Below are 71,547 nucleotides of genomic sequence, written 5' to 3'. Positions count from 1 at the left end.
CTACGTGCGGGCGCTTTGAATAGAATGTTACTGAATGTTGCACACATGGAAAGAAACATTCTGTCTGTCTTTGTAGCGAGGCAAGTTGCTGGGTTATGCTGGCTGCTTGCTGCTTGTCTGCCCTCGGGCTGCTCCCATCTAGGCAGCGACTTTCTTTCTCCCCCCCGCCTTCGTGGGTGGGGGCGAGGCTTGCTTCTCCTCCTGCGGTTGCGGGGAGGGGCGGCTTGCTTTCCGCTGATCGGCAGTTTCCCTGCCTGTCTTCTCTAACAGCTCCAGTTTTTATTCTAGTACTGCCCAAAGGCCAGATCTGAGGTCCATGCCTCGTGTTGCCTACAGCAACATTTTGAGTCTAAAACGGGAATTAGAGTTGCTGCCTTTAAAAGCAGGCAAAGGAAAAAGGGGGAAAAAAACCTGAAATATAAATCAGATTTCTGTGCCTGGGAAGTCTCCGCACAGCATTTCTGGTCAGACTGAACAGATCACTGAAAAACTTCACCACCCAGCCTTGGTGGGAGCTGCTGAAAATGTAATCAAGAGCTAATGGTAGTTAAGACATGAAGCAGGAAATTGATTTCACTGTAGTGAAGGCTGCAACAACTGCTGGAGGGCAGGAAGGCTCTGCACAGGGACGTGGCCAGGCTGGATCCATGGGCTGAGGCCAATGGGATGAGGTCCAACAAGGCCAAGGGCTGAGTTCTGCACTTGGGTTCTGCATTGAGGCAGAGTGGCCAGAAACTGCCCACAGAGAAGGCCCTGGGGTTGCTGGGTGACAGCAGCTGAAGATGAGCCATCAATATGCACATGGGCAAGAAGGGCATCAGCAGCCTCACCTGGATCAGCAATGGTATCGCCAGCAGGAGCAGGGCAGGGATGGTGCCCCTGGACTGGGCACTGGGGAGGACACAGCTTGAGTGCTGGGTTCAGTTTTGGGGCCCTCATTCCAAGAAGGACATTGAGGAGCTGGAGCAGGCCCAGAGAAGGGTGACCAAGCTGGAGGGTCTGGAGAACAGGGCTGGGGAGGAGCAGTTGAGGGACCTGGGGGTGTTCAGCCTGGAGGAGGCTGAGGGGAGACTTCTTTGCTCTCTACAGTTCCCTGAGAGGAGGTTGTGAGAAACGAACTCACTGTTAAGTATAAAAAGTTTATTATAAAATAAAGGCAAACAGCACTGGACGCATAGCAAGGCAAAGTTGCTAGAGCGCAACTGTAGCAGCAAGAGCTTGGTTTAAATAGTTTCGGAATTACATCCACGAATCCCCTTACAATTCCCAAGCATCCCCCACCCCTCAATCCCACTCCGCTGTTGTCGTTATTGGTGGTTTCATCTGGGATGGTAACTTTGCTGTTCCGCTTGATCTCCAATGCTCTGTGGCTTAACAGTCCTCCAATCAGGCTCTGATTCTTCCCGTCCAATCCCAATTCCAGCTGTATCCCACCATTTACGAGCAGCCAATCAGCTAAAAGATGAAACCTTACAATCCCTGGCAACATTCACCACCCCTCTCCCCCATGAGAAAGCCAAATATGGCAACTTATTTCTCACAAGGTGTTACGGATAAAAGGATGCAGGTGGGAAATAGACAAAACAGAATTGATTTTGTTAATTTAGGAATTCCGCCACCCGTGGAACTTATATACACATTTATCAATTATTATTTACAGGTCATTTGCTTGGCTGCACAGTATCTCCAGATTACAGGAATGGATACAGATGACTGAAGATCAGTATTTCGAAAGAAACACAGCCCAAGAGCAGTATATTGCCCCTACCAACAAAAGAAGGTATTTCCCCTAAGACTCAGGCAGGTGCCAAATATACTCACACCTCTAGTTCCAGTTGTGTGTAGTCCTCCTAGTGCCTCTGTTTCTCAAGGAATCCTTCTTGACTGTAGAGTGTAGTCCATACCTGTGGGGGGAGAAAATCCCAGGAAAAGCCTTCATTGCTCTCTTGAAAACCAATTTTATATCAGCTCCTGGGCCAAATGTCCTGTGTCACAAATGCCACAGATCATGTTCCACATTGATTTAGTGAAGGACAAGAAACTCAGTAAGTTTCTTGTACTATGCCATTATTACAGTGCTGGACACAGGTAGGATCTCTCCCAAAAGACCTGTGTACCAAAAAGGATTTTAGTACACACTGATACAGTCCATGCTTCTTATCTATTCAGAAATATATCAATGTAAAAATGACAGAGGTATGTTGATGTTTACATAGGCAGTCCTGATTCTTCCTATCTATACAAAGGTTATCTATTTAAGAATGACAGGGGTATGTTGATGTTTCACAGAAAGTCCTGGTTCTTCCTATCTATACAAAGGTTATCTCTCTAAGAACAACAGGGGATGGCAGTATTTTATAGGAAGTCCTGGTTTTTGTTTATTTTGCTTTCCTTCAATCAATTCCCCCCTTTCTTCCATCCAATAGTATATTCCTGTACTATATTTTCTTAAAATAATTTCCTGTTTCCAGCTAATGCCTATCATTTTTATACCTCTGATATGATTTCACATCACTCTTTCCAATACACATAATTACCTTAATCAAGACTAATATTAATACTATTAATATGATAATCATTACAATTCCTACTAATAACTGTTTAAGCCAGAAAACGTTGGGCATCCACAAGGTTATCTTCTCCCAGAGGTTTGAAAATCCGTATGATGTATCATCCCTGCTCACTTCATGGAATGCCTTACTTTGTTCCCATATTTTATGCAAGTCAGTGTCTGTCTTCTTTTTCTTGTTTACATATGAGCAACAACTATCATTCACTATTGTACATAGTCCTCCTTCTTTGGCAAATAATGTATCTAAAGCGTATTTAAACTGTAATGGGATCAATACTCTTTTTACCCTTCTCCAGAGACTTCTTACAATCCCTGTAATTATTTCATTATGTATTGTGTACTGTGGGATCAATTGTTCCCCACACAGTGTCCTTCCCAGTTCTCCTGGAAGCTCTTTCATGCATATCCATCTCCGCACAGCCACCACCAACCTGGAGCCATCTTACTCTGATCAAATACGATTGGTTTTTAAAATCATAACACTATTTTAGCCTCCTCTTGAGTCCTCTAAATTTTCCTATTTTAGTAGTATTTATGCAATTTGGTAACTCAAAGATTTTTAAAAAATGACTATTCTGAAATGGGAATCTGGTAATATTTCTGTCAGTACATCTTGCCTATGCTTTCGTTTCTTGTTTCTCATCCCAGGGTAAAAGATCATATTTAGGTCCCTTTTCTCCATTCCCCATTCCATATTGGCACGAAAGATCTGAAAAATCTTTACCTACTTTAACTTCAAATGTCCAGGTCTTGTGAGGTATTCCATAAAGTGGCACTTCTAATTGATCAGTTGGGAGAGCAGTACACAATCAACACAATTCTAGCTTAAACCTTAAAGTTATATTTCTCATTACTTGTACATACAAATTATTATCCCATGCTATTTCCTGTTATTATTTTAAATAGCAGCAAATAAGTAAACATTATTGATGAGTTATTTTCTACTTCAAATCTCCCAGCTCTTCTGCTTTCCAAGGGATGCCTTTTGCCTTCTTTACTCGCATGTGATGTATCCAAGCAGCTTGCTCTCTGATTTTGATGGCTGTGAAGGATATCAGCAACACTTGATATGGTCCTGTCCACTTGGGTTCCAGGGGATTTTCTGATCTAACACAGACATAATCTCCAGGTTCTACATCATGAAGTGGTTTGTCTAGTCCCCTCACATTGGTTCCAATCACTTGTTTGTTAATCATGTTTAAATTCTTATAAATCTGTTGGACATATTTTTTCAGCATCTCTTCTCTGAACTGCCCTGGTTCGGAAGGATCCATTGTTCCCACCACATAGAGTCTTCCAAATAGAATTTCAAATGGACTTAGCTTCTCCTTAGTCCTTTGCTTAGTTCGAATTCACAACAGGGCAATTGGTAATGCTTGTGGCCAACAGAGTTTTGCCTCCTGTCCAATTTTTATTATCTGATTCTTGATTAAATGGTTCATTTTCTCCACCTGTCCACTTGAATGTGGATTGTAAGGAGTGTGGAGTTGCCAATCAATTCCTAAGATTTTATTTATTTGTTGCACTACCTTGGCCACAAAATGTGATCCTCTGTCTGAGGAAATAGTAACAGGCACCCCAAACCACGGTATTATTTCTTGTAACATCACTTTGGTAACCTCCCGAGCTTTGTTTGTGCGACAGGAAAATGCTTCTGGCCAACCAGAGAAGGCGTCAGTAAGTACTAAAAGATACCTCCCCTTTCTCGGGAGTTCAGTGAAATCAATTTGCCATTGTTGTCCTGGATAGTTTCCTCTACTAATCTGTCCCAGCTTGACTTCTTTCACCACCTTGGGTTGGCCCTAAGGCATACTTCACATGGTCAAGTTACCTGGTCTACAGTGGTATACAGTTTTTGTGCTATGCACTCCTGAACCAATTTTCGATACAGAGCTTCCGCTCCCCAAGGAGTTTTTCCATGTTCCACCTGAACAAATGCCCAAAGGAGGTTAGTAGGTATGACTAATTTCCCATCTGGTGTCGTAACCCATCCTTTCTCTATCCTAGTCCCTAAAAGGTCCTTAATTAATTTCTGATGTTCTGTGTGATACACAGGTTCTGGCTCCTTTTGCTCAATTGTCAGTTTACCATCTGGGACCAAAACAAATTCTGCCACCTCTGTCCCCTCCCTGGCCACTGTTTTAGCTGTTTTGTTTGCCAGCCAGTTACCTCTTTCTTGACCAGTGTTTCCCTTTTGGTGTGCTCTGCAGTGCATTATAGCTACTTTGCTTGGGTTTTGTACTGCTTCCAATAACCTCAATATTTCTTCTGCATGCTTAATGCCTTTTCCTTGGGTTGACAATAGTCCTCTCTCTTTCCAGATGGCTCCATGGGCATGCACTACTCCAAAGGCATACTTGGAGTCTGTCCATATGTTTGCACTTTTTCCTTGAAAGAGCTCCAAGGCTCTAGTCAGAGCAATTATTTCTGCCTTTTGGGCAGAGGTGTTACCTGGTAGGGCTTCTGCCTCAATCAACTCTTCTTCTGTAGTTACAGCATACCCAGTCTTTCTTTCTCCCTGGATCACAAAACTGCTTCCATCAGTATACCAGTTATGATCTGTCATCTCCAGGGGTTCTTCCTTCAGGTCAGGTCTGCTGGAGTAAGTAGCCTCGATTGTTTCCAAACAATCATGGATTACCGGCTCTCCATTACTTCCCTGGAGGAAAGAGGCTGGATTGACAACATTAGTGACTTTGATCTCCACATCATCCTGCTCCACTAATATAGCCTGGTATTTAAGGAATCATTGTGGAGACAACCAGTGGCTTCCAACACAGCAGAGACAGTATGTGATACCAGGACCGTGATTTTCTGTCCCATTGTGAATTTGGGGGACTCGAATGTCGACTGCAACTGCAGCCACAGTCCTCAGACATCCTGGCCATCCTTTGTTTACCTCATCCAGTTGTTTAGAGAGGTATGCCACTGCTCTTCAATAGGGTCCTAAAGTCTGTGCGAGAACCCCAAGTTCTATTCCCTGACTTCCATGGGAATATAACAAAAAGGGTTTAGTGACATCAGGTAGGCCTAATGCTGGTGCCCTCATCAGTTCCTTTTTTAAAGTGTGGAAGGCTTGTTTAGCTTCTCCATTCCACTGCAGAGCCCTATCAGACTTTCTCAATAATTCATAAAGAGCTTTGACAAACAGGCCATAATTACAAATCTACAACCTACACCAGCCTGTCATTCCCAAGAAGGTTCAGAATTCTTTACCGTGTTTGGAAGTGGAATGGAGCATATGGCTTCCTTCCTTTCAGGGCCCAGCACTCATCCTGCAGTCAGTTCATATCCCAAGTAAGTGACTTGCTGCTGTACTACTTGGGCCTTTTGTGGGGAGACTCGATACCCATTAAGTCCTAGAGAATTTAACATCCCCACAGTCCACTTTTCACATTCTTCTGTGGTTGGAGTTGCTATCAAGATGTCATCTACATACTGTAGTAGGACTCCGTCTCCTTCTGGCTGATCCCACTTCTCCGATTCTTTTGCCAGTTGATTCCCAAAAATAGTGGGGCTGTTTTTAAGTCCCTGGGGCAACACTGTCCAGGTCAGTTGACATTTCCTCTTAGTTTCTGTATTCTCCCATTCAAAAGCAAACAGTGACTGACTTTCAGGGGCCAGAGGTAGGTAGAAAAAAGCATCTTTTAAGTCCAGGAGTGTAAACCATTCTAACTCTGTCCTCAATCGAGTTAAGAGTGTGTGGGTTTGCTACTACTGGATGAATGTCTCTTGTAAGTATTTATGGCCCTTAGATCCTGTACTAGCCAGTACCCTTCTGTGGCTTTCTTCACGGGCAAAATTGGGGTGTTGTATGATGATTCACATTCTGTTAACAGCCCATATTTTATAAATTTTTCTATAATGGGCAAAATTCCTTCCCTATCTTTTCTCCTTAAGGGATATTGCTTTATCCTGATTGGTTGAGCTCCGGGTTTAAGATCTATTATTATTGGTAAGGCATTTTTGGCCCTTCCAGGTTGCTCAGTGTCCCAAACCCCAGGCTATCTCTGATCTTTTATGCTTTCTATTATTTTGTTTTCCTCTCATTGAGGGCTCATTAGTGCAAGACTTAAAAATTCAATTAGCTGTTCCTCCCTTACCCTAAATTCTACCTTCCCCTTATCAAATTTAATTTCTGCTCCCAATGATTCTAACAAGTCCCTTCCTAGTAATGACTTCGGGGCATTTGGCATATATAAAAACTTATGTAAGCCCCAGGTTTTACCATATTTATATCTAAGAGGTTTAAAAAAATACGCCTTCTCGGATTGACCTGCAGCCCCTACCATAGAAACATAGCTCTCATCCAAAGGTAGCAAGGCTTAAGACTGAAAAGGTTGCTCCTGTATCAACCAGAAATTCCAATTTCTTTTGCCCTAGCCTCATTATAACCAGAGGGTCTGCCAGGGTATTCATAGGTCCCTCTGGTTCTCCCTAATCATCCTCTTCCAATTGTGCCTATATCCTATTTTCCTTTTTCCTTTCTGGACATTCTCTTTTCCAGTGTCCTTTCTTCTTACAGATCGCACATTGATCCTTTTCCAGCTGTGCCCTGGTAGGCCCTTTAGTCTCCCTACTTTCCTGCAATGCTGCCACCAACATCCTTTTTTCTTCTATTCTCTTCTTCCCTGTTAGAGAATACCCTCCATGCTACATCCAAAAGTGCCTCCAAACCCCTTCCCTGCGGAGCTGGCAATTTTTGCAACTTCTTTCTGATATCACCAGCAGATTGTCCAATAAATAATGATACCAGTTGTTGTGTACATACTTCTGACCCAGGGTCAAGAGAGGTATTTTTCCTCATGACCTTCCTCAGTTTATGTAGGAATTCTGAGAGTGATTCACCGGGCCCTTGTCTGACTGAGTGTGATACAGACCAGTTAATTGTGTTCAGGATGGCTTTTTCCATTCCCCTGGCTACAAATTCCCAGTACTCTTCCAATCTAGTTCTCTGCAGGGCATTGTTTGTATTCCATCCTGGATTTTGGAGTGGAAATACATCCCCTATATTTGCTCCCCCTCCCTGGGTTTGTATTCTTTCTGTTGCCAATTCTGATCCATGTCTTTCAATTGTTTTTCTGTTTCAGTCATTTGTTCCAGTACCAACTGGATATCATCCCAGTCTGGATTATGCTGCCTGATCATAAATCCAAAATAAGTAGCTGTCCCTGTAGGGTCATTACGATAATTTTTAGCCTTTTTTCTCCACCTATCCAAATCCTGATTTGTAAAGGGTACCTTAATCCAGACTGGGTCACCCTCTGGCCCTACTGCTTGTCGTAGAGGGGCCTGAATGGCTATCTGGGGAGCCAGGGCAGTTGCTTGTTGTCTTTGGGTCCTTCTTGCCACTGGGCTTCCCAGAGCCTGGGTTGTGGAGCAGAATCACTGCTGCTCCCAGGACCCTATATGTTATCTCCTGGATCCTGCTGTCACTACCCCTTGCAATTTTCTTGGAGGGTGATAAAAATCAGATCTTTTGGTTCCTCAAGTTTAAGGCGTCTCTGCCCTATGCTACATGCAGAACAACATCTTTTCAAGCGTGCCTGCCTCTTGTTCTTAGCCTTATTTTCCTTTTCAAGGGCCAAAACTAATGGATCTGAGGGAGCTCTTATACCACAGTCCCTTTTTCGGAGACAGAAAAACATGTCAGCATAGATTGATTCTTCCCATTTTTCTTTACCTCTTAAGAACAACATCAGTTGCAATAACAATGAAGTGTTATACTCTAGGCTCCCATTTACAGGCCATTTTTCTCCGTCGCCTAATTTATATAATGGCCACCAGTGGGTACAAAATTTAATTAGGGTCTGTTGTTTTGTCGGCCCTCCTGGAGGGCCTCCAATTTCATCCCACTGGGCAAGTATACAACCAAGTGGGGTATGTTTTGGGATCTCACTGTCTCCCCCCCATTCTACACAATACAACATGGTACTGGATTTTTGCAACACACAACAAATACCATTATGACAAAATGACCAGTCCCAAACACACAATTATTTGCCACACTCCCATTCACTCATTCGCTTTGTCCCTTTCTGGCCATCCTCCTCACGGAGAAACAGAACTGCAGATCAGGTCTCCCTCTCGCTTTATAAATTTTCTGTGTCTCAGTCACACACACTCAACCACACACTTGAATTATAAACAGTGTTTATAATACTTTAAGTCCTTTAGGAACCCCCCTGGTCACACTACCACACACTTAAAATATAAACAGGGCTTATAGTTCCCTTTGGGACCCCCCCTGGTCCAAATATAAGAGCTCTTTTACCTAGGGGTGGCAATAGATGCCTCTCTCCCACACAGGGCGTCCCTCTGTGGCTTATGGATACTACCCCTCCTTTTATAACACCAGAGCTTCTCTTCCTCAGCAGTCTTGGCTGTTTCTGAGGTGATCTGGTGAGGAGAGCTCTCCTTGAGAATATCTTGGGGGCACCCCGAGAGGACCTGTTCCTCAGCAGGTCCCACAGCCGAACAGAGTGGTCCTGCCACAGTTGCCAGAATGATTTAGAGAAGGACAAGAAACTCAGTAAGTTTCTTGCATTATGCCTTTATTACAGTGCTGGACACAGGTAAGATCTCTCCCAAAAGACCTGTGTACCAAAAGGGATTTTAGTACACACTGATACAGTCCATGCTTCTTACCTATTCAGAAATATATCAATGTAAAAATGACAGAGGTATGTTGATGTTTACATATGCAGTCCTGGTTCTTCCTATCTATACAAAGGTTATTTATGTAAGAACAACAAGGGGTGGCAGTATTTTATAGGACGTCCTGGTTTCTGTTTATTTTGCTTTCCTTCTTCAATCAACATGCCCAAAAAAGGGCAAGAACCTGACCAGCATCAGGTTCTGTGTTGTGCTGGTGTGGGGCGCTGCCCTGACATGTGACTTGGGGGCAGGGGCCCAGGTGTCAGCTGACACAGCCTTGGAAGGGGGGAGGTGCCTTCCTCCTTATCCCTCTTCCCATACTTCCTGATCTTCACCCCCTTCCCTGACCCCATGGGGAGGGGTGTTGGATTCATTGCCACATGAGGCTGCAGTGAGGTGGGGTTTGGGCTCTTCTCCCCAATCTCAGGGGACAGAAGGAGAGGAAATGGCCTGAAATTGTGCCAGGGGAGGGTTAGGTTGTAGATGAGGGAGTATTTCTTCGATGCAAGAATGGTCAGGGATTGGAAGAGGCTGCCCAGGGAGGTAGTGGAATCACCATCCATGGAGATGCTCAAGAAATGTGTGGCCATAGCACATGGGGACATGGACTGGTGGCCAGGGTGGGGTTGGGTTGATGTTGGACTGGGTGATCTCAGAGGCCTTTTCCAGCCCAGACAATTCTGCGATTCCATGACCCAGGAAAAGCAGCAAGGTAAAGGACTGAAAATGGTCTGTGGCACAAAACTGGTTTGTGTTTCTTGCACAGGATTTTTGTTTGTTTTGGGTGTTTAGGGTTTAAGGTTTTTAAACCTAACCTTTAAAGGGGTTTTTTTTTTTGGTTTTAAACTTAATGTTTAAAGGTTTTTTTGGGGGGGGGGGTTTAAACCTAACCTTTAAAGGGTTTCTTTTTACCTTTTAAAGAGTAAAACAATAATAATAATAACAACAACAATAATACCATCCAAAAACCCCACTAATTACCCAAGGTAGTCTCCAATTTTAAAGCAATTGGAGTTTTCAGGTGCCAGGAATCTTCAGATAGTGCAAAGATCCTTTTCACAATATCAGCTTTCTGTACCTTAACTGCTTCTCCACTGCCTTCCCATTCAGCTTTTCCAGATTGGTCCCTGTCAAGGCTACCCCTGTGCTACCCTTTGGCTTCCAGGCCCCTGCTGCACATAAATATTGCAGCAGTTATTGGAATCTCATTTAAGAGCCATGTGGCTTCTCCTTTCTACTGACCCTGGACAAGTGTTCATTAACTTCTCCAAACCACTGCTGCACTGAACACTCCGCCGCTGCTGCTCCTACCTGGCTTTGGTAGTGAGAGCAGTGGTTCCACAAGACCAGAAACAGCAGCAAGGCAGCTGGGAAGAAAACCCAAGAAACAACACCCAAACATTGTAACAGAGTAGTGGTCATTGTGAAATTTTATTTTATTTTTTGAAGTCACAGAAGAGGGTAGAAAAGAGACAAAGTTTTGGATGTACAAAATCAACCTTAGATGTAGAGGATAAAAACAAAAAAAAAAAACTTAAATTAATCTATTTAGTAGGATCAGACAAGTGGTACCAAGGCTGATTTAGAGCCATCATTGTCAAGATCAGGCAACACACTTCCTCAGTCCCTCGAAAACCAGAACCCTTAGAAGGATATTTAGTTTAGAATGCACCTTCTGCTCTCCCAACTGACTGAAATAAAGGTATGAGGCATCCCACCAACTCCACACTGCTGTTTAATGCACAGGTTTCACTTAGGATCACCCAATCTTCCTTTTACCATCTCCTCAACCTTAACTTTGAGGGCTTAAATCACTTAAATTGAGGGGAGGGGGGAAGAGAGTGATTTAAGGTTTTAGTAAAAGATTAGTTTTTCTGGAATATGAACAGTTTCCTTTATGATAAAGTCTACCCTAACTAGGAGTTTCATCCAGATCTAGAGAATTTCAATTACATTCCTATGGCTTTTGAGCAAAAAAAAGCAAGCAGCTTGGCTGTATGTACACAATATTGAACATCCAGACTTAAATTAATTCTTTATTAATATCCTACATTCCCTCTGCATTCCTAAGATTTACATTAAAAAAAAAAAACAGATTTTATTTACATGCCATTGACACTTGAAAGGAAATGGAAGCAAACCACAGCTGTTCAGACTGCTGACCTACCCCAAATGAAACCAACAGAAAGCAGAGCTCCTGAACACCACATGCAACACCACGAACTGCTGAGAACATTGACAATAACCCCCAGCTCTCTCTGCCAGTTGGACTCACTGGGAATGGGAATTGCATTGATCACTGCATGAACAACAACCAGACTTACAACACCTTGTAAACCTGAGAGGCAAATCCAAAGTCTTTGTTTTTCTTTTCTTTTTTGCCCTTTTGTTGTTGTGTTTTTCTTGGTGTTGTTTGTATGACTACAGAAACTCCTCCAAGCTCATCTGCTGTAACATTAATTGAAGCAAAGATTAGTCAGAGGTCAGTAAAACAGGACAGGGCTTTAATTTCTGCAGCTCTAAGAGGAAATGGTGCAGCAGTTTGGAAAGACTCATTCCAAAGTGTCCTTTCCCACATACTGTACCCTAATAATGAGTGCCTGCAGGTCCAGGTTCCTGTATGACCTGCCCTAGCAGTGGGGTTGGAGTGGATGATCTCTGGAGGTCCCTTTCAACCCCTACCATCTGTGATTCTGTGTCTCTGGCCAATTCCTGTAAGGGTTCCTGCATTTATGTAAGCAAGCATTTGCTGAAGTATGGATCCGGGCTCTCTGAGGTTCCCCCACCTCAAACACCCATCTGTACTGGTGTGCTAACAGCTAAAGTGAAAAACAAAACATAACACAACAAACCCAACACGAAGTGGCACAGAAGTCAGAAATACTGGCCAGAAAACATTGAAAGTCTGGTGAGTTGTAGATTAACCCCAAAGGCCTCTTGAAGCCAGCAGAGCTCTGTAGCAGCAGTCACTGTATTAGTAAATGCCATGTACCTTACATTTAAACAACAAATAATTAAACAGAAATACAAACAGTTGAGCTAAGAGTGCACTGCAAGGTGTCAAACAAATCACACCTCTGGAACCTGGGGGAGATAAGCATCAGGCACAAAGCTGCTCCATTTTGTGGTAACCATTTTATTTCTGTACTTGGAAACATTTTCCTCTTTTTCCAGCAAAACAGCTTTCCTCTCCCTCCCTCCAGACCACAAGCATCTCCCAGGAGGGGTATGGGAAGGCCAGTCTTATCCCACTCTGGAGTTACTTTGCACCCTTCTGCAGATGGCTGCAGTGTAGCGGTGGTTTTCCTAGGCTGGAACAGGCAAACTGCAGCTGAGCAGACCCTGCAGGCATCCTCCCTGTGCAGACTTTCCAACAGGTTGCATTTAACTGATCTAACATCCCCTGGGGCCCAAAAACTCTGACCTCAAACCACCGGCACCATTATTCACCAAAACACACCCAGGAGTCTGTGGCTGGGAAACAAAGTTCCTTCTGTATTCCATTGGCACTCACCTTTGCCATTTCAGGTGAGCTTTAAACCCTTTAAAAGCTTTAAAAGCCTTCTTTTTTTTTTTTTTTAAGAGGCTTAAAACTGTACCACATGGTAACACACTCAAGTCTACTTAGGCCACCACCACCTAACTTACCCTTTGAAAACTACCTTTGCATTACTTCTACTCCACCTTCTTCACCACTACAACAACATAAAACCAGCTCCCAGCATAACCTTTTCTTTTCTGGGTTTGGGATCCTGCTCTTTCAAAGGCCTTCAGATAAACACAGGTCCATTTGCATAGAAACAAAACCAAGGATGTGGCAAACATGCTAGTTCAGTGCACATTTTGCTAGCTACGTGCACATCTGGCTAATTAAGTGCACATTTTGCTACCCAAAGTAGCACTACCCAATGCTCCTAGCTGTGTTCCTGTGGCTTATATCAAGCATTTAAAAAAATGTTTTACAGATATTAACTTTGGGAAAAAAAAAAAAAAATCAGACAAAACCAACAACAACAAAAAAAAAAAATCAGACAAAACCAACAACAAAACAAACAAACCCCCACCCAAACCAACCAACCAAAACAAAAAAAAATCAGAACAAGAAAACAAACCAAAATGCCCCAAAATCCCAAGAAACAAAAAAACTAAACCAAACCCCCCCAGCCCCAAAACAATGAAATGGAACAGGCACAACATTTGCCACTCACTGCCACAAAGCAGCAGATAGACTGAAACATTCTTCTATGAACACAGAGCAAATCAACCTTTCCTAGCTATTTCAGACAGTGTTGTTTTATCCCTTGGGTTCTAGAGCAGAAGGAGCCTTAATTTCAAGAAAAAAAAACAAAAAACAAACAAACAAACAAAACCACACCAAACCAAACAAAAAAACACCAAAAAGAAGCCCAAAAACCAAACCAGCAAAACCCCAAAAGAGCAAGAATACAGAAATGAAGAGCCAAACGCAGGACTTAAACCAGACAGGACTTCATGCAATGGTTCTACACTTCATCCCTACAAACAACAATTCCCAAGTTATCCTTTGTGGAAAGAAACTCTTCCAAAGTACTGAAACAAAAAACAAAAAGCAAAAAAATATTGGCTGCACTGCTAAGTTTTCCTACGTGATCACGAAGATGTTGACTCAGTTTCTTCTCCAGCTGCTGTTTGACAAACCTTGCTCTCGTTGGCTGTGCACAAGAATTCTCCTTCCATCCAGAGGAGGCTCTTGGCCAATCACTTGGAGCAGTTCTTGCTGAGGGTGAACAATGCCATGATGTCAGTCATTGCCTTGTGGATGTTGTGTCCAAACCGGTGAGAATCCTTGGGAAGCAAAACCAAAAAAGACCCAAGGCTTGTGCTGTGCTGGCAGTCAGCTAAAGAAGGAACCTCTCACAGGTGGTCAGTTTGGAGCTTGCAAAATTAGAGCCTGGACTGTACCATAAAATGGGAAATTTAAACCACAAAAAACTTTAATGCTATACAAATGAATCCTGGTTTACGCTATTACTGAATAATGATTTCTTCATTACTGCAAGAAGGACACTGAGGAGTTGGAGCAGGTCCAGGGAAGGGCAACAAAGGTGGGGAAGGGTCTGGAGAACAGGGCTGGGGAGCAGCAGCTGAGGGACTTGGGGGCATTTAGTCTGGAGACAGCTGAGGGGAGACCTCATTGCTCTCTACAGCTTCCTGAAAGAAGGCTGCAGTGAGGTGGGGGTTGGGCTCTGCTCCCTAGTCTCAGGTGATAGAAGGAAAGGAACTGGCCTGAAATTGTGCCAGGGGAGGGTTAGATTGAAGAGGAGGAACAATTTCTTTGCTGCCAGGGTGATCAGGGATTGCAACAGGCTGCCCAGGGAGGTGGTGAAGTCCCCATGCCTGGAGGTGTTCCATAAATGTATGGCCATGGCACTTGGGGCCATGGTTTGGTGGCCATAGTGGTGTTGGGTTGATGTTGGACTGGGTGATCTCAGAGGCCTTTTCCAGCCCAGACAATTCTGTGATTCTATGCTTATGCATTTACAGAAAGAACTGAAATCCTCTTCTTTTGCCATCAGGCACCTACAGCTCTATGTTACTTTAAAGCAGCTGGGTTTGGTGTTTATTGCACAAGATTCTGCAAAGCTAATCTTCAGAAAACAAAAGAACGTTCAGAAAGCACAGAACTAATGACCCAGGAGAGCAGAAAAAACTTTTTTATTTGAGTTCCTACCAGAGTCCTGAATCATTTGCCATCCCAAAATCACAGGAAGTTTTTAAAATGAAGAATCAAAATGATCTAAGTGTAAGCAAACCCTGGCCTTGTTCTGTCTGTTCTGAGTGGCAGAAGGAAATGAAGCTCACAGAAGTGATCAGCCCTAGTACAGGACCCACTGCAAAGGCCCCACTCATACCAATACCACACACAACTGCTGCCTGTTCTGCATGGACCTTTGACTTGACTACTAAGTAAAAAATAGAGGGGAATTTGAAGTGCAAGCCAACAGGCACCTGAAGAACATTTTGAACCCTGAAAAAAAAATTTGAATTTCTTCATCTTTAATGATTAACCAAAGTCACTGAGAGCTCTCAGGCAAGAGAAGGTCGAAAGAGGAAAACTACTTCAGCTCTTTACTACTGCATAGCCTTGGAGGCTGCAGGGGAAGGGGGAACTGAAGCTCAGTCAAAGCAAGCCTCCACAAGAGCAGGATAGTGAATAGATGACATCTATCACATTCTAATGGATGTTAGTCTCATAAATGTGATTAATCTGTGCTTGAGAAACAGAACTCTAATTTATAGGCCAGGGTTTTTTCAGTAGGAATTAAACTAAGATGATTTTAAAGAGTAGGCAGCATCCGTTTTACTTTGTAATAAACCCCAACAGACACTCATCTTACAGGGAACTAGATGTGTAAAGAGGACCCTGGGCCATGTGCTTGCTTTCTGATTGAAAGCAGATGTGAAATAGAAGATGGTTCCCTTGGTTCATAAGCTGTTACAGAAGTACAGACATAAAACCTAACCAAACCAGACCCAACAAAACAGCCTCTGGTGGAAAAGTAAACCCACACTAGAGCTGTACACAGCACATCCTACTCATTACTTTCAGACACTTAGTAGAAGAGTTTTATAAGCAGGTAACAGAAAGCCTTTGTGAAGGCATAGGACAGGACTGGCTCTTACCGTCTCAGAACAAGAGATTTTGCTGGAGACATGGAACTGAATGGAATTGTCACCCAGGATAATGTAAGAAACACCATAACCATCATCAGCCACCTAGGGAAAGAATGAAGACAAAAACAAGTCTAAACTTCTTCTTTTCCTTTCAGTTCCTACATTACCTTATTCGTAATTACATAACTCTTACTGCACAGGTTCTACAAGCAATTACAGTTTCTCCTGGAGCAAATGTCAAGCCTCTACACCTAAGGAACTATTGCTGAAAACTGTTCCCACTTAAAGAAACAGTTCTTGGCTCATCTGCAGTGCATGGAATTACCATGTTCTTGACAGCTGTCTGTGGTATTTCCCAGCTTTAACACTCTAAACAAGAAACCTTGTGCAAGGATATTGTCCTGTCAAGGTCTGGTCCTAAGCAGCTATCTGCAGAGCTTCACTAGACAGAATAAACCAGCTCAGGTGTACACCCGAACACCCTGTCTCTTGGGATCATTCTGCAGGTGTAAACAAACAGCACGCAAACATTGAGCCTGTAAGTATTGTATTGTGAAAATCTGCCCAGAGGCAAAGCCACCTAACCCTATAGCAGATACAGCTCTGAACACCCACACCATGAGCAGAGCTCTGGGCCAGTTGCAACAGCAGCAGCAGATCCAAGTTTCAGTCTGATGTCACATTTCAAGTATGCCTGATAAAGACAGACCATCCTGCTGCCATGCTCCTGCCTCTCCTTCCTACTCCAAGATTCATGACCTAAAGCTTTTTGCTGCCACTGCTGCTGAGCAGCCTGGCACTCTTCTCCCCATTAGTGCTACAGAGCTGTACTCCACAGAAGCCTGAAAAACTCCCTGTGGCAGTTTGGGCTGGGTGCCCCCTGCCACTGCTGCATAAGATACACCTCTGGTGTCCCAGCCCACTAGGGGTGGACACAGGAAACGGCATATTTCTACCCATAAATCCTGCGCCCTATAAAGCCATCTGCAGAGTCATTCTCTTCCTCTTTCTTCCCTCTCTGCTCCCATGGGAGATGTCCTCTCTTATCGGGTAATGCCGGGGGGGGGGGTATCTCAGGCCTCTTAGGCCTGGCTAGGCCTAATGCCAGGAGGAGAATGGAGGGGGGGGCAGTCTCAGACCTGGCCAGCCTGAGACTTGCCTAGCGGGGGCGGGGAAGGAAGAGCCCTGAGGGATTGGGTAGACCCTCAGGTGGGAGGAAGGGAGGATTGGGAAGCTTTTGGGAATTCTGTGAGGGGGTTCTGTATGCTTTAGGATGTTCTTTTCCACTATGCTTTTTAGTTTGTAGTTTTCTGTAGCTTCACCAATTTGCTTTTCCATTTAAACTTTTCCATCACTCTCCAATCCGTTTGCATGTGTCATTCTTTTGTCCCTTTCAGGGCAAGAGATGTTCTGGCTGGCCTCAAACCAGCACACTCCCCCAAACCCACAAGCACATGAAAAGCCTGAGGGACTGAACGGGGCTACTTCAGCAACCAACCAAAGCACAGGTTAAGGACAGCAGAAATGATGAGGAAGGGAAATGTGAAGCAAGGTTTCTTGGAAAGGCAGAGAACTGAAGGAAGGAAATTAAAGGGATGAGAAAAAGAGCAAGGAAGGGAGCAGTGAATACAGCACCAGCCAAAACCAGAGGCAACAGTGTTAGAAGTTGCTGCAGCCAAACCCCTATTTTATAGCCACACCACAGCTTTTGGACAGTTCTAAACTCTGACTTCAGGCTGCAGCAAGTCAGTTTCTGATGGAAGAGCACTGCCATAAATGTTTCCTTGAGACTTCACTTTGAGCTCGTTCCAGCTTCAAAAACTCCTGAAAGCTGAAATATTAACTACAAAAATAACCCCCATCTTTCCAAGAGACACTGCACCTGTCACCCTCATTCCTGGGTGGCAAAAAGCACTCCTGTGCTTCCTGTCATTGTTCTTCCAATATCAATGCTTTTGGAAAACAGGTTAACCAAGATCACAATCCCACAAAGTCTGCTTCCCAAGATCATTATCAATGGCCACACTCAAATCCCAGGAAAACACTGAAGCAAGGCAGCAGTTTGTAAAAATCTCTACCAATACACTGCTGTCTTCAAAGTTCACTGGAAGTGGTTTTATTCTTGACTTAGCCACTACTCACAGGGAGAAGAGCAAGCAGAACACTGAGTAGCTTCATTTGGAGGCAAGCATGAACACATTCCTTAATTAATCAGGAAATATAAGGAATGCTCAAGCAGAATTACCTGTGCACATTCCCAACCTGAGCAGCTGGTTTAAGCATCAAGGCATTTCACACTGCTAACAGCCTGCTGTACTGCAGCTCTGGGCACAGACATGTGAAAACAGAGGGCTCTGTCATGGACCCCTGTTCCACCTGTGGTAACTCCGCACCTCCTTAAGGATAACACATTCTGCTGGTGCAATAGGAGCAAAAGGTGCTGCAGGGGGTTCTGAGCCACCTGCACATCACAAGAAGCATCAAGCATGCATTTAGAGCATGTGCTGCACCTCTGCTGTGCAGCATTCAATGCATGCATTTAAAGCATGTGTGTCACCTTTGCTGTGCAGCATTAAGGTGTGACAGATTTGGAATTTCTAGACTGGCAACATTCAAACTGAAACTGGTTGTCCTTTAGCAAACATACCGGCCCAAATCCTCCACCACAGGACAACATCTCAGGGTTCTTCTTTAGATCAATGTACTGCTGTGGAGTCTGACTTGTTGATAGCCTCCAAGGCTCTGACAAAACCTTTATAAGATACGGAAGAGACACAAACCAGTATCATGCACTGTTTAAAAACTTGCAGCTTGCTCAAAACTAATCAAGATTGAAAGCGCTCAGCAATTTCTCTGTAATTACTCTGCCCTGGTGAGACCACAGCTGGAATACTCTTCCCCAGTGCTGGGCTCCTCAGTTCAAGAGAGACAGGGATCTGCTGGAGACAGTCCAGCAGAAGCTATGAGGACTGGGGGACTTGAATATCTCTGCTATGAAGAAAGACTGAGAGACCTGGGCTGTCTAGTTTGCAGAAGGAGGAGAGGAGATCTGATCAATGTGTGGGTGTCAGAAAGGGGCCAGGCTCTTTTCAGTGGTGCTCAGTGATAGGACAAAGAAAAAGGGGTACAAGCTGGAACACAGGAGGTTCCACCTCAACATGAGGAGACACTTCTGTGGTATGAGGCTGCTGGAGCCCTGGAGCGGGCTGCCCAGAGAGGCTGTGGAGTCTCCTTATCTGGAGACTTTCAAGCCCCATCTGGATGTGCTCCTGTGTGACCTCTGCCCTAGGTGGTCCTGCTCTGGCAGTGGGGTGGGGACTTCATGATCTCCAGAGATCTCTTCCAACCCCTAACATTTTGTGATTCTGTGATACAGCACTAAGGGTCATTCTAGTTCCCACTTCAATGGTATCAACAGTTAAGAAGGTTAGAACAAAAGGCTAAACTTGTTCCTGATAGGCAAAATATTAACATTGGAGGTCTTGATGTTAACTGCTGAAAGAGAATAAAAACCATTTCAGCAGAAATGCCCTTTCAAAACTGATTCATCTGCTCTATAGCCTGGTGAATTTTGCAGAACAGTTCTTTTACAAGATCATAATGGCCATATTTAAATCCTGCTAAGATACTACAAGGAATTAGAAGCTTGTAAAGCCCCTAAGAACACAGATGCACCTTGGCAGTCTGTAGAAGCTGTATGAAGTACGAAGGTGCTACTCACATGTAGGAGGGCAAGCAGACAGGTGTAAGTGGCTTCATTTGGAGGCAACCATGAACACAGCTTTTATTAATCAGGAAAAGAGCAAGTGCAATATAATTGCTCTTATAAAATGTAGTTTAAGCAATAAAGCATTTACCCTTAATAATAAAGTGACATTAATGTTGGGCATTAAGAACCAACAAATTGCAGCGCACAGCTCTTTTATTCCACACTAAAACAAGGTGTCCACATAGGGGGATTGGATTAGATGAGCTTTAAGGTCCCTTCCAACCCCAACCATTCTATGATTCTCTGAAACACAGTGCCAGAAGAAAATTTTTCCCCATGAGAACAGTTAGGCATTGGAATCATCTCCCAAGGGAAGCAATGGATTCCCCTACACTGGACAGGTTTAAGACTCAGCTTGACAGCTGGGCCAGTTCATTTCAATTACTCTATCACCTAGAAAGGCTGGACCAGGTGATCCAGCCTGGTATTTTATGATTCTGTGATTTTGTCACAGCTGCAAAAGAATACTCTTGACAGAACACACAGAGCCTGGGTAATAAGTAAAACCCACAAGCACCTAATGTATTCTTTGGTAACTCTGACTGTATCTTTCTTGCAATCCTTAATTACAGAAAATACAGATTCCTAGATTCAGAGCATGGTTGGAAAGGACCCTAAAGTTCATCCAGTTCCAACCCCTGCCATGGGCAGGGACACCTCCCACCAGCCCAGGTTGCTCAAGGCCTCATCCAACATGGCCTTGAACACCTCCAGGCAAGAGGCATCCACAGCTTCCCTGGGCAACTTGTTCCAGTGTCTCCCCACCCTCACTCCAAAGAATTTCTTCCTATGCTACACAGCTCTCAGAAGGCTTTGCTGCAGGGCTGCTACTCTGTCTACACACAAAGCAAAAAGGAAACCTAACTTGTCTTCTACCAGCAGATGTTGAGCAACATGAGCTAAGCTCTTACCTTTTTACTTATGGAAGCCAGAGTTGGACAAGTATGTGAGCAGGTACCACAAAGCACTAAGTAAACAGAGGGTTACTTACTTCCTTAAGGAAAGGAGAGTCTACACCAAGGTACTTGGACACAACATAAAGGCAGAAGAGATGCCGGTCGATGCCAGCACCGGTCATGGCAAGACGATACAAGTGCTGGTGTTTGGCAGCAGCAAGATGGAAAAGCTTGAGCTTAGTTTCATTCTAACGGTAAAAAAAAAGAAGCAGAAAAAGGAATTAAGAGAACTGGGCTGAGAACAGAGTCGCAGAAACCAAGTCACAGCAATGGCTCAGGATCAAGTACAAGACACTGCATGCAAGCTAACACCAAACACTCATCACCCTTCTCAGCCTTGGGGACTTCATTTCAGGTATCAGCTGGGGTCAGCCATACCCTGCTGTCAACAGTGCAACCAGAAGCAGTTGTATCTGAGGTGCAATCTAACCTCAGTATCACACAACTTACCACAACTAAAGCTTACTACATCATCACACATTTAGTTTCTAGAGGCAGCTGTCTTAAAAAGTTTAGAAAAGCAAGTCTCAGCATGATTGGAGACAACTGGAAGTGCAGCAGTCCTGTAGCAGCAGCTCCTGCAGACAGCAGGACTATGCCCAAATTAATCTCTCTAGCCAGGGCAGCTGTAGAGAAGCTCTGCTATGGAGGACATGCTGACATGGCTGCAGATCCAGACTTGCCCTGCTCTGCTCACAGCTCCCAGCACATTGAGAAATCCAAGGAGATTCTACCCACAAAGAACTTTCAGAAAGAGGAGGGACAAAAATGTATGTTTGTGCATCTCTTTTCCTGTAGTAAAACTTATTCATAGCATCAACTGTTCATCTCCTGGACTTCCTTCAATCTGGTAACTGAAACTCTTTGCTGAAGGACCGTGGTGTAATCTACTTCTAAAGATTTTCGAAGTGAAAAAACACCCTCCCTACACAATCAGGTTCAGCCTTCTCACTATTTCCCTCCTTACCCATTATCCTTACTAGGAGAAAATGTTTCCTTCATGTGATTTTTTTTTCCTGATATTTAAGTCCCTCACTTCTTGGCATGGAGAACAGACCATTCCTCCTTCTCACCCTCAGGGACTTCATTTCAGGTATCAGCTGTGGTATCAGGTATTCAGGTATCAGCTCTGCACCAGACTTTTTATCCTCTTTAGCACACCCCTCATTCTCTCTTCCACGTTGTTCTCTCTTCTTTAGATTAGGCAAAAATAAGTTCAAACTCTCCTCACACATTCTTTTCAGACATTTCTAACCATCCTTGCTCTCTTTAGAAGACTCTCTCCAATCCATCCATACAAGTATGGTGTCCAATGCTGGCCATACCACCTCTCAACACTGGCCATGCCACCCCCCAACACAGCCAGCGCTGTACTAGAAAAAGTGCAGAGACAAAAGATGACTAAAAATAAACAGCAGGACTGATCTGAGGGCTCCATTCTTCCCAGAAGCATAGCACTGAAAGTGCTATGCCAATATTCAGTTACTGGACCTTTTCCATTGCACTTCTAGCGCCCTGCAGGGGATGCTCAGGCCTGGACGCAGTAATTTAGTACACTCCTATTTAACAAAATCCTCTTATTTCCAGGTAGAATTGCTATTGACGCTGAAGAACTGGAAATCCCCTTCACAGCTTAGCAAAACCTGCAAACACAACGAGCTCTCTCCTCAGCTGAACATATGAGAGCTCTGCCTAGCAGAGGGCTGATGAGCCCTCAGGATGCCTGTGAACTTACACTCTCAGCTGGGTCTTCCATGGCTCGGACAAACTGAGTGGACTCCATGGTACAGGAGCGAACAGTCTCAGTCCTGCCCTCTCGGAACAGGCGTGTCATGGAGGCTTCATACGTCAGAGAAAACTTCCCCATGTCCTTCAGAAGGGAAAGGAACAACTTAAAGGGTCGGCCAGGTTTAGCCCCTCTTCCCTAACCAACAGTTCACATATGGGATCACTCCACAGACTGAACTCAACATACGGCTTTTAGTAGTCATCATTAGCAGTTTTACCTAATGGTAATCAAGGCAAAAATAGTATCAGCAGCAGAATTTGATCAGTGCTAAAGCAACAATCAAACTAGCAAGGACTGCCCAGTCTTCTTCAGTTTAGAACAGAAGCTGATTTAAAGGCTATCAAAAACCTATTTCAAAGGTCAGGGACTGACTAATGAACACAGCCCTGCTAAGAAAAACAGAAACATCCTTCAATGTATCTGTAGTTAAAGCTCTAAGAACAGCATGGAGGGCTAGAGGATGTGAGAGCTGAAGACAAGCTGCAAAATGCAGGAAGTGTGGCTCCCACATTTCCTGTAGATATGCACAGAACTTTGGATCTACAGATTGAAAGCTGCCAAATGACAGAAGTTTATCTAGCACGTTAGCAACTCTGCTTGGCTGAAACACACATCATGAGAGACCATTCTTACAGTTTGGAACTAAGATTTTAGTTTTAACCAGAAGTTTCCAGAGGTTTTGGGCAGTAGGAAAAGGATGGACTCCTCAGAGTTCACATTATGATGTTGGTAAGTCCATCTCACTCAACTGCCCTAAGGAATAGCTTATATTTTACAGCAGAAGTCTGCTTCCTCTCTCTCACTGCCCTGCTTTGGACTTTGGGCTGTGCTAATCTCCCTCTGACCTTGGGCTTCTCCAAGGGTGAAGAGGGAACGTGTGGTTGTACAGCCTTCTAGGGCCCTTTCTTCCCAGGAGGAGATAGAAGAGCCAACTTAACGTACAGGGGGGACTGTGCTGTTGTTAAGCTGTGCATATAGATGTAAATACACTCAGTACATGTTTATTGCCCTTTATACTTTTATATGTATTTTCTTTTTTACACACACGATTCCATTTTTACTTGCAAATTCTGAGTGTGGTGAATTTACTCTTTGGGGCAGATTCTGAAACAGTTAGGGGAGTGGGGGGGATCCACCCCAGCCCATAACAACCATGAAGAAGTTTGTGGTTTTAAATGAGGAAGAGAAATGTCCAAAATGAAAGCAGTGTGTGGGTACCTGAGCTGTGTGTCATGTAGCTACCCAAACAAATGGTAAGAAAGACTCCAAGTGGTGACAGCAAACAGGAAATCTGGATGCTTTGACAAAACAGTTGGAATTGCTAAAAGCAAAAGACTAAAAAGTAAATGCATATATACATATAGATAAATCAAGTTTCTCGCCAGTGAGAACTAGAAAGAAAAATTAAAAACACTCCTGTTGCCACACTGGTCTTTTCTGAAAGCACATCACAGAAAAGTTGAACTGAGAGAGGAGAACACAGCAGCATTTCTGTTTGCCCACGAGAGGCACTCTGAACTCAAAGCTAAGTTGAGCACTACTTAGACAGCACAACACTCTGGTGCTCCTTACCCGATAGTGAGCCAGCTGCAGGGCGAGCTGCACGAAGGCATCAGGGCTGGTTTTGGCTTTCTTTATTAGTCCCTTCCCAAAAGTATCAAAGTAAAACGAATGTAAGTCCACATCATCTGCCAGAGCTACAGCTGTGCTCAGAGACCTCTCAATCACTTCTTGACACTAAAAGAGAGAAAGAAACATGCAAGTGCGTGAATTCCACAGCATTGGAGAGAGCTGTTGGGAAAGTGCAAGTGGTTTTGACTGATAAACAAGAAATGCAGCCTAGGGAAGACTCAGGGCAGACCTTATTACCATGGACCAGGACATCAAGGGTGGATAGCAGGAGAATGAAGACTCCCTTTTGACAGGAGTACCATGGAGCAGACAAGGGGTGATTGGAAGAAGTTACTGCTGGGGACTTTCCCATTGGACTCCAGAAGAAAATGTTTGCCCCTGAGCACAGCTGGACACTGGAATCATCTCCCAAGGGCAGCAGTGGATCCCCTACACTGGGCAGTGTGGAGATTCAGCCTGGCAGGGTGCTGGGCTCCACCATCACCTAGAAAGGTTGGAGCAGATGATTCTTGAAGTCCCTTCCAAGCTGGCACTGTGTGGGTGGTGTGAATGTGTGTGTGCCAGGAATAGCTAAACAATGTAGATGTGCTTCAGGATATAGTTTAGTGGTCATGGGAGTTGGGTTATGGTTGGACTCTATGACCTTAAAAGGTCTTTTCCAACCTTAATGATTCCATGATTCTACAAAATAGTCGGTCACTTATTTTTGGTATGCTGCCAACCAAGACAGTTTCTAGTAAAAAGCTGGCATTTCCTGGTCAGAATGTTCAGGGTGATGTTAAAACCCTGATACCTTCCAAAGAAAAGTGAGTCTCATCCACAGATGGAATACACAGCTGACAGGACTCGGAGGAATTGAAAGCTGATTAGAGAGTTATCAGTAATGACTGCCAAGGAGAAGCTTCTTCCCCCAACCACTTGCTGTTATGTACTTACTTCTTCTGGAATTTCCCACTGTAGTTTGGTAGGAGCAGGAATGTTTTGGTTGGTATCTCCTTTACAGTGCCCATCTTCTGTATAACCCAGCTCAAGATAGTCTGTTGCCATCACATTCTGCAGAGAACAGAACTCCTTCAGAACTGCATCACAGGCAGCTGGACAACGAGCAGTGCAGCGGGCAATCGGCAGAGTGCAGTTGCAGCCCGCAGTGACACACCAGCCAAACACTGAGAGCAGCTGCAGGTGAAGCTCTCTGCTTTAACTCTTTAAAGGCCTTTTCACTTGCATTCTGAGTGGGAAGATGTTGTAGGTTAGAGATTAGCTGTCCTACCATAGAGATAAAAAGTCCTCCAGGAGCTAGGCAGTCCAGGGGGAGGCACAGGATATGGTAATATGTTATTCCATCCCATAATCCTGCATCCCCATATAAGCAGACCTCACAGCCAGTTCTGTCTCTTTCTCCCTCCTCCCTGCCGCTATCACGGTCAGCCGTGTGGAAGTGAGGCCTGGTGCGTGGGAATCTATTTCTTGCTGCATAGCTACGGCCTGTTCTGGGCCAGCTAGTTGGGGGGGGGGAGGGCAGTGAGGCTTGAGGGGGGGTGCATTGAGGTCTCCTAGGCCTGACTTGGTGGGGGGCAGTCTGGCCTACTCTGGGCCTACTGAGGCCTAGTGTTGGGGGGAAGTCTTGGCCTGGTTGTGGCCTAGATGAGGCCTGGTGGGCTCAGTTGGGAAGCTAGGTCTGAACCGATTTTGATTGTGTATATATACATACATACATATATCTACATCTGTATCTCCTTTTGTATTTGATGTACTTTTGTAAATATTATTTGTATTTCACCTCCAATTCAGTGCAAGTGTGTTTATTTACTCCTTTGGGGTAAATTTATTCTGTCCTCAGTCCAGAGCTGTTTCGCCTCATACTACGACAGGAGAACAGTGGTTGTGCAGAGAGTCAGTCCCGTGGCTGCATGTCGCTAGATGCTACTGAATTCAATCATAACAATTCTAGTAAAACTCTCAAACTTGCTAGTAGATAAAAAAAGGGAGTCTTGCAGGCTTTAGACTTTATAATCTTTGTTCAAATTAGATTCTGGAGAATTTGTTATCTGTCAAAACCTATTGATCAAGAAACAGTTTTTCAAAGTGCATATCCCCGCAAAGATTTCAATAACTTTTAAGATTTGAATTCCACTCAAAATTGCACTTCAGCTTAGATGTGCTCTAGAGCTCTTGAGTGGGGAAGTGACATGGATTCAAGATAAACAATGTAGCTTGAACAGTGAAACTTGGACAGCCTGAGAGCTGGGCAAAGAGTACCCTAATGAGGTTCAACAAGATTGAGTGCAGAGTCCTGCACCTGCAAAGGAAGAATAAACTGCAGCAGTACAGGTTGGGAAGTGAGCTGCTAGAAGGCAGTCCTGTGGAGAAGGACCTGTGAGTCCTGGTGGATAACAAGTTCTGCATGGATCAGCAATGTGTCCTTGCAGCCAAGAAGGCTAATGGGATCCTGGGGTGCATTCAAAGGAGCGTGGTTAGCAGATCAAGGGAGGTTCTCTTCCCCCTCTACTCAACCCTGGTGAAACCACACCTGGAATATTGCATCCGTATCTGGGCTCCCCAGTTCAAGAAGAACAGGGATCTGCTGAAGAGAGTTCAAGGGAGGGCTGCCAGGATGCTGAAGGGACTGGAGCACTGCTTATGAGGAGAGGCTGAGAGCCCTGGGGCTATTTAGTCTGGAGAGGAGAAGGCTGAGAGGGGATTTAATAGTGTTTATAAATATCTGAGGGATGGGGTTCAGGAAGGAGGGGACAGACTCTCCCAGTTGCACCCTGGGATAGGACATGGGGCAATGGATGGAAACTACAGCATAGCAGGTTCCCCCTCAACATGAGGAGGAACTTCTTCACTGTGATGGTCACAGAGTCCTGGAGCAGGCTGCCCAGAGAGGTTGTGGAGTCTCCTTCTCTGGAGACTTTCGAAGCCTGTCTGGACGCATTCCTGTGTGACCTGTGCTGGATTCTGTGGTCCTGCTCTGGCAGTGGGATTGGACTGGAAGATCTCCAGAGGTCCCTTCCAACCCCTAACATTCTGTGATCAGACACTGTACATGCACACGTCAAATTGCACATGGGGCTTTAGCTACCCTTCTGGAAGCACAGCAGCCTGATACAGCCTCTAAAACTTGAGCAGTGGCTGCTGGATTTGGGAGATCTATGAGTTGCCACCTGAGTAGGTGCTGGATTCTATGGTCCTGCTCTGGCAGGGGGGTTGGACTCGATTTTTGGAGGTCCCTTCCAACCCCTAAAATCCTGTGATCCTGGGAACAGAGATAGTCTCACAAGACTGTAACCAACATTCCCAATGAATAAATTTTTAAAATTATTAATAGATTTGAATCTGCTAAACATGGAAAGAAAAGGGTTGACAAAAATCTCATGTATGTTTTACATATTTGTTTCTAATCTCTTATGTTCATTTTCTCAGTGGTCAGAACACACAAACTATGAGCTAAACGTCATGCATTCCATTCTAAAAATAGACAATCAAGAGCTAACAACAGTCAAGGTTTTAGGAAATTAAATCCTACTTCGTTCAGTTTAGTCATCATAATCCCTAACAGAAAATGGACCAACTAACAGGTCTGAACTGAAGCACAGAACATGATTCACTGAAGCAAAACAAAATAATTCTTTCCCATTCAGCCAGTCTAACCTCCACTGTCAGGCCTCTCTCAGATCACTCTGGCCTTCCTTCTTCTTTGCTTAGAGAATGCAAGAAGGGCTTTTTGGTCTTACAGACATGGAAATGGTCCTGTCATGCACTTAGGAAACTTCTTGATGTACCAGTCAGAGCTGAGACCCATTCGTACAAATAGTGAAATCAGAATTTGCTGATGTTTGAGTGACTGAGTCTTGTAACTGCTCATGGGTTTAAGTTTCAAAGAGAGAATTAAAAAAATCAAATAGGATCGCAAGCAGCAAATTAGCTCATGATAAACTGGCTTGACCAAAAGTGCATTTATTGCGTTCACTGCAAATGAATATAGATCATTTAAAACAGCTTCTCAACCAGCACCTCAACAAACAATGGCTGAAAGGAAAAGTTTAACTCTGCTGTTTGTGTTTTGAAAGTAGGGGATATTCACAGCAGAAGCAAGCTGAAATTCTTCAGAAGCATGTGTTACACAGTGCTGTGTCAGAAGCAACTATCTACTGGTTTAGAATACTAGGAACAAGTTAGGAGGAGCTACAAGGAGCTGTAGCACTGTTCCTTCAAGACATCTGTGCTCATGAAGACACCAGAAAGACCTTTCATTTAAAGGGCAGCAACCTTTGGTGCTTCTTTTTAATTCCACAGAGACCCATAATCACTCCTCAGCAACACATATGCAAGGGACTGAAAGTTACTGCTGATCTTCAGGACCGCTGCATGGCTCCCAGCCCTCCTGTGTGACCTACCCTGGGTGATCCTGCTCTGGCAGAAGGGTTGAACTGGATAATCTCCAGAGGTCCCTTCCAACCCCCACCACTCTGTGATTCCCTTATCTTCTGCACTAACAACCGGTCCTGAACACCTACCTCCCACAAGTGTCCAACAATAGGAGCATCTGCCCAGGAGTGCTCTGCATTCAGGCCTATTCTGCCATTTCTGAACACTACCAGGGTGAATGTTTTGTCAAACCACCTACAAAAGAAATGCAGATTTGATTTTTTACAGTTTTGTACACTTCAGAAGCATGCTTGCACTGCAGCTTCATCAAAATTTACAGTCAAATGCTTAAACCAAAAATTAATAGTTTATTTGAATATAAATGTGATATTATTTGATATAAATATATATATAAATACATATACAAATATATTTGCTATTATCATATACGAATTTGAACTTCAGGAGGTTCAGTGAAGCCAAGTGCAAGGTCCTGCACTTGGGCTGGGACAATCCCCAGTATCAGTGCCCTGAAGGGAGGTTGGAGCAAGAAGGGGGCAGCTTCTGTTCCTTGGTGAAAAGGACAGGAGCAGAGGAAATGGCTCCAAGCTGCCCCAGGGGAGGTTCAGGCTGGACATGAGGAAATATTTCTGCCCTGGAAGGTTCTCAGACATTGTAAGAGGCTGCCCAGGGCAGTGCTGGAGTCAGCATCCCTGGGGGTGTTCCAGAGCTGTGGACCTGGTGCTTAGGGACATGGTTTGGTACTGACCCTGCAGTATTGGGTCAAGGGTTGGACTGGATGAGCTTGGAGGCCTCTTCCATGTGGATCTATTCTGCGATCTTTGATAGTCCCTTCCAACCCAATCCACTGTGCGATTCTATGAAATGTAAGCCACTAATTCACAGCTATCAAACACAGGAAATAGTGAAACCCCGAAAAAGAGTCAGGACTGTACCTGTCATAGCATCTGCCATGGATTAATGATTTTGCATAGGTATCCAGGGACCTCACTGGATCTTCTTTCCTGTAGCCTTGCTCAGTGTCATCCAATGTCACAAAAAACGCTGCTTTTTCAACAGCATCCAAGGACTGCTTGTTCTTCCCACGGCTGAAATAAGCCTGTCGAGCTTTAGCCCACGGCACTCTGCAAAAAGGATTTGATATCACACACATGTGTCAGTGCTTCCTTTATCAGCCTGAACAGCTCTATCAGCTGTTCCTCTTCTCTCAAATTTGAAGTGACTCCTTTGATTGCATTTTAAGTGTATCAGGAGGGAAAAGTACACAAAGTAATGCTAGGAACCAATTTGACATCTCACAAGTGCAAAGCTTCAGCATTTCTGTGCCATGCAAAGTGTATAGCACAGCCCATCAATAACTAACAAAAGATATTATACTGTTCAGCCTGGAGAGGAGAATGCTCCAAGGAGACCTTAGAGCAGCCTTCTAGTACCTGAAGGGGCTCCAGGAGAGCTGTTTAGGGACTTCTGACAAGTGCTGGAAGTCCCAGGACAAGGAACAATGGCTTTGAGCTGGGAGAGCGGAGATTGAGACTGAAGATGAGGAAGAAATTGTTGAGAGGGAGGGTGGGGAGACACTGGCACAAGTTGCCCAAGGAGGCTGTGGATGCCTCCTCCCTGGAGGTGTTCAAGGCCAGACTGGATGACGCCTTGAGCAACCTGGGCTGGTGGGAGGTGCCCCTGCCCACGGCACAGAGTTGGAACTAGAGGGTCTTTAAGGTGCCTTCCAACCCAACCCATTCTATGAATTATACAGAGGACAGTAAATAGAAGTAACAATGAAATCAATCAATCAATCAATAGATTCACATCCATTGTTGTGGCACCTAAGAGTCCGGACAACCATCAATAAAAAGCTGCATGGTAAATGTCTGAAACATCAGAAGCTAAAGAAGTCCAGAACAGCAAAATTTCTGCATCTCATTCCTTTAATACTGTGTGTGGTGTTCCCAAGGAAAAAGTATTTCAGCTTGGGTTAAAGCAGAAAAAACCAGACTGAACCAAGGTTGTCACAATGTAATTGAATTCCTTGATCTTGGGCCTAGAGCCAGCTGAGCACATTCTGCTTTGGTTTTTAGGTGCAAGTTATGAGCATGGAGTAACAGTTCCTGGATTCTCACCCTTGATTTCTAGGATCTGCTTTAAAATGCCAGCAAACCCCAAACCTCAAGCAGTTTGCTATTTGTAACACTATAAAGCTTCCAACAACCACTCTGGTGTTAATCAAATCACACTGCTGCAGCTAATTACAGCTAGTCTGGACACAGGGTTGCTGCTGAAAATTGCTATGAAGTCCATGTAGTTCTAAATGCCTAAGAAGCCTTTGCATGCTAGCAGCATCAGCAGCACTGATCAAGGTACAAGGAGCTGACTGCAGACTCCCAATTGAACCTTTCAGAGCAATTATTCAAGCAGGACCTTATGCAGCTCATTCTAAACAGCAACAATTCATTGAAAAACACTAAGCCCCATACCTGTCTCCTGCAGTAAGAGCTGCCAGCTTCTCTTCCCCAGCTTGAGGCTCCGAATCATCATCCAGAATCCTCTCCATCTGCTGCTGGATCTCACGGGGCCTCAGCAGCCTACCATCGTGGTACAGCCACACCTTGAAGTAGCGGCCCTTATGATACACAACAATGTGTTTGCTGTCTCTCACATGCTGCAGAGTATCTGGAATTGCGACCACTTGTGTAAAAACAAAGCCAAAGACCTCACACATCAATGTAACTTCAGTAACTTCAAACACCTGTGGCATGTACTACCTGGCAGCCCTTTAGCTGATGGCTTCACCAGTTCGTTCCACAGCAATAAGAGTTTGGAATGATCTGCTGCCCCAGCACAAAGACTCCTGCAGGAGCAGTCCAATACCCAGCTCTGATAACCAGTTCCAAAAATAACACCCCGAGTTTCAACACTGGAGGCCAACATTAAACAACCAATCTGCACTTCTGTACTGTGATGGTTTAAAACTATCTTTTTAATTTTTTCTTCTCAAAGTTCAAGCAGAGAAAGTGAAGGAATGTAACTAAGTCACTACTGGGTGTAAGAAAACAAAATAATGATTATTCTAAACACTTCCATTGGAGAGATAAAAATGTTTAAGAATCACTACTCAAAGTTGGGGCAGTCAGAGTCTGAGTTCTCGGCTTCCTTGCTGGGCTGTCTGGCTGCTGCTGCTTCTTTTCTGGCTGAAGATAACGCACTGACCTTGGCAAGCTAAGTCTAATAGCCTCTCTGCTTCTGCCACGGGGGTTGGGGGGGAGGCCCCTTGGGAGGTCCCCTCAGGGGAAGCAAAGGGAGCTTGGTTGTGCTTTTCTGTTGATTGTATATATTTGTAAATGTTGTGAATTGTGTCTATTTGTACATATTCATTGCATTTCATCATAGACTGTAGATTTGCTTGTAAATACAACTTTTCATTTGCTTCCAGACTGAGCTAGCCTGGTTATTGTTGGTAGGGGAGGATTTCAGCTCTCACACAATACATACACAGTACCTGAGAAGTGAGCAGTGGTGGTGGAGGCTGATGAAGAACATGCTAGATGAGCCTGAACTAAGGCACTTTTAACTCAGCTGCATTCAAGTGCTAGATGACTCCCAGTACAATCCATGAGAAGTCTTAAGAGAGCCCAGATTTAGGATCACGAGCTATGCTCTCCTTTTTCCTGGAACATGCAGAGGGAATGCTCCAGCCATGGCCCAAAAGACAGGTAATCAAAGTCAATGAAGCACAAACCTCACTTTATTATTTCCATGGTTTAACTGGTATAAGCCTGAAGTTAGGCATGAAGGCATCATCTCAAACTGCAGATGAAGGTTTCTACAGCAGCCTGGAGAAGCCCCCACTGGATGAAAACTGTTAACTGAGTTTCTTCAGTGCCCCGAAGAACTGCTCTGCTCCTATGAAACTGAAAAGCCCCCTTGCTGAGATGGTGAGGAAAGATGATGTAAAAAATGAGGACTGAGCCTAAACCCCACGATTCTGAGAGATCTGAGAAACATTGTACTAGGAAGAGCTCCACACTTTGGGTGTCCGCAGCTATCCAAAACATTTTGGCAGGTATGCCCTAGCCACTGCTGAGAAGCAGTTCTATGCTCATCATGCCTTCGGCCATCCACTTGCACTTCTGCCTCTGATAAAAGCACTGGGACTGGCAGAGACATCAGGTACCTGGAGTACCTCTCCCATGAAGACAGGCTGAGGGAACTCGGGCTACAGGGAGACCTAATAGCAATCTTCCAGTACCTGAAGGGGCTACAGGAAGGCTGCAGAGGGACTGTTCCCAAAGGCCTGGAGGGACAGGACCAGGGACAATGGCTTCAAACTAGAGCAGAGCAGATTGAGTTTGGATGTGAGGAACAAGTTCTGCACCAGGAGGCTGCTGGAACATTGCAACAGGTTGCCCAGGGAGGTGGTTGGGGCCCCATCATCATTCAAGGTGAAGCTGAACTGGGCTCTGGGCAACCTGATCTAGTGGAGGATCCCAAACCATTCTGAACTGGCACTTACAGATGCAATTATTTTTTTTCTGACTGAGCTAACGAGTGCTTGAGATCACCTAAACACATTGTTAGTTTCCCAAACCAAGCAGAAGCTGCAGCAACAGCCTCAGGTGACAATGGCCCTGCTGTAAGCCAACAGGCAGACTCCTCTGTTCGGCATTAAAATGTGAAAACTGAATGCCTCACAGCTTAGGATGATCCAGCAGAGCACTGCTGTGAGCCAGGGCAGGGCAGAAACAAAGAAAGCCCAGATGATGCATTTACTTAGCGTGCTATAAAGAAAGTTTTGGACTTGAGCTTGGAGCAGAGGAGCCTGAGGGGTGCCCTCATTGCTGTTGATAGAGATGTGCAGGGCAGTGACAGAAGGACAGAGCCAGGCTCTGCTCAGGGATGTCCAAGGATAGCACAAGGGGCTCTAGGGGCAAGCTGGAGCAGAGGAGGTGCCAGGGAAACAGAAGGGAAAACTTTGTCACTGTGAGGGTGACAGGTCCTGGAGCAGGCTGCCCAGAGAGGTTGTGGAGTCTCCTTTTCTGGAGACTTTCCAACCCCACCTGGATGTGTTTCTGGGTGCCCCTGCTCTGGCAGGGGAGTTGGATGATCTCCAACCCCCTAACATGCTGCGATTCTGTGATAATCCTTCTTACAGGTGATTTCACTTAGCTAATGTCTTACCTTGACCTTTTGCATTGTACCAGTGGCACTGAAAACCTACAGAAGCAAGGCTGTAGCTGCCTCTAAACCAGATAAACAACCAGTGTTGAACAAATATTCTTAAGTGAGAGGAACACGTTGGGAAATTGTTGTGAACCACAAACTGAAAGCAAAAAGGGGAAGCAAAGCAAGCAAAAGATGTTGAAATGTTTGACATAGGAGAACACAACTTCTATGAAGATAAAAACATGGGTGTTAAAAGATCATGACAGAGAGGAATGGAGAAAAGTGAGGGTTCAAGAGGACAGCCAACATTTTCTGTAGGCTAGCTTTTCATTTAAGTAAAGGAAGAGACAAAACACTCTGGAGTTTCAAAACCACCCTGCAGAGAAAAACATCCACACACTCCAGAGCAAGTCACCAATTCCTGAACACCAAAACACAGTGTTGGTGTGCCCTTGTCTGTTACATCCCCATCTGGAAAGCCAGGATTGTAGCAGGAAACACCCCAAATCCTGAACTCCCTTCAGATATTTCTTCCCCTTGGCTGCCCCTGCTTACCTGACTCCAGCCCTGGGATCCGGGAGGTGTTGAACATCCGCTCCCACTGAGCTGAGCAGAGCGGGACCGTGGATCCCAACAGCAGGATCTGCAGCACAAATGCACATTAAGGTGCAATTTCACACAGACAATTAGCAAATCAGAAGGGAAAGAACAAACAGGCTGTAGAACAGTAAGATTTACAGCACATCACCTCAAGGGTTTGCCCTCCCCTGCTCATTCCACTACAGGTGGAAGTTTTCACCAACATTCCAGCAGCAGCATTTGTTTTTTCTCCTTCTATCAAAGGTCACCCTTCAAGGAGGGTTGCTGAAGCTAGTCAGCATCTGAAATCCCAAGAGAACGCAATGGCCAGTTCAGATGCAAAACTTAACACATGCAGCATGCATTATCCCTGTGGTGGGTTGAAAGTCATTTGCTTCCAAACTGAGCTAGTCTGGTGTTAATGTGGGAAGGGACTTTCAACCCACTACAATCCCCTAATTTCTTCTCTAAAAGCCATTTCTGGCTGTGTAGATTTGTAGTGACAAACTCCTCAGATCCCTGCCATCACTTGGCAAAACTGCTTGATTGTTTCCACACTGTTCACTCCAGTACACAGGCACTGGGCAGGGTGGACATTCAGAACTGCAGATTTAGATTGGATGTGAGGAACAAGTTCTGCACCAGGAGGCAGCTGAAACACTGCAATAAGTTGCCCAGGGAGATGGTTGAGGCCCCATGCCTGGAGCTATTGAAGGTGAGGCTGGAGAGGGCTCTGGGCAACCTGATCTAGTGGAGGATGTCCCTGCTGAGTGCAGGGAGGTTGGACTGGATGAGCTTTGGAGGTCCCTTCCAGCCCAGACCATTCTCTGTGTGAACTGGATTCAATTTGCCTACCTTTGCTACCTAGAAATTAGAGTAACACAGGATTTTATCATCATCTCTACTTAGGCTGCCACAGGCCCACTCTTGGGCTCAGAATCCAGCCCTTTGTCCTAATCACTCCTCATGCTCACACAGTATTTATCACAGATTTCTCAAACTGCAGTGGCTCAAAAGTACCATCACATGCTTAGCACAGGGCAGCAGCATCTGTTAGGTGGAGCACAGAGCATATGCCATCCTCCTTTGGGTAAATCTGTAAAGAGCAAACACTGCAAGGATTTCGCAAGACAGATTTCAGTGGTTTCAATTCACAGAATGGTTTGGGAAGACCATCCCTGCCATGGGCAGGGACACCTCCCACCAGCCCAGGTTGCTCAAGGCCTCATCCAGCCTGGCCTTCAACACCTCCAGGGAGGAGACATCCACAGCCTCCTTGGGCAACCTGTTCCAGTCTCTCCCCACCCTCCCTCTCAACAATTTCTTCCTCATCTCCACTCTCAATCTCCCCTCTCCCAGCTCAAAGCCATTGTCCCTTGTCCTGGCACTCCCAGCCCTTGTCAGAAGTCCCTCCCCTCTAAGGTTTCCTTGGAGCCTTCTCCTCTCCAGGCTGAACAGCCCCAACTCTCCCAGCCTGTCCCTAGACAGGAGGCTCTCCAGCCCTCTGATCATCTTGGTAGCCTCCTCTGGACCCACTCCAGTGGTTTAAATGTCCTTCTTGTGCTGGGGGAAGCAGAACTGGACACAGACAGGTAGTTTCTGTCTATGTGCAATTCAAGTGATAACCAAGATGTTTGAGACCACAAATTCAGTTCCATCTTCCCCTGTTCTTACAGTAAGACATTCATCCCATCTCCCATTCTGAAAACCAACCAAATTCTTGCAGACTGTGCTGGAAAAAGCCCAGCAGCCATTTAAGCCCATAATACATACGGGCTTGATTTCCTGTCTGTCCAGTTTCTTCCGATAGAGCAGGATGGCATGGATGATATTGCCAGCTCTGGCTGCCTGCAGGGTTGTGGGGAACAAGTGAAGGAAGTCCTGTAAATTACAGAGGAATCCTTAGTTAGTGATTGCCAGACTACGTTTAAGCAGAAACACCCAAACTGACTACTTCTCATCCATACTCCAAAAGTTTATCCTGGTCAACACAGGAAAGGCCATCTACAGAACAGTAGTGCAGCCAGTTGGACTCCATCATCTGAGAGGTCTTCTCCGATAGAAACAATTCTGTGATTCTGCGAAACTTCTTCAACAGACACAACCTCCATAAACAGCATCTGTCCTAAAGCATCCCTGACAGCTGCATCCAGGAGCAAAGGAAATGCTGCTTAAAACCTCAATTCAAGACTATCAGATTTCCTTTTTTTTTGCTTTCAATTTTACAACTTTACTTCCTGTATACCTTGTACCCAGTTTTGGGCCCCTCAATACGAGATCTGGAAGTGCTAGAGTGAATGCAGGGGAGGGCAAGGAAGCTGGCCTGGAGAATGGAGAGGAGAATGCAGAGTGACTGGAGCTGGGGCTGATTAGTTTGAAGAAGAGGAGGCTGAGGGGAGACCTCACTGCTCTCTACAACTACCTGAAGGGAGGTTGTGGAGAGGTTGGTGCTGGTCTCTTCTCACAGGTTATTAGCCATAGAACAAGAGAAGAGGGAACAGCCTCAAACCAACCAGGGATGGCTTAGACTCGACATTAGTAAACGTTGTTCACAGCAAGAGTGGTCAGACATTGGCACAGGCTGCCCAGGGATGTGGTGGAGTCACCAACCCTGGAGATGTTTAAAGGTTGCTTGGATGTGGTTGCTTGGGGCTATGGTTTAGGGGTGAGCTTTGCAGAGCAGGGTCAGTGGTTGGACTTGATGATCCCAGGGGTCTTTTCCAACCTGAATAATTCTGTGACTGTGAGCACACACCTTGGTGAACTGTTACCCATGAAGTTTTACAAGACTGCTTGCTGCCACAAGAACACTGTGTCAGTCACTCCTACAGGAGCTGACCTAAGTGGTGATGTGCTACATTGATTACTGAGATAGCAGTGGCTTTGAAGACATTGCCTTTAGGCTATGCTAGAAGAAAGAAAACCAAAGGTCACACAGTCAGCGGCAATAGATGTCTAAACAGAGGTGACAAAAGAAGACACCTAGCGGAAATCTGACAGTGCTTCCTTGGCACATGAAGGCATCTAGAGCATTCACCTACCATTGCATAATAGTTACTGTTAACCATAATTGGTCCACGTCCTCTAAGGTAGATATATTCTTCCCACCAATCACTAACCTGCAGCAGAAAAGAAAATAAAAGGATATGAGCTAGAACCCAGGAATTTCCACCTCAGCATGAGGAGAAACTTCTTTGCTGTCAGGGTGCTGGAGCCCTGGAGCAGGCTGCCCAGAGAGGAGTCTCCTCTGGACGCTTTCAAAGCCAACCTGCTTGTGTTCCTGTGTGACCTGTTCTGGTAGGGGGTTGGACTGGATGATCACTGGAGGTCCGTGCGGTAGTGTGCTCACAAACCCACCTTTCCCCCTCTCCCTTGTGGAGTCAGGATGGGGGAAAGAGAAAAAAGGTGTGAAAGGGGCAGAAGGGACCCCTCCTGCCTGGGGCTAGGGTCGGTGCACATGGACCCGACTCCATGCCATGTGTCAGAATCCCTGTGCTGTGGCAAGCCCAGGATACAATACGTTGAGTTTCCTACTTCTCTTGGTGCTGTTTGACAATTACTCTTGGAGATACTAAAAGGGAGTGAGACAGAAAGCGCTGCTGCTTCTCCCTGCTGCAAAGCGCTCTCCTGACAGCAGTGCTGCTTCTCGCTGCTGCTAAGCGCCCTGGCTGCACGGCTGCCTGACTGCAAAGTGCTCAAAGGCTCTGCTGGCTCTAGTTTGGATTTCTGCATTGTGGATTATGTAATTGCAGTTCTGGAAGGGCCCCCAAAAGCAGGAGACCAAAGAGGAATCCTTACAAGTGCAACACTGCCTCATGAATAGAATTGGATATTTCCCTAGAGCCTCTGGGGAATTGCCTGCCTCTTTTAGTGGGGGAAAAGTCTCAGCTTGTGGATTTACCTTTTCTCCAATTACTGTTCCTTAACTGTTTCTTATTTATAGAGAGATAAAGTATTTTCCAACTAAACCTCCCAGTCTGTCAATTTTTCCTAACTTCTGTATATAGTTTTGGGGGTGGGGGGTTGGACCAATAAATAATTTATATTTTATTAATTCCCTGCCTCTCCCTATTCATTTCATAACAATCCCTTCCAAGCATGCTGTGATTCTCAGAATTTTCAGTTTGTGTTTTCCATGTTAATGACTCCACAACAAAACACTCCAGACAGAAGCAGGGAAGAAACTGTGAGCCTGCCCCTTTATTTACAAAATAAAACTAAACTTGCCCTGATTTCTGTTAAAACTTCAGGGAAAACAGCAAAAAGGGGCAAGAGAAATTAAATTAAATCCAGCTGCACCTCACTAATAAGCTTCTGAAGAAGTCACCACCTTCAGATAATTGAAATGTGTCGTATCTCCTGAATGCTTTGCAGAATTTGCCAGGACAGTTTAGGCTGTTGGGTGTTAAGATAATAGAGCAGGAATTATTTATCCCACAGTTCTTACTGTGAGGCTGGAGGTTGGAGTTTCTTTTTTGTAAAACTGACTTATTGTTACAATTCTTCCTTCCTCTTCCTGCTTTAGCTCTTTTATATCAAGAAGTTGTTCTAAACCCTCTTCACAACTACCCGGGTGGCCAGGCCCATTGCTGAGAACTCAGCCTTCCTAAGCAAGTGATATGAACAGACCTCAAAAGCAATCACAGCAGCCACAGCCAAATCACCTGCTCCAGAGTAACAACCACCAGCTGTGGATTCTCTTTGTCAAGTTCCATGCACCCACTCACACAAATTGTTTCTGTGTACATCAGGTAGGCTCCAATGCACTTCACAAAGATCTGAAGCACTTTCCATCACCTTCTTTTAGATCCAAGAAGGAATGAAATTGAAGCCGAAAGAGGCAACAGATAACAAATCAAGTCAGATTATTTGCATGACTGAGCCTCCTATTTATCTACTCACATAGTTTGTGGCCCACCAGGATTTTAGCTTCAAGTACCACTGAAGCCTTGGTCCCAAATTAAATGCAAAGTCTTTGGCAAGTCCCTCCATCCTCTGGAACTTTTCATCATCCATCAGAGGACGAACCGATTCCAGATACTGCAAGACAGGAAAAAAAAAAACAGCATCAGGAGAGCAACCACTGCACAGCTTCCTGCCCTTCCTGCACAGAGCAGCTGAGTAGTAAAGATTATCCAGACTCCACTCATCAGCTTGCAAACAAGATGTTCCTCTACACTCTACGTCTTCTTGAATACCACAAAACTGAGCTCTTTCTCCAAACACTGTCAGTAAATCCTCAGGGGAAGAGGTTACTTTTCTAAAGATGCATTTTCCACTCAAAAGAGAAACTCCTTCTCCAGTATCAGGCAGAGATATATTTTTTTCTCTAACAAAATAAAAATCAGCCCTTGGGTTCCTGTGCCATGCTTTGTGAATGTTCAGGCTGTGGGAGGTAACAAACCCTCTATGTTTCAGAAGCCCTGGAAATCACACTTGGCTACATAGTCCTACATCAGACACCACATCATCCAGTATGAATTATGCCAGCTTCAAACTGTCACCGGTTCCAGCGGTTGGCCAAGCCTTTTTTTTTTATGCAGAAGTTTTAATCCATTAAATTAAACCCAGGGAACTGCTTGAGAGAGTCCAGTACAGGACTCTCTCAAGGTGCTGCAGGCAGTGAAAAATCTCCATGTGAGGCCAGGCTGAGGGAGCTGAGGCTTGAAGCTAGGAGCAGAGGAGCTTGAAGGCTGCCCTCATTGCTGCTGATAAACACAAATTAAAGTTTAAAGAAGAGGCTAGAGGGAGACCTCATCACTCTCTACAGCTCCCTTAAAGGATGGTTGTGGAGAGGTTGGTGCTGGTCTCTTCTCACAGGTCATTAGTAATAGAACAAGAGAGAATAGCCTCAAACTGCACCAGGGAAGCCTTAGGCTGGATATTAGGGAACGTTTTTTCACAGCAAAAGCATCAGACACTGGAACAGGCTGCCCAGGGAGGTGGTGGAGACACCAACCATGGAGGTGTTTAAAGGTCATTTAGATGTGGTGCTTGGGGATATGGTATAGGGGGGAACTTTGTAGGGTAGGGTCAATGGCTGGACTTGGTGATCCCAAAGGTCTGTTACAACCTGAAATATTCTATCATTCTATAAAAATGTGCAGAGCAATGTCAGAAGGACAGAGCCAGGCTCTGCTCAGGGATGTCCAAGGACAGCACAAGGGGTACTGGGGGCAAGGTGGATTAGAGGAGGTGCCATGGAAACAGAAGGGAAAACTTTGTCACTGTGAGAGGGAGAGAGCCTGGAGTAGACAGCCCAGAGAGGTTGTGGAGTCTCCTTTTCTGGAGACTTTCCAACCCCACCTGGATGTGTTCCTGTGTGCCCTACCCTGGGTGACCCTGCTCTGGCAGGCAGGCTGGACTGGATGATCTCCAGAGGTCCCTTCCAACCCCTAACATGCTGTGATTACACCATACCAATACCACCATGCAAGACTTTCCTAAGGCTTGGCAAAACCAAATCCAATCCAACAACCACACACAAAGGCATCTAACTCTGGATACAGTATTACTGAAGAAAGTATGTTAGTGATGGTACCCACCCTGCTGACTGTGTCTTTAACAGCTGGAACTGGCAACCGTGGTAGAGATGTCTGGAAGCTGTACAACATGGGTTTACGTCTTGAGAAGAGTTTTACAAGTGTCTGAAAAAACAAACAACACAAACCCAGACATACACACCTCAGGTCATTAGGCTCAGCAGAAGAAAAATGACAGAGTAAGAAAGTGCAATGAGTAACTCCTGGTGCTATTCCCACTATACTTCCTGTAGCAAAGGATCACATTTATCACTGTGTCCCACAGCAAAAAAAGCCCTGACATTAAATTTCTAAACATGTCAAGAGGAAGGGATTCCAGACTTGCCACACAATCTTCTGGGCATGAGGCAATGTTGGTTTTGAATGGTACAACTCTTGGAGCAAGGCCAGAGGAGGACACAAAGATGATCCAAGGGCTGGAGCAGCTCTGCTGTGAGCACAGGCTGAGGGAGCTGGGGGTGTGCAGCCTGCAGAAGAGAAGGCTCCAGGGGGACCTTAGAGCTGCCTGCCAGGACCTGAAGGGATCCTGCAGGAAGGCTGCAAAGGGACTCTTCATGAGGGTCTCTAGAGACAGGCCAAGGAGGAATGGTTTGAAGCTGAGACAGAGCAGGGTTAGACTGGAGCTGAGGAAGAAGTTCTCCAGTGGGAGGGTGGTGAGACTCTGGCACAGGCTGCCCAGAAGTTGTGGATGCCTCCTCACAGGAAGTATTTAAGTCAAAACTGCATGAGGCCTCGGGCAATCAAGTCTAGTTGAGAGGTGTCCCTGCCCATGGCAGGGAGGTTGGAGCTGATGATCTTTGAGGTCCCTTCCAGCCTGAGCCACTCTATGATTCTATGATATCGACAGAGCATAGAGACAGAGTTATCTAACAGTTATTTTCTTCATCACTTTCCCTCTCTAAGATTAACAGAGCAGGTCGAGCAGTGGATCTTTTACTATAGATGTTCTAGAGGAACTATAGTTTATTATAGGGATACTACAAATATTTATCTCGTGCTTCAAAACAGGAATCATTAGCAAGCCCTTCACTCATCTAAGTTCCTAGATAACTGTAGCCATCTTTAAAAATAATAATTATGCTTTTGGGCAATGGTTTAACATTTTCCAAAGTTCCAGCTCAGCATCAAGAACAGCACTGATGTTACTGGAAGTTTCTTTGAGCGTGGGTACCAAACCATGCAAGCATGCCAGTGTTACACTCAATGCTCGTGTTACAAGACCCCCAACAATGAGACAAAGCAGCAAGAAATGACAGTTCCACCTTAGCTTCAGACAGCAGCTCCGGTGGAAGGCTGAAGACAGAAGCAGCATTTCTATCTATGGCTACTTCTCAGCTGTGACATGCACTAGGCTCAAAGTCTAGGCCATGCAGCTTCTAGGCTACACAGGAAAGGGTTTTACCATTATCCCCCTATTTCATCATGAAAGCAAGGCCAGGGATTCCAGGGGAACCTGTATTGTCCAAGGTCCAATGTACTGCAGCATACATTGGATACAGACCCACAGACTGAAGCCAGAAGACAGCTGAATGTGTCTTTCCACCATTCAATTCCTAACCCTTCTCCTCTGCAGTCCCTCCCACCTGACAAATCCACCTGTAAGATGCAAGCTCTCTCCTCTCTCACAGTCATTGCTTAGCACAGTCAGAGAAGGATGCTTCAGGCAGCAGAGAACTATGAAGAACTGCAGAAACCACCCTGCAAATGGATCTGCAGCTGCTGCAGCTGAGATTTTTGGATGACTGTTACAACACAGCTATGAACCGAACAACATCGGTTGTGCTTTATGACACAATCTGAAGCCAGGTGAGAAACAAAATCTCAGCATTTCATAAGAAAATCTAATTCCACACTTAGAGCTGTGAAATAAAATTGTCTCCTATAAACCAGGAAACATTACCTTCAGACACAGTCTTGTCTGCTCAATGGACCAAGGGCAAGGTCCTATGTCTGGGGCAAGGCAATCCCCAGCACAAATCCAGGCCAGGTAAGGAGTGGCTGAAAGCAGCCTGCAGGAGAAGGCCTTGGGGTGTCAGTTGGTGACAAACTCCCCAGGAGCCAGCAATGGTCCCTGGCAGCCCAGCAGGCAGCTGTGTGCTGAGCAGCAGCACAGGGAGGTGATTCTGCCCCTCTGCTCTGCTCAGACCCCACCTGCCTCCACTGCTGGGGCCCCTGCTGCAGAGGGTCCAGAGGAGGCCATGAAGATGATCAGAGACTGCAGAACCTCCCCTGTGGGGACAGGCTGGGAGAGCTGGGGCTGTTCAGCCTGGAGAAGAGAAGGATCCAGAGAAACCTTAGAACAGCCTTCTTCCAGTACCTGAAGGGGCTCCACGAGAGCTGGGGAGGGACTTTGGACAAGGGCTGGGAGTGCCAGGATGAGGGACAATGGCTTTGAGCTGGGAGAGGAGAGATTGAGAGTGGAGAGGAGGAAGAAATTGTTGAGAGTGAGGGTGGGGAGAGACTGGCACAGGTTGCCCAGGGAGGCTGTGGCTGCCTCCTGCCTGGAGGTGTTCCAGGCCAGGCTGGATGAGGCCCTGAGCAAGCTAGGCTGGTGGGAGGTGTCCCTGCCCATGGCAGGGGGTTGGAACTGGATGAACTTTAGGGTCTCTTCCAACCCAACCCATTCTGTGAACATATTTACACCTTAAGTAAGCCTGTAGTAGAACTTTTTTAAGAGCTTGAGACCATTAAAGTGGTCTGACAGGCACACATATTTATATTTGGTTCCATATGCAGATACATCAAATTCTCTCATTCTAGCATGCACTGCATCTGTTCACAGATGATTGTTTTGTAGCCTATTTTTTAACCTAGTACTTGTTTTTTTTCCCCCTATTTCTGCTTGAAGAATTTTTCTTTAGAAGGTGAAATAGGTTCATTAGAAGTCACTTTGGACTGTGAGTGAAACCAGGGCTCAAGTTTTTGACAGGCATGACTGTAGGACACTATATTCACAATAGCATTTTTTATGCTGCTAATCATCATGAAAAACAGCTAAGAAAAATAAATCAGGAAAACCTTTCCAGCAAATCACACAATACTGAAGAACAACTGAAAACCAATTCAATCTAGCAAGCTGAGGTAGTTATTACTGTTCTGCTAAGGAAACCAGCCCTCTTGGGGAGCTAGCTAAAGAAAGAACAGAGATTCCTATTAAGTATAGATGAGCCACTGCTGGGCAAACACCTTTGCAGCTGACAGGCTGAGGGAGCTCGAGGTGTTTAACCTGGAGAAGAGAAGGCTCCAGGGAGACCTTAGAGCAACCTGGCAGTACCTTAAGGCTACAAAAAGGCTGCAGAGGAACTGTTTGCAAAGGCCTGCAGTGACAGCAGGACCAGGGGCAATGGCTTCAAACTAGAGCAGAGCAGATTGAGATTGGATGTGAGGAACAAGTTCTGTGCCAGGAGGCTGCTGGAACACTGCAACAGGTTGCCCAGGGAGGTGGTTGAGGCCCCCATCCTTGGAGATATTGAAGGTGAGGCTGGACAGGTCTCTGGGCAACCTGATCTAGTGGAGGATGTCCCTGCTGAGTGCAAAGAGGTTGGACTGGATGAACTTTGGAGGTCCCTTCCAATCCACACCTTTCTCAGATAGTGTTCTTTATTTACAAACATACAGAACACAAACTACACAAATACAAATGCAATGAAAAACCACAAATCCAATGTGCAACAAAGCATGATAAGCAGCATTAGAGTTCCTACTGTTTAAGGCTGATAAGATTTGCGTTAACAGCTTTAAAATATTTATCTGGTAGGACATGCTGAAAACTCAGACAGCTGCAGCTTCAAGCAGTTGCCAGAGATCCTTACCCTCCAGAGCCTGGATTATACAAACTCCAATCACAAGGCTCCTGATACTGCTTCCAGGAGAAACTATCAAGTAGAAATTTCATTTGTCACAGATAAACATTGCATTCTGTTCTAGTGTATCACTCTGGATACCTGCCCTTGAACATATTTCATAATGAGTCATGACATGTTGTTAATCTATCAGTTCATTTTTGAGTTTCTATTATAAACTTCCCAGACAGGTTGTGGATTCCCCTACATTAGACAGTTTGAATGCCCAGCTCGCCAGGGTGCTGGGCCAGCTCATTTCAACTGTATTCTTACCTTGAATGGCTGGATGATTCCTCGATGTCCCTTCCAACCCGGTATTCTCTCAATCCCTCAGTCCCTCAAGACTAATTTTATCATAGTAGAGTACATACATTCTACAACAATGCTGTTAAAAAAGTAACTGACAAAAATGAGTCCAAGTACCAATAAACCCGCTTCATGTCTTAAAGCATCTATATGGACATCTCCTCACTTTACACCTATCACACCCTTCAAGCATTTTTTTCCAAAACACCGCAATAGTCAACAGGAGCCACCCATCCTGATGTGCAAACTGCACCAGGAGCTACCTCCCCACATGCATTCTCTCTGGCTCATGTCAGAGACATGGCACTAAATTAACTGCCAGGACATTCAATATGAGTAGAAACTTCTTTGGTGTGAGGCTGCTGGAGCCCTGGAGCAGGCTGCCCAGAGATGTTGTGGAGTCTCCTTCTCTGGAGACTTTCCAAACCCACCTGGATGTGTTCCTGCGTGACCTGCCCTGAGTGACCCTGCTCTGGCAGGGGGGTTGGACTGGATGATCTCTGGAGGTCCCTTCCAACCCCTACCATTCTGTGATATTATTTTCTTCAAGCACAAGATTAATTTTAGACTGGCTGAGTAGCAATCCTAGTATTTCAGAATAAAAGAATCAGAGTAGCACTTTCTGGGGAGGACAAGATTCTTTGGTGCTACAGCTGAAGTTCTTTAAACTATCCAAGCACACAGAAAAAAAGCACTCAAGCACTGGCAAACTTCAAAGTTATTCTTGAAGCGTTTACTCTTTCTTCTACAAGACTATCCTGATGGTGCAATTACAGCATCAGAGGGTGACAGTAATTAGCAGAAACAGCTACAAAACAGCCTCCTGTCCTGGGACACAGAAGACACAAGCAAGGAAAAATGTAGAAAACATTAGATTGACTACAGATCAGATAGAAGTGAAGATGAAACAGGGAAACAACACATCCTTACCACCCACAGCTTGGTGCCTGCAGAGAGTTTGCCATGCTCAGAGAACATCCAGCCGTGGTAGGACAGCAACATTTTCAGGGAGTAGCGCATGGTGACGATGAGAGCTACCCATAGCCCAGTGCCAAACAGGATCCCACTGACGATGTTCTGCGTTTGGTTGGACATGTAGCCACTGGTGCAAACAAAAGCCAGCACCTGTCAGTCAGTGCCAGTTTAATTTCTCCAGAGAACCTAAACTTGCAGCAAACCAGGCAGGTCTGACACAAGTTTCATGCCCATTTATCTCTTTCCTATAAACTCCTTTCCAAACACTCTCTCACGCAGCAAGATCAAAGGTCACAGAGGTTGCCAAATGTGCTTCCCAAATCCTCAGAAAACAATGCAGGAATACTGGTGTGAGAATCTACCCATTTCATACCCTCACACAGCTGCTCCTTGAGCACAAACACACTGCTCCAAACCTGACATATTTCACCAGGCTGAGCTTCAAAGGAGCTGCACACAAACCTCCAGAGGAAAGGGAACTCTGCAGCCTACTCACGTGGTGTTGAGTGTGCGGTTGATCCTGGCGATGATTCCCAAGGAAGGATCAACTTTGGCATACATTGTTGACATCACCCCCACCACCACGATGAGCCAGCTGGATGGGCTAGCAGGGTAAACCCCAGTGATGATTCCATTCTGCAAAGGAAAGCCTTCATTTCATTGCCTCACACCAAAGCCAAAGAAACAAGAATCACCATGTGGACGCCATTCAGTCCTAAACAACAAACTGAGGTCATCCTTAGGCATGTCTGACTTGGCTGTAGGGAAGTGTCACAATGGTAGCAAGAATTAAAGGAACTTTTAAGGTCTTTTGTAGAAAACACTGATCCTGCTACAAGTCTTACTAACATTACTGAAATGTGAAAAGAAATTTGCAATAAATGACACTCTGATAACTCCCACTTACACTGAGTTTAGGCCTTTCTAAAAGAACACAGAAGGGCAGCAAGGCAGGGGGACGAGGGGAAGTCTACAGCTACCTGACAGGACATTGTGGAGGGGTTGGTGCTCGTCTCTTCTCACAGGGAATTAGCAATGGAACAAGCAGGAATGGCCTCAAGCAGCAGCAGGGGAGGTTCAGCAGGGGAGGCTGGATCTCAGGAAATATTTTTGCACTGGAAGGGTTCTCAGACATTGGAAGAGGCTGCTCAGGGCAGTGCTGGAGTCAGCATCCCTGGGGGTGTTCAAGCAGCTGTGGGCCATGGTTTGGTGCTGAGCCTGCAGTGCTGCGTTGAAGGTTGGACTGGATGAGTTTGGAGGGCTTTGCTAAGCAGACGGATTCTGTGAGTCTGTGATATGGCAAAAATATTCTACTGAACATGAAACTGAAAACTAGAATTAAAGGGATTTTGAGGCATCACTTCAACAGTCCTTCTCCCAGCTTGGTAAAAATAGTTTTGAGAGAAATGCTGAAGACAGCAGCAAGCCAGGTAAGTTTATCTTTGGGCTAATAAAATAGATACAATAAATTCCCAACAATCTCTATCAAGTACTTCATCCAAACAGTTACTGCTCAGCATAACTTGTACAGGAGAGATGTTCAGACTACTTTATGAACAGAAAACATTCTTCTGAATGTGAAAGAAATCTTCTTTGAAAAGAATACATAAAATCAAGAGTGTGGTCTTGTACCTCTCAGTGCTATGACACTAAAAATAACAACTGGTTATATTTCTGAGGTATGGTAAAAGATTATATCATGTACTAGGAAGAAAATGAGGAAAACTCAAGGTATTGTTCTTGTCTACAGCTGTTTCATCTTGCTGCCACAGAATAAATCACACAGCTCTACCCTTTTAGTCTTTACAGCACCACTGAGGGCTGCCTTCCTCTGTAACTCTTCACTAAAACCCATGCGAAGCTTTTCAAATAAGGAAAATGTATTTGCCATAAAGGCAAAAAGTGCAAGTTTTTGTCTAAACAAAACTTCAATAAATCTCTAAAACATGAAACAGTCCTCAAGTTTTCTGGGCTTGACTAATTTTAAATACCTTGAACCTGATGAACTTTTTTTTCCATGAATGGACACCAGATAGGTAAATCTGTTTGAGTGCCTCATGGCTCATCCGCAGGTCAATCCCATCGGGAGTTACAGTGAACTGAAAAGCTACTGCTTGGTGAGCTTCTGCCATTTTCAGAGAGTCCTGCTGAAAAGGAAAGTGAATAAAATCAGTTTTGCTTAAAGAAACTAGGACCAGCAAAGTACCTGCTACACAGCAATGGTGGTAAAGATTTCCAAGCATGTCAGATTTACTTACAGTGCTTGCCTGTTCCTCACAGTCTCTGCTTGCACTTCAGTCCGAGCCTACAGTATGTTACTTAAGGTGCTGCTTCAAACCACAGCAGCTGAAAATGAAAGCAAAACACTCTCCTGTAATTTTGGCCTTTCAAGAGGATTGCAGCAAGCTGAATGTTGTGCAGAGACACAACGCAGACAAGTACAGCACGGCAGAGAATCAAAGCCATCATATCCAGAAAATGCTACCACAGGTACTCAGCATCTCACTCTGGAATGAGAAAGAAGATCTGGATTTGGGGGGTGGGTTGTTGGTGGTTTGTTTTGTCTGGGTGGGTGTGGGGGTTTTTGGTTTGGAGTTTTGTTCATTTGTTTTGTTTGTTGGTTTGGTATAATTTTTGTTTGGGTATTTTGTTGTTGGTTTTGTTTGCTTGGTTGTTGTGGGGTTTTGTTGTTTGCTTGGTCATTGTGGGGGTTGTGTTGTTTGCTTGGTAGTTGTGGGGTTTTGTTGTTTGTAATTTTCCATCATTTTGAAACAAAATGTGTTTAAAGTCTTCACCTCAGTTTGCAAAGCAAAGCTGCTTCTGGCCATATCTTCCTCCAAAATGTTTTTTTTTTTCAGATCTTCATTTCAAGCTGATTAGTCACAGCAGCAAGAGACACTCTAGCCACTGTGGCTCCCACTGGCAAATAACTGCAAATTCAAAACTAGGCAGAGTTGAAGAAACTAAATCATAAGCATCAGAAAAGTCACCTTCACATACATCTGAAACTGAAAGGGAATTTAGCTGAACTGTAGCTCAGTGCAACTGCTCAAACACCCACAGCAATTTAACTGTGATTCTGTTCACACATTTGTGTCTCAGCTCTGTCTGAGGATACAGCTTCTTTGAACTGTGTGCTCTTACGTATCAGCTCATCTTCATAGCTTCTTTCCGTAGCCAACATCTCTGCATGAATATCCTGGAAGCTACCCTTACTCACCATTAATTCAGCCTCATGGAGTCTGAGCCTTTGGAACAGATTATTGCCAGCCAGGCTCTATACAGAACATTGAAAAGGTCCAAAGTACACGCTCCAGAGAAGACCATTATGATTCCAAAGTCTTTTTTCCATGTTAATTTATTACCTTACCAAAACTTCCCTGCATAATCCTAAAACAAACATCTTCTTCAAAGTATGGCAAAAAGGCAGAGGAATCCATAATCCCATGTGTGGATCAGGATTCAAGTGTGAGTTTTGATTTTGCATTTTTACTGGCACCAAAAACAGCATAATCAGTCTCCAGTGTTTTAAGGTGGCACTGGCATCTCCATTTAAGCAACATCAAAACGAAGTACAACTACTTCACAGTAGTTCTGAATCCCAAAGGGTGACATTTGCAAACCTGAAACTGAAATTCTGGTTTAAGATTCATCCCCTGATGAGCAGCGTGTGAGGGCTAACCACTGCAGCTGAGGTGGCACTTCAAAAGCAGTTTATTATGACTGCAGTGCTGCTCCTCTAGACTGTAATATTCCATGTCAAATTCATCTGGAGCAAAAAGAAAGGGTGCAAAGACATAGGAGTAGACAAGGAGGGTATAAAAGCACTGGGAATGCTGTAGTAATAGTAGGCCAAAGAAAGAAATACACAATACAAGAAGAGAAGGAGCATTAGGCAGAGATGAGCAAGATAAATGCTGCCCCACAGCACTGCAGGTTACTGACCAAGGGGGAGTGACTGTTTACAACATTTAAAACTCCTGTCCCTAGACCAGCCTGCAATGATCAACCTCTGCAAGACAACTCCTACTCCAGTGGCTGATGGCAACACATAGATCTCCCAAATCCAGCAGCCACTGCTCAAGTTTTAGAGGCTGTATCAGGCTGCTGTGCTTCCAGAAGGGTAGCTAAAGCCCCATGTGCAATTTGACGTGTGCATGTACAGTGTCTGATCACAGAATGTTAGGGGTTGGAAGGGACCTCTGGAGATCTTCCAGTCCAACCCCACTGCCAGAGCAGGACCACAGAATCCAGCACAGGTCACACAGGAATGCGTCCAGACAGGCCTTGAAAATCTCCAGAGAAGGAGACTCCACAACCTCTCTGGGCAGCCTGCTCCAGGACTCTGTGACCATCACAGTGAAGAAGTTCCTCCTCATGTTGAGGGGGAACCTGCTGTGCTGTAGTTTCCATCCATTGCCCCATGTCCTATCCCAGGGTGCAACTGGGAGAGTCTGTCCCCTCCTTCCTGAACCCCATCCCTCAGATAAACACTATTAAATCCCCTCTCAGCCTTCTCCTCTCCAGACTAAACAGCCCCAGGGCTCTCAGCCTCTCCTCATAAGCAGTGCTCCAGTCCCTTCAGCATCCTGGCAGCCCTCCCTTGAACTCTCTTCAGCAGATCCCTGTCCCTCTTGAACTGGGGAGCCCAAAACTGGATGCAATATTTCAAGTGTGGTTTCAGCAGGGTAGAGGGGGAAGAGAACCTCCCTTGATCTGCTAACCACGCTCCTTTGAATGCACCCCAGGATCCCATTAGCTTTCTTGGCCACAAGGGCACATTTCTGTCCCATGGGAACTTGTTAGTCACCAGCTTCCTTTGCCAGTTTTAGTTCCAAGAGGGCTTTGGCCTTCCTTGTTGCCTTCCTATATGCCCTAGCAACTACTCTCTAAGTATTTTCCCATGTGACAAATCCCTTTTTCCATGAACTGTAAGTATCTTTCTTCCATGAGATTTCCTTCAGAAGCTCCTTGCTCATCCATGCACGTCTCCTGGCACCTCTACCCCATTTTTTACTCAAGGGAACACACCTATCTTGGGCTTGAAGGAAGTGGCATTTAAAAATTGTCCAACTTTCTTGGGCTCCTTTACCCTCCAGAGTCTTAGTGCATGGGATCCCTGCAAGTATATCTCTGAGGAGTACAAAGTTAGCCCTGCAGAAGTCCAGGGCTGTAATCCTACTTACTGCCCTGTTTCTACCCTGTATAATACTAAACTCCACAATGTCATGATCACTGTCACCAAGGCTGTTCCCTACTTTAATGTCCCCAAAGAGTCCTTCTCAATTAGTCAATACAAGGTCCAACAGTGCCACTCCTTGTTGGCACCTCCACTACCTGCATCAAGAAGTTATCACTGATATGCTGCAAGAGCCTTTTGGCCTGGCTGTGCCTGTGTGCATTCGCTAGCAAATTTCAGGGGGATTGAAGTCACCCAGGAGTACCAAGCAGTGTGTATTGACTATAGAAAGTCTCATCAACATCTTCTGCTTGATTTGGTGGTCTATAGTAGACCCCCACAACAGTTTCACCTACCTTTCCACATCCCTCAATTCTTACCCACAAGCTTTCCACCTGTTCTGCTTCCCCATGGGTGGAACTTGACACATTCCAGTTGCTCTGGCACATAGAGAGCAACTCTCCCATCAGGCTTGTTGGTCTGTCTGTGCTGAGCAGCAGAGTCATCCATGACAGCACTCAGTCGTGGGAGCTGTCCCACCATGCTTCAATGATTTCAATTATATCATAGTCATGCAGCCTAATGCAGATCTCCAACTCCTCCTGCTCACTCCCCATGCTCTATGCATTGGTCTAGAAGCATTTCAGAGAGGGAGTTAATCCTTTAGTTTTCACTCCTGCTGTCTGATCACTCCTGGCCACCTCCACGGCCACCAACCTACCAGTGAGCCCTGCCTGTGCTGATGCTTTCTTGTTGGCTTTAACTACCACATGAGCCCCTGGCTCATCTCTGTGAGACAGACTGTGCTGCTGTGCACCCAGCATGCTGCATGGCAACAGGTTGAAGGCCCTTCCTAGCCCCCACCCCTCCCACCCTGGTGTGTCATCCTTCAGCCCACCACATGAAGGCCTGGTAATATCATTATCCCCCTTCTCTTTTGCATCTACCTGATCATTTCCAGGTTCTCTTGCGCATCCTAACTCCTCAACAGCTCTTGCATCTTCCCCAATAGATGGTTCATTATTTCCTGCCTCCCCTGAAGTAGCAGTGGAGTTGGCACACCACCTCTCAAGCATCCCAGGCTTGTTCCCAGCCAGCCTGTTTTTTCCCTTTCCCCCTTGGAATCTAGTTTAAAGCTCCATTGATGAGCCCAGCCAACCCCTGTGACATAAACCTCCTCCTCCTCTGACAGAGATGCACCCCACATGCTGCCAACAGACCTGGCATCATGCAGGTTGACCAAGAGGCAAAAAACCCAAAGTCCTGTTGGAGGCACCAGGCTTGAAGCCAAGAACTGATCTGGTGAGTCCTCTTCAGTCTTTCTGGGTTGCCTGCCATTGGGAGAAGAGAACACTACCTGTGCTCCCACTCCGTTGACCAGTTGACCCAATGCCCTGAAGTCTCTTTTGATAGCCCTCAGCTTCCTTTTTTCAAGGTTGTCATTACCTATCTGGAAAGTTAATAATGGGTAATAATCTGTGGGCTGTACCAGGGTAGGAAGCCTTCTTACCACATCCTTAACCCAGGCCCCAAGGAGACAGCAGACTTCCCTTTGGAGTGGGTCAAGTCTGCATATTGGGCCTTCTGTTCCCATCAGAAGGGAGTCACATAGAACAATGACTCCTCTATTTTTTTTATTGAAGATGTTTGTATGGTAGGCCTTGGCTTCCTTAGTCTTGGGAACACTTCCAAGCCAGATGGTTCATCTTTCTCATTGGCTTGATGTACTTGCAGGACACCATAGCAGGTGGGCAAGGCAGGAGTTTGTTTACTGCCTTGACTATGGACTTACCTCCACTCCCTCCTTTCCCTTAGACAAGGGCCTTCAGTCTGGCAGGGTAAGGCTACAAGGGGTACTTGCCCTTCAGTATTTTTTAATGGGTGTTCCTGACTTTTCTTCAGGCAGTCAGAGCCTGGCTCCACCAGTCAATCTTGTACTCAGCTCAGGACAACAAAGAAACCAAATCAGCTTTCAACACCAGTTTCAAAACCTTTAAGACAAGACCTGTAGTAACAACTGCAATTTGTAGCACTTAACGACTCCATTACTAACAACTGCTTATTCACAGGACCTTTGCTGCAGACAAGAATCAGGAAGTCAGAGTCAGTCAGAGTCGGCTGCCCCTTCATTCCTTTAAGTTCTGCATCACCAGCTCAACAGAACTGCAAGAGCAATAAACTAGATAGGCAGCAGCACATGATGGATTCAGTAGGGTTTGCAAAAGGGGAGAACACTCCAAGTTAAAGGTTTAGCAGTATTACTATGAAGACTGGCATGAAGGGCCAGATCATGCATGGAATTCTGTATTCTGAGATGCCAGTGTCTCGAATACCAGATCAACCAATCCATCACTCTTCAACTTCCCTGTGACTTCTAAGCCTGGGAATTCGTGACTATCATCCTCTTCATTTCTGACAAAAAGGGTTTTCAGGAACTCTTCCCTTTTTAGGCACATGTATTTCTGTTGTCCAAGGCAGAAAAAGGTGATCTATAGCATGAATCAGAAGCAGTCAGCCCAATATTTTAATGAATTCAAACTCACCATGATCATAAAATTAAATAAGCTTTAATAAGGAAAATATTCATCGTCCCCAAATGAGCAAGCATGAGTTCAACAAGAATTAATCCTGAATCAAGTAAGCAAGCCCTGAAAACAAAGACTTGCATGACTTGACCCTAAGCAGTGACACAGTCCAAGGGCTTGTTCCTTTTCACGTCCTTTTCCTTTCCTCAAGCAAGCCGTAAGCCTTTAAGGCTGCTCTGAATTATGACAATAGAACACCAAAGACTTCCTGGTGGCTTTTTTCTTTGCACATTTCTTTTCCTCCTTAAAGGCCAATTTAATCATAAGCTGCTGTGCACTTCACCTCCTGCATTCCTCTGCCATCACGTGCTGCCAGCAAAGTAGGCGAAAGGGCGGCAGCGCCGGGAGCATGCGCCAGCCATGGCCTTGGCCGCCAGGGTGAGCAAGGCCACAGAACTCCTGATTGCAAGCATCTCTGCCAGCACAGTACTCCTGTGCAGCAAACACCCAGCAGCTTCATTTCCAGCAGAGCCAGAGACAAGAGCTTTTGACCTTCTCAGCAGTTTGGCCAAGCCATACTTAGTGGGGAAAAAAATAAAATAATAATCACAAAAATATCTAGAACTAACCAGAAATGGCTCTTTTCATTCTTCTCAATGTTTTCATGGTATTAATGGATCTTAAAAAGCCCCAACCAACCAAAACCCAAACACATTTGACCCTTAAAGCCTTAAAATCTTTTTATATTATTATTACATTTTAATTAAAGGAGAAAGCTGTCTGTTCCCTGCTTGCCTCTGGTTTACTTCAAGCACTCTAACAGCTGCAGATGTTTCTCCTCTTCCCTTTTCACAGTTCTGCTTGAGCCAATCAAAATGTAACACATTTCCCCCCCACCCCCACCCCCTCCCGCATTGTTATAAACAAATACTGCCTGGATGGATGGATTTTTAAGTCAGAAATATATCCAGCACACTAGCAGGCCTAAGCTCTGACAGGTCTGGCAAACTGCAAAACTGCTGCTCTGCCTGCTACACACAAAGTCTCGTCAGGCTGCTGCTCTTGTAGGCTCAGGGTAGTCACAAAGCCTGAGGTTTAACTCAGACTGCCACAAACCTTAGGATTTTGTGTTTCAGACACTGAACAGTCAGTTGTGTACTAGGGCTTACAGCTTCCTACAGCCACAGAAGATGAGGGCTTCAACTCTGGAAAATCTGAAGCTGAAAGAGATCACACATGAGAGACCCGAAGCGCAAGACCCCATGTGTTTCCATTTAGTCAGGCATGCCAGAAGTCATCTATGGGTGGCAATGTCTCTCTGAAGCACATAACACAGAATACGACGTCTAACAGACAGTGAAGGAATTACCATGGCCATCTCAAAAAGCCACCAGACAAAAGTTAACTACACAAAGCAAGTGATTCATTCCTGGAGCAGTTACTTTTGGAAATGCTATTCTGAGCTTTTCTGTGTTTCTGTAGGTTTTGTAAGCTTTATATGGATAAAATCATAGTGATTAAAAAATTAAAGTCATCACCTCTACACCAAAAAAGCAACTCCTCTCTGCTTTAAGGTGACAGCCATGCCACCTCTTAGCTCAGGACTCATCTTAGTCACTTGCTTCCCATACATTGCTTGGCTCATGCAACCCACTTTTAACACATTTCCTGTCCCTCTTAGAATAGAGAAAACCTTGTCACTTCCATCAGAAGCCAAACATCCCCTGGAAAGAGACACTGAAATATAGTTTCCACACCTGTAGCTTCTTTTCCTATAAAAGAAGCAAGTCAACAAATGCAGAGGGAAATTGGAAAAAAAGTCTCAAGCACATGACCCAGAACAGCAAAAACCTTGGTGAAAGACTTCATCCTCTGGCAATCCCCTGTAAGCTTCCTCCACAATTTAGTTTGAATCCTGAGAGATTTTTGACATCTCTTTACAGACCAGCTTTTAGACACACCTGTCAGTAACCAAACCAGGCTCACAAAGCAATTCTCACACAATTCTGTGGTAATGGTCATAGATTGACAGTTTTCTTGGAAAAGCTTCTCCAAGAACATTGCTAGCTACCACCTCACACAAGTTTCATGCTGTCAGAGCCCTCAAGCAGACAGCTTTGGCACACAAACTACAACCTGTTCACAGATGGTTGGCAGACTTGCAGCATTATGTGCCCCTGTGCTAAGAACATGCTGCATCTTGAAGTATGACATTAGTTCTGAATCCAGAAGCCCCTGGAGGCCCTCAGAGCTTTCTGCAGAAGCAAGGTAACACCAACAAAGCAAAAAGAAGTCATGTCTGACTGACCTGATCTCCTTCTGCAGCAAGGTGACCTGGCTAGGGGATAAGGGAAGGTCCTGGACATTGTCTGCCTGGACTTCAGCAAAGCCGTTACTACTGTCTGCCCCAGCATTCCCCTGCAGACATTCCTGGCACAAGGCTTGGCTCAGAGCCCTCTGCCCTTGATCAAAAGCTGGCTGATGGCCAGGCCCAGAGAGTGGTAGGGAATGGAGCTGGGCCTGGCTGCACCCAGGCACCAGTGGTGTCCCTCAGGACTCAGTTCTGGGCCCTGTCCTCTTTAGTGCCTTCATCACTGATCTGGGTGAGGGCATTGAGGCAGCCTCAGTGAGTCTGCAGATGGCACCAAGCTGGATGACGGGTCCAGATGCTAGAGGGCAGGGAAGCTTCACAGCAGGGTCTGGGCAGGTGAGAGCCATGGGCCAAGGCTCCTTGGATGAAGTTCAACAAGGCCAAGGGCCAGGTCCTGCCCCTGGGTCACAACAGCCCCATCGGGAGCTCCAGACCTGGGGATGTGTGGTTGGAAAGCTGCAGCTTGGAGAGGGACCTGGGGGAGTTGGATGGCAGTCACTGGCCCTGAGACAGCATTACCCAGGGGGCCAAGAAAGCCAAAGGCCTCCTGGCTTGGATCAGAAGCAGGGTGGGCAGCAGGGCCAGGAGGTGACCGTCCGCCTGTGCTCAGCACTGGGGAGGCCACACCTCGAGTGCTGTGCTCAGCTCTGGGCCCTCCCTGCAGCAAGGACATTGAGGGGCTGGAGCCTGTCCAGAGCAGGGCAGTGAGGCTGGAGAAGGGCCTGGAGCCCCTGGGCTAGAGGAGGGGCTGAGGGAGCTGGGGGTGTTCAGGCTACAGAAGAGGAGGCTGAGGGAGACCTCATTGCTCTCTGCAGCTCCCTGAAGGGAGGTTGGAGCGAGGAGGGGACAGCCTCTTCTCCTTGGGGACAAGGGACATGAGAAGAGGAGATGGTTGCAAGCTGCAGGAGGGGAGGTTCAGGCTGGACATGAGGAAATATTTCTGTCCTGGAAGGGATCTGAGACATTGGAAGAGGCTGCTCAGGGCAGTGCTGGAGTCAGCATCCCTGGGAGTGTTCCAGCAGCTGTGGGCCTGCTTAGGGCCATGGTTTGGTACTGAGCCTGCAATGCTGGGTGGAAGGCTGGGATGGATGAGCTTGGAGGGCTCTGCCAACCAGACGGATTCTGTGAGTCTGTGATCTTATCATGCTAGTAATGTCTTCTGACTCCTGCCAAGTTCCTATTCTTTTTTCTATTTTTTCCCCCCATTCCTGCTATTTTTTCTTTTTCCTATTTTTTCTGTTATTTTATCTATGTTACTTCTATTCTGTAATTTATTTCTAACTTATTTCTATTTTATTTATATTTTTAAGAACAATTTCTATTCTACTATTACAGAAATTTTCTGCTCTCCTAGTAAGCCAAAACTGAGTGCATCTTGTTTTACAGAAATCCAGAAATGATTACACTCCAATCTGTTGATTTTATACCAGACACTAAAGTAAAAGAAAGATAATTCTCAGCACTGCTTATCCAACTCTCCTCATGCACTGTTCCAAATTTCTCACCAATCTGCTGTTGTTGCTGCTCCTGGCAGTCCAAGCACTCCCCACCACCTACCCCCAGTAATGCAGAGCACCCTGTGGTAGGCTGTGCCCAGAGTCTGCTTGCACTGCAAGGCTGCAGAGTGAAGCACAACAACGCTGGTCCCAACGCTGAGGTAACTTGACAGCATCTTAGTTTACTGCTACACTTTGCCACCTATCACATTCTAGTGGGCAACAGCCATCCATACAGCCAACCTTGGAGTGCAGGCAACCTGCTGAGAGTCAAGGTAGCTTGAGCTTTTGTTGAAAGGAACTTGTGCAAATGGGGTTCTCCAAAGCAAACAGTGTAGCAAGTACTTCCAGCAAGCAGCAGGAGCTCTGCTTACACAATGGAAAGGGTTAGAGCCTTCAAAATTTTTTTACAAGTGTAGCTGTCTTTTTAACATTCATCAAGTAGGTCTCCACTTGTCTGAAATCTGCAGGGGTTCTGAAGGCTATCAACCTGACATCCTTCCAGATGTTTCACGTAAAAGTAGTAGCTGTCAAACACCTTTATAAGGTTGAAGACAGCATTAAAAACAAACAAACAAACCAACCCAGAAAAGAGGCCTAAATGCAGATGGATTTACAAATACAGAGACTGCAATGGTGCCATGGCTGACAAACCAGGGGATTTATCTGCCATCCAGATAGACCTCCAGAGGCTGTTGTGTTCCACAGCATCTACTCCAACCCCACCCTCTGCCATGGTCAGGGACGCCTCCCACCAGCCCAGGTTGCTCAAGGCCTCATCCAACCTGGCCTTGAACACCTCCAGGGAGGAGGCATCCACAGCCTCCCTGGACAATCCATTCCAGACGCTTACCACCCTTGTAGTGAAGAATTTCTTCTTAAGGTCCAATCTAAACCTATTCTCCTTCAATTTAAATCTATTTCCCCTTGTCCTACTGGTCCACATTCTTGTAAAAAGTCCCTCTGCAGCCTTCCTGCAGGATCCCTTCAGGTACTGGCAGGCAGCTCTAAGGTCCCCCCCCAGAGGCTTCTCTTTTCTAGGCTGAATACTCCCAGGTCCCTCAAGCTTGTGCTCATGCCGGAGGTGCTCTAGCCCTTGAATCATCTTGGTGGCTTCCTCTGGATTGTTGCAGTCTCTATTGCAGGACATGTTCAGGTTGGAGAGACTGAAGAAATGGGGCAGCTGAAGTCTTTGTCAAGTGCAGCAAAGAGAAGTACAAAGTCCTGCACCTACAAAGGAGTGACCCCACGCACCGGTACAGGCTGCAGAGCAGCGTCGCAGCAACCTGCATAGAAGCCAGCAGCAAGGTGCTCTTCAGCAAGGGCTGAAGAAATCCTGGGCTGCATTAGGAATGTTGCCACATTGAGGGAGGTGACTCTTCTACACAGCCTCATCCTGACCAGTGTGTCCAGTTCTGGGCTCCTCAGAATAGATAAAACTACTGGAGAGGGTCAATTGAGGAGCTAGTAAGAGGGTTAAGGGCTTAAAGCATCCATTCTTTGATACAGCTTTGACTGTACACTGAGCAGAGATGCTTTGTGAAATTTCATGTAGCAGTTTTCAGAGTGGATCTGCTTCAAAAAACAAACTTACTTTAGGAAACTAAAAGCTGAACAAGAAACTCTTTCAAGTTGCTTTAAGTTAACAGCATACCTCTGGGAGGCAAATTAGTAGCAGCGCTCAAACATTCAAAACCAACAAGTTTTCTGCAACTGACCAGAATTATTTGAGGATAAAAGCAGCAGGATTTTGCAGCAGAACTTTTATAGATTCTGCATGACCTTTCCAGACAGTGACTTGTCTCAACTTTCCATCACCAGTCCAGTAGCTTTGCCCTCACTAAAATGCACCAGGATGTCATTATATGGAGTGTAGAAACATGTGCTGACATTTTAAACACTGCTGTGGTGCCCAGAACCAGCCTGCCCTGTTTAAGCAGCAGGCAGATTCCAGAGCTGACTTAAACAATGCTGTTGCATTCACAGCCCCCTTCCTGTGGCTGGAAAGCTGCCTGGCAGAAAGGGACCTGGGGGTTCTAATTGACAAGCAGCTGAATAGAAGCCAGCAGTGTGCCCAGGTGGCCAAGAAAGCCAATGGCATCCTGGCTTGGGTTAGAAATGCTGCGTCCAGCAGGAGCAGGGAGGAGATTGTCCCCTGGGACTCACCTTGAGTGATGTGTCCAGTTTTGGGCCCCTCAATACAAGAGAGATGTGGAGGTGCTGGAGCCAGTGAGAGGAGGGCAAGGAAGCTGTGAAGGGTCTGGAGAATGAATCTTGCGAGGAGCAACTAAAGGAGCTGGAGCTGCTTAGTTTCAAACAGAGACTGAGAGAAGACCTCACTGCTCTCTGCAGCTCCCTGAAAGGAGGTTGTGAAAAAGTTGGTGCTGGTCTCTTCTCACAGGTAATTAGTAATAGAACAAGAGGGAACAGCCTCAGGCAGCACCAGGGGAGGCTTAGGCTGGACATTAGGAAACATTTTTCACAGCAAGAGTGATCAGACGTTGGCACAGGCTGCCCAGGGAGGTGGTGGAGGGATGGTATCCCTGGAGGTGTTTAAAGGTTGTTTGGATGTGGTGCTTGAGGATACGGTTTAGGAAGGAGCTTTGTAGAGTAGGGTTAATGGTTGGACTTGGTGATCCTGAGAGTCTTTTCCAACCTGAATGTTTCTAAGATTCTGTGATTCTCTCTTCTCTGACTCACTGGTCCCACCATATCCAGCCATCACACATTACTGTGGTACTCATGCCCTCAGCACCGATCCCCTAACCCATGTGGCCATGCCCCCACCTATGGCATGTCCAAGCAGCAGTGAGGGCAAAGGAACACCAGCCAGGACACAGCTACTGGGAAGACTATTTGAAGCCTGTGCTGGTTCCAACTCACCAGGCCAGGCCAGGCCAGGGTGGCCCACATTACAAGCTCACAGCTCCTGGGCACGTTAGGTGACTCCCTGGTCTGTCATGCCCCATTCCAGCACAAGAGCCTGCATCACCCATGGTCACCAAGAGCATGGTTAAACACCAGACAGGGCCTTTTAGAGAGGTGGTCAATGCCCTGAGCCTGTCAGGCTTTAAAAGGCATCTGGACAATGCCCTTAACAACTTGCTTTGACAGCCCTGAAGTGGTCAAGCAGTGGGACTAGATGACCACTCTAGGTCCCTTCCAACTGAAATATGCTAGTCTAGTCTAGTCGAAATAAACACTAAGCCCTTGGAAGGCAACACTACACATGTGAACCCATCCAGCGCAAACTCTGCTACTGTCTAAGAAAGCTTCTGTTGTCAATAATAAAATGGCTGTACCTTCTGGAAAAGGCTTTCATGGAATTTGCTAGGAATGAAAGTTTCAGACACTGTACAGCAGCATCCAGCACTGATTCAGAGATTCAAGTCCCATCCAGCCTTAGGCGAGTGGCTGCCTCCCCACCACCATCATACCAAAATTCTGCCCTAATGCTGGAGGGTCAATTAAGACAGAGGACATTCAGAGTTTGATCTGTAACACCTTCAGCAACTGTTTATCGAGTCATTAAGGTTGGAAAGGCCTGTAGGATTATTGAGTCCAACATTAACCCAACTACCACGACCACTAAACTTTATCCTGAACTGCCACAGCTACAGCTTCTTGAATGCCTCCAGGGATGGGGACTCCACCTCCCCAGGCAGCTTGTTCCAATCCCTGACCTCTTTTGCAGGAAAATTTTTCCTAATCTCCAACCTAGCCCTCCCTGGCAAAACTTAAACCCATTTCCTCCCATCCTATCACTGGTTACATGGCAGCAGAGCCCAACCCCCACCTCACTACAGCCTCCTCTCAGGGAGCTGTAGAGAGCAATGAGGTCTCCCCTCAGCCTCCCCTTCTCCAGACTGAACATCCCCAGCTTCCTCAGGTGCTCCTCTTATGATGCCCTCCAAAGCCCTCACCAGCCTCACTGCTCTTCTCTGGACACCTTCCAACACCTCAATGTCTTTCTTACACTGCGGCAGCCAGAACTGAACCCAGTGCTCAAGCTGTGGCCTTACCAGTGCCCAGTACAGGGGCACAGCCACTTCCCTGCTCCTGCTGGCCTATAGATGATCCAGGCCAGGCTGTTGGTACCCTTCTTGCCCACCTGGGCACTGCTGGCTCATCTTCAGCTGCTGTCTCCCACCACCCCCAGGGTCTTTTCTGCTGGGCAGTTTCCAGCTCCAGCCTGGAACCTTCAAGGAGTTGTTGTGACCCAAGTGCAGGACCCAGCCCTTGGCCTTGTTGAACCTCATCCCACTGGCCTCAGCCCATGGATCCAGCCTGGCCAGATCCCTCTGCAGAACAGTCCAGGTCAACGCTCACACTCAAGTTGGTGTCATCCGCAAACTTGATGAGGGTGCCCTTAATCCCTGCACCCAAATCATTGATAAAGATTAGAGAGAACTGACAAAAGAGTTTAAAATGTACAGCTCAAACTTCTAAACATGACCACAAAGACTTTGGTCTCTCCTGGATCTGATTCCTGGATATTCCACTGGCTAATGCCACTTCCTTGCAGTGCACGCCAGACTTCCAAGACATCAAAACCTCAGAGAAAGAGCTTATTCATAGATCATGTGATACCCCACCAGGCCCTGCCTTCTGAACTTCCTGCAAAGATTAACGAGACAGTTATTCACCTGAGAGTTTCTGAAGAGCTTCCTTGCATGCTAACCTTCAATGACATTTAGTCATGCCGCAGCATATAAAGACATTGATAGTCACTGCTTTCAAGTCTGACCAGTAATTCACTACCTGAGAAGAACAAATCATATTCCACTGACAGAAAATCATTAAGAGAAACCTGAGGAGTGAAGCCAAACAATTTCTGCGCAATAAATAGTCACGTGGACTCAATTCACTCAGCAGGACTTTTCAGGTGATCCTAGTGACTATGGTACAGAAAGAAAACAGAAACCAAGGAATCACTCTCCTTAAACACTGGCATTAAGACAGCATTCAATCAACTATCACTGAGCTGACATAACCCAAATTAAACTACCAGGTTCTCTCATGCCACTCTAGTTGTAACTGACACATGCTAAATCAAGTTTAAGCCTCCTAAAAGCTGAATTTGTTGTTCTTGCAGCAGCTCTCTCACATAGGGTCCCCAAACATAAATTATTATGACACAAGTGAAAGGACAGAAGCCTCTCCTCCAGTCACAATCATCTGACATCTAAATTCCAAGTTCTCATCTTTGGTTATTACTAATTGGCTCCAATTCTTCCCACCCTCATTGACAGCTGACAGCTGTGGTACCTTGGAATTGCAAATGTCTTCAAAGGACTTCTCACAGGTAAGAAGTGAACAAACACTGTGGTTAAAGCCAAGATGGAGAACTGAATCTATGCATTTGCCCAGGTACAATACCATTGGGACCTCATGCAAACCTCACCCACAGCAGACAGTCTGAAAGCAGAACAGCTCCAGAGTCTAAAGTAACTGGCTGTCCCACTGAAATCCAGCAGCTTGTGTCCTGTCACGAGCACTTTCCAAAGACCATCTGTGGGTAAACAGGAGCTACCCTTGGCAGGCATCTCCTTGGGAATATCAGGCCAATTTCTTTATCCCCTTCCCAAGTGTTAAATGAGAGCAACAGGCATGTAAGGAAGGAAAGAGACAGCAACAAACAGACCAAAAAATAAGATGTAAGCATACCTGAACAGCTGTCTGCCTTAACAGTGGGCTTGAGATCTACTGGTCATAAAGAAGTCTCCTGGCCCACAAGCTCACTCCAGCTGGGATGTCGAATGAGTTAGGACACACTGAGAGGCAGGTTCATTCCAGTGCTGCTAGCTCCTAACAGACATGACACAAAAGCAATGGCAAACAGTCAGTTGTAGCTCTGAAAGACATGAAAACCAATCTGAGGTTTGATTCACACACAGCTTTTCAGATGCCCAGAGGGACTGTATCAGACTGGAACTGTTTGAGAGAAACTGATGGCAATGGTGAGGGCAGTCACAAACAGCAGCTCTGAGAAGACCCTCCCCATGACACTGGATGAATGCATTATCTGGATAGATCTGTCTTCATTGAACAGGTCTGAGATGGTGAAGAAATGCACAGTGAAAGAAAGTTCATCTGCTACCTACTCAGTCACTCCTTTGAGACCAAACTAGTGCTCACTGCTGGGGCAGTAAGCAAGCGGAACTCAGGACCTAGACGCCAATGCTAGTTTCAGCTTTCAGGATAAGCCTTTCAAGTGTTTGCCTGCAGACTTCAAAACTCCATTAGTCAGGACAGAGGCCATCAAGATTCCCGAGGCAACTGTTCACAAAACAGGCTGTTTTCACTGGCACTTCAGGAGAAAAACCCACAGATACTCAGTTTTCCTTTCATCTGATCAAACTGGAGACAGGCAAAGTAGAGGAGAGTGGCTATAGCAGATGGCAGGACTGAGGACAGACAACATGCTAGTTGCAAGCCCATCACTCAGGATTATGAATCCCTACAGTTTCTGGATCATGCGACCTTTCTCCTCCTCCTGTAAAAGATGGCTCCAAAATGTACACTTTAAAAACAACAACAAACAAACAAGCAAAAAAACCCAAGCCAACAAAGCAGCTCTGCGGAAAAGGACTTGGGGGTGCTGGTGGGGAGAAGCTGGACAGGAGCCAGCAATGGGCACTGGCAGCACATAATGTCAAGGGCAGCATGGGCTGGATCCAAAGCAGAGATGGAGAGAGGGGATCCCGTCCCTCACCTGCAGTGCCGTGTCCAGCTATGGGGCCCTCAACACGGGAAGGACAGGGACCTGATGGTTCAGAGGAGGCCACAAAGATGATCAGGGCTGAGGGAGCTGGGGCTGTTCAGCCTGAAGTAGAGAAGGCTCAAGAAAGACCTTAGAGTAGCCTTTCAGTACCTGAAGGGGCTACAAGAAGGCTGCAGAGGGACTGTTCTCAAAGGCCTGCAGGGATAAGGAGCAATGGTTTGAAATTAGAGAAGACTGAGATTGGATGTTAGAAACAAGTTCTGCAACAGGTTGCCCAGGGAGGTGGTTGAGGCCCCATCCCTGGAGATAGTCAAGGTGAGGCTGGACAGGGCTTTGGGCAACCTGATCTAGTGGAGGATGTCCCTGCTGACTGCTTTGAAGGTCCCTTCCTACCCATACCATTCTGTGATTCTGTGAAACAACTTCCCCCAATAACCAAAATCACAACCCAAACCACTGCCACGCTTCACAACTGTGATCAAAACAGACACTTCCAACTGTCATACTCTTTATGTTCTTCTTCCCTATAGCGAGCAGAACATACTATGCTGTTCCTAGGCCTTTTGGATCACTGCAGTCTCTACACTGCACACATCCCAGCAAGCTACCTGCTCTGACCTTCTAGAAACACAGAATCTTGCTGAGTGAGAAATAAGCATAACCAACCTAATCCACTGCCCAGTTACCACACCATGCAGACACCCTTCCCACCCCTCAAACCCCAGGCTTTACAGCTGACTGTTTCTTTTTAACATGGCTAAAGGCACATCTGGACATCAAGACTACAGACTTATTCCTTCTCTCTCCCTTTTCATGTGTGAACCTGTTGAGGATGTCCCTGCTGACTGCAGAGGGAGTTGGACTAAATGATGTTCAGAGGTCCTTTCCAACCCAGACCTTTGATTTTGTGAGCCTGTAACGAAGCATTATCATCTTCTCCAGAACAACAAATATGTCTGGAAAGGCAGCACTTCTACAAGACATCCCAGACGTCACATTGTAGGACTTTGGAGGTCCTGGAACAACATTTGGTGGTCAAAGGCAAACTGAACGGGTTGCTCTTGCAGTAGCTCTGTGTTGTTGCTGTACAAGGTTGAAAGACCTGATACAAGGTCTTTCAGCCGGTCTCAGGTTGAAAGACTGCAAAACCAGCTCCAAACGTTTACATTTAAACTGACCATTAAGCCGGGCTGGGGCAAGATGGACACTTGGCGGTCCTTTAGACCTTGTTTTTCTGAACATGTGCAGTTCGGGACTACGACACAGCACGCTGCAAGACAAAGACAGCGGGTTTGGAATGCAAAGAACTAAACAAATACAGTTTGCAGGGGATTTTTGCGGGTTCTTTTCTTTTGGTTTAGCTTCAGCACTCGGGGGGTCGCCTTTCAGCCAAGTTTATCCCAGGCGAGGCACACAGCCACGCTCGGGGTTCAGCACCCCGGCTGTCTCCCACACGGCGTGAAGAGCAAAGCCACGTGTCCAAGCGCATATCCAACTACCGATCGTTTCCATTCCAGTCCCGCTGCCCGTCCGGGACTCGAGGAGCTGGCAGCCCCAGCACCTCCCCCCCGCCACCACCTCCGCGAGCCCGCCCACGTGACCGCTCCGGGAAGTGGGTGAGAGGTCGCGCGCCGCAGCGCCGCGCAGGCCAAAGACAGCCGACTGCGGCCCCGCCCGGGCAGCGGCAACCCCTCGACCCCGGGCCACGAGTGCCGCAGGGGAGGCCTGCAGGCAGGAAAGCGAATCCCACAGCTAAGGGGCAAAAGGCTGCACCCAGCTTGTGCAACTCGACAGTTTCTCCTCTGGCTCCCACTGCCAGTTGTGTGCAAGTCTGTGTTGTTTGATGTCACCGTCTCCTTGGACCTCGAATCATGTCTCCTTCCTGGAAGAAGGAGATGAATTCTTAAATGAATGCTGTTAGCACTCCAAAATTCTCAAGAGACCCCAGATCAGCCTGGCTTTCAAACCAAGTAACAGCTACGAAAGAGTCTGGTACCTGTGCAATCATGTAAAGTTACATTTCCCCAAAGCAGAGATCCACATCACAGGTTTACAGAATGGGTTGGATTGGAAGGGACCTTAAAGCTCATCCGGCCGCACCCCCTACCATGGGCAGGGACACCTCCCAACAGCCCAGGTTGCTCAAGGCCTCATCCAGCCTGGCCTGGAACACCTCCAGGCAGGAGGCAGCCACAGCCTCCCTGGGCAACCTGTGCCAGTCTCTCCCCACCCTCACTCTCAACAATTTCTTTCTCATCTCCACTCTCAATCTCCCCTCTCCCAGCTCCAAGCCATTGTCCCTCATCCTGGCACTCCCAGCCCTTACCTCCAGTATTACCAGTGTGATTATAAACTGGTAATTACTAGCTTATATCAGTATATCGACATGCTCACAAGGGGGAAAGAACCTGCTAATTACCACTGAAGACTACATAATTTTTATACCAGATCTGTTCACAGTGGTCAGAAAATGCATAGATGATCTTGAAGGTGAGGAACCTGAAGATACCAGGCACTTTGGAAAACAACCATTTAAGGAAAAGAGAAGGAAGGCTTTAAATCTTCCCCATTCTCAGTGCTACACTCCTACAAACGTGTGATAAGGAAGTAGGGAGTGTTCAGTAATCTCCTCTACACTGCAGAGTTTCAGTTGTCCTCCAACTGCTAAAAAAACTGCCAGATAAGAGGGAGAACGAGATCTTTCTTTGCACTATTCCCAGAAAAAGGTGTGACAGTTATTGACAGCTACCAGCACCAGCGGAGATCAATTGTAACTAGGTTATAACTGAAGTCGTACTTGAGGATGATTTTTGTTTAAAGCAAAAAGCATAACGTAAAATACTCAAGTTGTGTGAAAATGAGGCAAGAAAACAGGCGTTATGAGATACTGTAACGATCTTAATCTGTCTTTTGCAACAAGTCTAATTAGCATTCCGATGGCGCGCGCCTGCCATGCCCTGCACACTCATCTCTCCACACAGCCGCTGGAGGATTCAGCTTGCGCACGCCGGGAACCCTGCCGACACTGCATACACAGTGCAGGTCCTGCTAACGGCTCCGAGCACGGACCCAAAGCCAGGCTGCGAGTCACCTTCATTGACGCAGCGCCGATTCCGTGACTTCCCCCGTGTGACACCGCTTCCCCTGCCCCATCCCCTGCCCGCCCCTCTTCCTTACCGCGGCAGCGGCGCATTCATCCTCCGGCCAGGAGAAGGCAGGCAGGGTGCCAAGGACACTGCCTTTCCCGTGGGGGACCCGCGGGAACAGCCCCACTGCCACTACCCTCCAGATTTCAGCCTTTCCTCGGGTAAACCCCGCTGAGGAAACCCCACCCGGCGCACTCGGTTATTTACCACGGAACTTCTTGTTTTCCCTAATGAAAATACCAGGCTAAAACCGGACCGACCGAAGCCGGCCACCTGACACCACTTTCGTCTTCCCTCAGCCCCAAGGCGAGCAGCCGCGAGCTGCGAGCGCGTCCCGGCTCGAAGGGGGCGGGGAGGCATGGAGCCCGCAGTGAATCAGCCGGACACAAGGAACGCAGTCCGGCGCTGCCCCCTACCCTGCTCCCCTGGGACCGCCGCGGCCCGGCGCTGCCCCCTACCCTGCTCCCCTGGGACCGCCGCGGCCCGGCGCTGCCCCCTACCCTGCTCCCCTGGGACCGCCGCGGCCCGGCGCTGCCCCCTACCCTGCTCCCCTGGGACCGCCGCGGCCCGGCGCTGCCCCCTACCCTGCTCCCCTGGGACCGCCGCGGCCCGGCGCTGCCCCCTACCCTGCTCCCCTGGGACCGCCGCGGCCCGGCGCTGCCCCCTACCCTGCTCCCCTGGGACCGCCGCGGCCCGGCGCTGCCCCCTACCCTGCTCCCCTGGGACCGCCGCGGCCGGGCGCTGCCCCCTATCCTGCTCCCCTGGGACCGCCGCGGCCCGGCGCTTCCCCCTACTCTGCTCCTCTGGGACCGCTGCCGTCTGGCGCCTGCAGGCGGCGGAGCGAAAGCCGAACCGCTGCAAGAAAGCTCGTGGCCGAGGACCTGCGCCTTGGCATCTGCCTGAGGGCTGCCACCGGCGACCGAACCCCGCTCCCACTCACCTGCTGCGAGACGGGCGGTCGTGAGGACGCCGGGCCGGAGCGAGCACCCGCGCACACAAGATGCGAGTGCCGCCGCTCCCTCACCCGCCCTGCTGGAGCCTGGGTCGCCGCCCGCGGCCCCATTGGCGGCGGCGGCGGCGGGGGGCGGGAACGGGGCGGGCACCGATGCGTAGCGGAGGGCACGGATGGGCCTGGCTGGGGGATGGGCGGGGAGCCCGGGACAGGGCTAAAGGGAGAGCCTGCAGGGCCCGAGAGACAAGCCGGGACCGGGAGGGGACCCGAGGTTGCGGGAGTTGATGCTGGAGCTACTGCGAAGGCTCCGTGATCTCAGCTGTCCCGGGAAAGGGAGCTGCAGGGATAGCGAGGAGAGGCCCCGGGGGTGCAAATGGTGGGGGAGGAAAGGTTCACTTTGGGGAAGCGCTTCTCATGGGGGCCTGTTTGGTGGTGCTGTGAAGGGCCTGCTGAGGAAAACATCTGCAAACAGCTTCCTGTCCTAGCCCCTTCGGGGTGGCAGCCCTAGGTGATGGCTCTCTGATTTGTTCGTGGGCTCTAGCAAGACTGAGGGTTAGGTGGTAGAGCAAAGGGTTTCCAAGGACAGATGAGGGCCAGCCACATCATTCAGTGCTGGCACCTTCCCTGAGCAGTTGCTGGACGTTTCCTGTTGTGGAGCTGGGTTCTGGCAGGAGTGAATACAACGGGCTGCAAACATGGGTGGCTGAAGCAAGGACCCCCAGTGTTGATGGGGCTGTGAAAGGGCTGCCATGGGGAGATGGGGATCAGCAACAGCTTTCAGTCCTGGCCTCTTCTGTGTGTGAGCTCTAAGGTGAAAGTTTGGGTGTGCAGCTGTGGAGCCTCCTTGGAAAGGACCAACAAGCCCACCCTGCTCCAGCAAGCACTGCAGTTTTAAGGAAATGATCCATTCAGTGCATTTAAGAACAGCTAATTGCAGTCTTTAATAATGCAAAATCATGAGAGCAATTCAAACAAAAGCACATGTGTCCATCTCGGGGCAGAACCTGAAATGAGCACATGGAACTCATTTGAACTCATCACCTAGGAGAGCTTGGAGCTTGGATATCTGATGCTGTGTTTGATTTCTGTATGCCAACAGCAGGAAGACTGCTCTGTCCCAAAAGGAGGTCATGGCCTGTCACGCTGTGGCACTGTCACTGTGGAGTCTCTTTCTGGAGCAGTACAAGTTGGGATTTGTACATATTTCCCTTGTGGGCAGACCCACCCATCCACCCAGCCCTGCCTGCTGCAGTTTCCAAGAAGTGGCTGAAGGCTCCAAAGCACACAAGCAGATGACCAAATCCAGAAGTACAGGCACTACAGATGCAAGCTTCTCCCTTACCCTAAAGTTCCTGCAATGTCAGTCAAAACAAACCAAACCAAACACTTCTGGTGGTGGTCCCTCATAGTGTTCTGTGCCTAATGATGCAATTGAAATCAGGGACAGCAGCAGAACAGGGAAGGGATTCTGCCCCTCTGCTCTGCTGAGACCTTACCTACAGCATTGCCTCCAGCTCTGTGGCCCCCAGCACAAGAAGGACCTGGAGCTGCTGGAGAGAGTCCAGAAGAGGCCACCAAGATGAGGCTAGAGAACCTCCCCTGTGGGGACAGGCTGGGAGAGTTGGGACTGTTCAGCCTGAAGAAGAGAAAGCTCCAGGGAGACTTTAGAGCAACCTTCCAGTACCTGAAGGGGCTCCAGGAGAGCTCAAGAGAGACTTTTGACAAGGGCTGGGAGTGCCAGGACAAGGGACAATGGCTTGGAGCTGGGAGAGGGGAGATAGTGAGTGGAGATGAGAAAGAAATTGTTGAGAGTGAGGGTGGGGAGAGACTGGCACAGGTTGCCCAGGGAGGCTGTGGCTGCCTCCTGCCTGGAGGTGTTCCAGGCCAGGCTGGATGAGGCCTTGAGCAACCTGGGCTGTTGGGAGGTGTCCCTGCCCATGGCAGGGGGTAGGAACTGGATGAGCTTTAAGGTCCCTTCCAACTCAAACCATTCTTTCAGAGGGAAATGTAAAGCCTAAGAGAAAGCATTGGGATGAGAATCAAAATAAGAGGGATTTAGGTCTATTATCAGGGAGAGAAAGAAAACAAACTATGAATTCACTACAAACCCAGCTTCACCCCTAGATCCAGCAGCAATCAGATTTTAGCAATAGTAGGTAGGGATGTAATTTGGACAGTTTCCCAAGAAGATAATGGTTTAACAAGAAAAAGATCTTCTCTGTGTTTTTCATCATGTACAAAGGCAACCTAAAATGTCTTTTTAGGTCCTTTGATTTTCATGTGCCTTTTACTTTTGAAATATTACTACCAGGAGTTTCTACAGCCAAGGGCAGAAGGCGATTCCACCTCTCATGCCTACATCTGTACTTATCTGTAAAGTCTGCAGTGCGGCCTGTGTTGCTTTCTAGCAACCTTTCACCGCTCTGCAAAAGTCAGCCAATCTTCCCCCCATAACTGACGTATCTGTAGTATGGCCTATGTGGCATCATTATGTCCTGGTGCTGTAAGAACTCCCAAAGCGTTCATTCTGGGCCTTTTAATTCCATGAAATCAAAACAATCAGGAGCAGGTCATATTTACCTGTGCCTCAGCAAACTGAAATCCTTTCATTTTACCATGATGTTCCAGGGATGTCCAAGGACGGGACAAGGGGCACTGGGGCTAAGCTGGAGCAGAGGAGGTACCAGGGGAGCAGAAGGGAAAACTTTGTCACTTGAGGATGACAGAGCCTGGAGGAGGCTGCCCAGAGAGGCTGTGGAGTCTCCTCTGGAGACTTTTCAACCCCACCTGGATGTGTTCCTGTGTGCCCTACCCTGGATGCCCCTGCTCTGGTAGAGGGCTTGGATTGGATAATCTCCAGAGGTTCTGTGAGTCTGTGATGGACATGTAGCTCTTGAATTAAACATATTTGTTTATCTTACTTTAGCCCTTCAAGACTTCCTGGCTTCTGTCCATGCAGCATGGCTTCTTTGCAGCAGCTTTATTTTGCATGCTCATCTTTCATCACTTTTACTTTTCTCTAGTTTCTAAGATTTTAACAGGCAAAGCTCTAGACCTTAAAAATGGATCTGGTCTGGAAACCTGCCTGTCTGGTGTAATTTTGTCTTGTTCTGTTTTGGTGTATTTCTTTGGAATAAATTCAGTTTTTCAGGTCACTTAAGTCAAGAAGTTTAACATCTCTAAACACAATTATTCTGCTTATTGGATCTGAATTATTGAAGATCTACAGAGCACAGATTTATTTGGTGCCATCTCAGTTGCTTCAACGTGTGTTTTCCCAGTTGATGTGCTAGCCTTGTCGGTTTCATTTTAAAGAAGACCAAGACCAT

General features: G+C 46.5%; 1 protein-coding gene across 1 annotated transcript; it reads right to left on the bottom strand.

Moving 5' to 3' along the window:
• Positions 1–13,717: 13,717 nt before the first annotated feature.
• Positions 13,718–48,110, bottom strand: CPT1A (carnitine palmitoyltransferase 1A). Its single transcript, XM_054390297.1, has 19 exons — positions 48,084–48,110; positions 47,817–47,972; positions 46,322–46,461; positions 45,781–45,952; positions 40,706–40,807; positions 39,063–39,200; positions 37,202–37,279; positions 35,934–36,041; positions 34,137–34,224; positions 30,896–31,091; positions 29,357–29,545; positions 28,550–28,655; positions 24,966–25,082; positions 23,970–24,134; positions 22,344–22,478; positions 20,644–20,796; positions 18,531–18,635; positions 15,893–15,985; positions 13,718–14,053 (listed from the first exon to the last, which is right to left on the bottom strand). Exons 2-19 carry the CDS (start codon positions 47,955–47,957, stop codon positions 13,967–13,969), a joined length of 2,313 nt encoding a protein of 770 aa, XP_054246272.1. The 5' UTR covers positions 47,958–47,972; positions 48,084–48,110; the 3' UTR covers positions 13,718–13,966.
• Between the last annotated feature and the right edge of the window lie 23,437 nt (positions 48,111–71,547).

The sequence above is a fragment of the Indicator indicator genome, chromosome 21 (assembly GCF_027791375.1).
Source record: "Indicator indicator isolate 239-I01 chromosome 21, UM_Iind_1.1, whole genome shotgun sequence".
Taxonomy (NCBI): domain Eukaryota; kingdom Metazoa; phylum Chordata; class Aves; order Piciformes; family Indicatoridae; genus Indicator; species Indicator indicator.
The sequence above is the reverse complement of the archived record's forward strand: the minus strand, read 5'-3'. Positions and strand labels throughout refer to the sequence as shown.

What these genes read in the sequence shown, in the direction of transcription:
- CPT1A (XM_054390297.1), bottom strand. Translation starts at nt 47,957, where the DNA reads ATGGCAGAAGCTCACCAAGCAGTAGCTTTTCAGTTCACTGTAACTCCC. An exon ending in CCTGGTGGGCCACAAACTAT is followed by an intron (nt 37,280 to 39,062) that starts GTGAGTAGATAA and finishes TTTCTGCTGCAG; the next exon opens with GTTAGTGATTGGTGGGAAGA. An exon ending in CATGGCAGATGCTATGACAG is followed by an intron (nt 28,656 to 29,356) that starts GTACAGTCCTGA and finishes TTTCTTTTGTAG; the next exon opens with GTGGTTTGACAAAACATTCA.